The sequence below is a fragment of the Gastrolobium bilobum genome, unplaced genomic scaffold, assembly GCF_033153095.1.
Source record: "Gastrolobium bilobum isolate Gb01-03AN ecotype WA unplaced genomic scaffold, APGP_CSIRO_Gbil_v1 utg11607, whole genome shotgun sequence".
NCBI classification, from domain to species: domain Eukaryota; kingdom Viridiplantae; phylum Streptophyta; class Magnoliopsida; order Fabales; family Fabaceae; genus Gastrolobium; species Gastrolobium bilobum.
This window is the reverse complement of record NW_026898683.1, coordinates 54298-109313: the sequence shown is the minus strand read 5'-3', so window position 1 is coordinate 109313 and position 55016 is coordinate 54298. Positions and strand designations below refer to the sequence as shown.

The window sequence follows — 55016 nt, the reverse complement described above, 5'->3', positions numbered from 1 at the left end:
ATACCAGAGCGAAAAATATCGAAATTGGCATCAGGGTTTGTTGAAGCAAAGGCACATATGAGGGGTTTGTAGAAGCAGAGACGGAGATGCGCAGAAAACGTGAGAGAGTTTAATGAATAAGTTTGTTGAGGAAAAAACGTGGGAGAGTTTGCTGAGAAAGTAAAGTAAAAAAGAGAGATATAATTGTAAATAGATGAGAGAGAAAAGAAATAAGAAAAAAAATAAAAAACAACCGTTGATTTATTATTAAAAATAACAAATGGCTGAGATTGATTAACATTACTGGGTCATGTGAAAAGTTAACATTAGAGGATCTCAATCCGGTTACATACATATTGACCCAAGGATCTGTTGACCAAGAAAAGAATCAATATGACTTGTGAGTTAAACCAGGCCACCCTTGTGACTTAAAGGTATCCACCATCTAAATGTCTCTGTTATCATTCATATCTCCTTTTAATAATGTTGTTATTTTGTTGTCTACGCATGCATGTGCTAGACCACCTATTTAAAGTTCTATTGGTAATCAAATCAAGTCAATAAGCTGTATGTGGGTGAGACATTACTTTTTTTTCTCATAAAAATATCCATAATATTGTAGCATATTTTATTTGTTTCGACCAAAAAACAATGTGAAATGAAAAGTTAATATACTATACATTATTTTTTTTAAATGTCATATTCTAGATTTAGTATAATATATTTTTTAACATTATGTAACTCAGCTTTATTTATTTATTTATAGAATTTTGTGATATATAAACAAATAAGAAAAAAATGTTATACTTATGTTTTGTTTTTCGTTTTAATTATTTTATTATTGCTAAATTATAATTAAATCAATAATTATAAAGTAACATAAAGTAAAAATTATTAATTTAATTTTAATTCAAATGATAAGAAGTGGTAAGAATTTATATACATATATATATATATATATATAAATATAATCTCCTTTAAAAAAAATAATAAGAAAAAAAATCTAAAACTGAAAAAACAAAAGTTAAGAGATTGAGGGATTGTACACCTGAAGAATTGAGGGATTGCCGACTCAATCAAGTTGTTGGACACGATGGTAAGTGGAATTACAACACATTGCTACAACTTTTCGATTTGGAGGTGGTTGAAAAGATCAAAAGCATACTCCCTCCTGATATGCATGATGGCTAAGATAGAAGTTTTTGGTTATTGGGTGGAACGATAGTAGTACAAGTCAGTAAATGCTATCTATATCTTGCAAAATAGTCTTTCTCGCTTAACAATATTTCTGAGGTGGTTTGAACAAGCTGTGGAATTGGAAAGGGCCTCACCGGATTCAAATGTTTTTCTAGAGATTAATGCACAAAAGTTTGCCTACCAAAGATTGGATCAGCTTGTGGTCCACGGCAGACCCATTATGCCCAATCTATGACCAGGAAATGGAGTATTTGATACATCTCTTTCGAGATTGTCCGGTGATTCGTGATATATGGTATGGTCTCTTGTCATATGATAGACTAGCTCAGCTTTTAGAAGCTAATTGGGATGATTGGGTGATTGATAATTGGAGTTGTGATGCCATGGGTTTGGGGGGCTTTGTTTGGAGTTCATTGTTTATTGTTTGGTGTTGGTTTATTTGGCACTGGAGAAACGAAGTCACCCATGCTAGTGCTCCCAATGGGAACTGACACATTACTCGGCCAATACTTGAGCATTTGAAGGAGATATAGCTTACCTATACAGACACAAAACCAAGGCCGCATCTCCAAGTCTCTAGGAATTTTAGCTGGCGGCCCTTTTGACTCCGTATGTTAAATTAAATATAGATGAGGCCTCAAAGGGTCAAATGACTGTGACAGCTTGTGGAAGACTTCTACGTGACCAAATAAGACTTTGGCTAGGAGGGTTTGCTGCAAGAATTGGACAATATGCTGCTTTATAAGCGGAACTATGGGGAGTGTTTAAAAGACTGAAGTTAGCTTGGGAGGCGGGTTACATAAATGTTTTAGTTGAAATTGCCTGTCAAGCAATCATTGCATTGTTTTCTAAGGAAGACAATGAAGCTCGTGAGTCCCACTTAATGACTCGAATATGAGCATTTGTTCGTCATCAATGGAATGTTCAGTTTATGCATATTCTACGAGAAAGCAACCAGTGCACAAATTGGTTGACAAATTATTTGCTGATGCACCTAGAGCTACATGATGATGCTCACTTTTCTGATCCCCAAGACTATGGTATCATCTCCAAGCTTACAATAGGGGTTTAAGTTTTGCCAAGACATGCACGGACTCTTTAGAAGCTCTCATGTCTTTCTATTTTTCTCTAAATTTTTTTTCTTTTCGTCTTTACTTTTAAAAAAAAATTAAAGTAAGGGACATTTGTGGAATTACATAGATTGCATTTTCTTCTTTGATGACTGAGGTTCTACATCATAAGTACTTCCTTACTCACCTAAGCATTCACAAATTCTCTGTCTCTAATCTTTGCTGTGACACTGTCATTCTAAGCTGTCTTCTACAACAACCTGTCTCTCTCTCTCTCTGCCCTAAGCTTTTAGAATACAAATACAAACGCCTTCTGCTACACAAAACCGCTCTTACTACTACAATGCAGGTTACTTTTCACTGATTTCAAACCTCAATTCCTTCAAGTTTTTATCTTTTTATATTTTTTTCTCTTCACAATTTGAATATTTTCGGTTTTCCCTTTCTGGGTCTTTTTTTTCTTTAAATTTTTTTAGCAGACAAGAACAGTTCAAGTGAAGCAAGTTTCGGATCTAGCTGGTGAGAGAGAAATTCACGAGTTCTTCTCGTTTTCTGGAGAAATCGAGCACATTGAAATCCAAAGGTGGGTTTTACATACCCAAATGCTTAATTACTATTTTTCTGCATATTTTTTGGTGCTTGGAACTCAATTTTTGCTAGTTCAAATGTAATTTATGGTTGGGTGCTGAGAAAGGAAGGGAAGGAGCAGAAAAGATAAACAAAGAAATCATGGGGTGCTCTTACTTTTGATTTTTAATATTTCAATAATTTTATTTTTATTTTTTAAAAAAAAAAGCAGAAAACAGCTGGGTTTAACTATTGTTGTAATGGAAAGTACTTTGCCACAGTGCATTCATCCGCTTTGCTTTTTATATTATGATATCTTAGCATCCTTAGTGCTGTTAGCTCAGGTCCTCAGGATATGTAATTGAAGATGAATTGAATGCTTGATGTTAGTGTTTAGAATCAAAATCTGTTCTGTGGGTTGAAAACAACTGTGTTGATTCAGATGTTGCACCTTTTTAACTTTACTTCTTCGTGCTTGCTGTAAGCAATCGAGGTTTATGGTTAGATGCTTTTGTCTGTTTGTTGCAGTGTATCTGGGAAATCAAAGACAGCATTTGTGACATTTAAAGACCCAAAAGCGCTTGAAATAGCATTATTGTTATCGGTACGGCTCTTCTGTTTTATATAGTTGTTGGTGTGTCAAGTTTGATTTGTAATAATTTTCATCTTGACTGAGTCTAGAAGAGGGAAATTGGTTTTCACTAGGGGTTTAGTTCGTATCTGTGTCAAATTTTGGAAGTGGTTCATTACAATTTTGAGAAGGATGACTAGATGACTAGACAATGAACTAAATGCTTTTAACATTGAACTTTTAAGATTGGATTTAAGTTATGGGTTCAGTTTGAAAATTAGAAAATGGTGTTTGTTTTTGTCCAGTGAACATGTTTGCAGCAGAAATTAGTTGTTTCATATCTGGGCTATGTTCTATGTTGATGGTTGATTGTTTGGAATTTATATGCTGAGAAGCATTGACAGGAAGTGTTAAGAATGTAATGGTTTTGAATGGTGATAATTGTGGATCTGAATTAAGTTTTGTTATAAAATGAATTACATCTTGTTTCCGCTGTGGATGCTGGGATGTGCGGCTAGGATGGCACATCATGCTATAGATGATTAAGTAAACATAATATGTATGGGGTAACTGAGTTTCTAAATTCTAAAAGAGATTTATTTTACTTGATACAGCTCACCTAAACGAAAATGAAGCAAAGTGACTCCTAGTGAATGATGTGTATTGTGCAAGTTAGATGAACTTGAACCCTATGTTGCACGGACACCTACACGGGACACGAGATACGACACGATATGACACTCCGACATGTTAATTCTAAAAAATGTTAGTTTTCGACACGTTAGGACACATTTTAATCTTAAATAATATTTTTAATTTATGTAGTGTATATTATATTTAATATTTAATAATCCAACAAAAAATAAAGCTAAACTTATAATACTCATCAATTTTGCAAAGAAACATAAGATATCCCAAATATTTATATTAAATTCAATAAAATGGTAATCATAATTCAACGAATCTAATAGTTGGAACTAAAAACGTAATACAATGCAACTTTTGAACCCTTTTTTAAGTCTCTGTAATGCGTATTGGAGTGTCGGGAAGTATCGGACACGACACGTCAAGATTTTTTAAGTGTCAGTGCATCATAGCTTGAAACCTTGTAGGAAATGACGAGATTGAGATACTCAAGATATCATTTATGGCTTCTGTTGAGTAGAATGAAAGTATAGAACTATCCTGTTTTTGCCAAAAAAAAAAAAATGAAGAAAAAAGTAAAACTTTTATGGAATTCTTTAGCATAGTAAGCTTTGTGGTAGCATTATAATTTCAACTTATTGGCCTATTGTCTTTTGATGTGATCATATTTTGGTTTTGATATTGAGTTGGGAGCTTATTCAACTTATATTAGCTATTGCGCTTAGTGGCTTGTAAAAGTGAAATTTGTGTTGTCTGTTTGCCAGGGAGCAACAATAGTAGACCAGATTGTGAATATAACTCCAGTGGAGAACTATGTACCGAAACATGAGATGCAGGTAAGTATATCAAGAACTCATATATCATGCATACGTGTATTGCCGTGGAATTTGGATCTGATCAATTGCAATTTATGCAGGAAGTAAGGGTGGTAGAAAATGCTATAAATGTTACTCCTGAAACTGTTTCGCTGAATATTGAGGTAAAAACCAAAATCCAGATTTAAGATTTTGCATGATTTATTTTTCCTGATGAACGTTCTCCATGGGCATTTAAGGTTGGCTAAAAAGGTGTGGAAAAGTATACTGAGGGCTTTCTCTATGCATCTGCTAGTATTTTAAATACACCGTATTACTTTGACATTGCAATTAAGATGACTGTTTGAACCCGAAGTTCCAATTATAAATTTTTAAGCATTATAATCAGTAACACTACTATTTTTAGTGCTTTTAATATTGTGTTGGTCTTGTATCACTTGCTTATAATCTTCAAAAGCCCATTCAGTTTATTTTGAAACCATGCAAATATTACCAGTACTATTCACTTTCTTTTTATTGAGCTTATGGTTTGCTCTACTACATTTCTTTCAGGAGGAAAAAGCCAGCCCCGCCAATGGAAGAATTTACGTTAGTAAAGCACAAGATGTAGTTACAAGTGTGCTGGCAAAAGGTTCAGCAATAAGACAAGATGCCTTGAACAAAGCTAAAGCATTTGATGAAAAGCATCAGTTGACTGCAAACGCATCTGCAAAGGTCATTTCTTTTGACAAGAGAGTTGGACTGACAGAGAAATTAACAGTTGGCATTTCTGTGGTCAATGAGAAAGTGAAATCTGTTGATCAGAGGCTTCACGTTTCAGATAAGACTATGGCAGCAATAATTGCAGCTGAGAGGAAGTTGAATGATACTGGATCAGCTGTCAAAACAAGCAGGTTTGAGTTATGTTTACTTATATATATATATATATATATATATATATATATATATATATATTAACTGTTGGATTGAAAGTTTTCATGAAGAAATGATAGTTGTATGATACATGATCTCCATTTCTGCCTCTGCATTTGGATATCAGTATGTAATTGCAATGATTTTGTAATTAGGTTTTGCATTTAGGAAACACAATCATAAGAAAAGAAATTTAGATGTTTCTAAATTCCTACCTGGATGATGTAATTCACAGGTCCTCTAATGGTGTTTCTTTCAAACACTCAAACACACAAGTTTTACACACGAGGAGTTCTATTTCTCTTATCAATACCTCTTTCTATTACTGTATATGCCAAGTTCAATTTGAAATGGTTTACATAGTGCTATTTAATAGCAAATGACTAAAACAATTAAAAGGTTACCTAATAACTCTAAGCATAATAATTGTCCACTAACAAATTCCTAGGGACACACCTCTTCATAACATAAACCCTTCATTTTCTATTTTTAATTACTTTATTTATTAAAGTTTAAACCCAACAAAACTCCCCCTTAAACTTTAATATCTCTACCGTCCTTCATTCCCATCTTCTTCTTGCAATTTTCAAACAACAATGTCGGCAGAGGCTTTGTGAAAATATCTCCAACTTGATCTCGGCTTGCCACATGACTGAGCTCCACCTTTCCTTCTTTGACCTGATCCCGGATGAAATGGAATCTGACATCAATATGCTTGCTTCTTTCATGGTTGACCGGGTTCTTTGCTAACTCGATCGCTGATTTGTTGTCAACCCGGATCTCAGTTGAACCGACTTGCTCTTGCTCCAACTTGCTCAATAAATTTCTTAGCCAAATTGCATGGCACACACACCACGAAGCAGCTGCGTACTCGGCTTCGCATGTAGATAGAGTTACAATGGGTTCCTTCTTCGATACCCAAGTAAATGCCGTATTACCCATAAAAAATACATAGCCAGCCATGCTCTTTCTGTCATCCACATCTCCGCACCAATCACTATCCGAGTAGCCTGTCAGCTTGTACTTGTCCGACTTCGAGTAAAGAAGTCCTTGAGAAATTGTTCCTTTCACATATCTTAGAATTCTCTTTGCCGCCTTCCAATGAGTATACTTCGGTTCTTCCATAAATCGGCTTATTATTCCAACACTTAGACACAGATCCGGCCTCATACACGTCAAGTACCTCAGACTTCCAACTAGACTACGATAAACACTCAGATCTACCTTTTCTCCTCCATCATATCTTGAAAGTTTAACACCAGGTTCCATGGGGGTTGAAACCGGGTTGCAATCACTCATTTTGAACTTCTCTAAAATTCCTTTTGCATAGGCTTCTTGAGAGACGAAGATCCCAGATTCGTCTTGTCTAACCTCCAAACCAAGAAAGTATCTCATCAGACCGAGATCCGTCATCTCGAACTCCTTCGTCATTTTCTTCTTAAAATCTTGAATCATTCCTTCATCATAACCTAGGAAAATCAGATCATCAACATATAGAGCAACAAGTAGAATTTTACCTCCTTTCTTCTTTACGTAGAGTGCGTGTTCATACGAACATTGTTCAAGTCCATCCTTCTTGAAGTAATTGTTAATTCTCGTGTTCTAGGCTCTTGGGGCCTGCTTCAACCCATACAAAGCTTTCTTCAGTTTCAACACTTTTCTTTCTTGTCCGGCTTTCATGAATCCCGGAGGCTTTTCCAGATACACCTCCTCCTCGAGTACTCCATTTAAGAATGCCGACTTCACGTCCATCTGATAGATCGGCCATCCGAACTGAGCTGCTTGAGAAATTAACAGCCAGATTGTCTCCATTCTTGCCACGGGCGCGAACACCTCGTCATAGTCAATGCCGGCCTTCTGCTTATACCCTTTCGCCACCAGCCGGGCTTTATATCTTTCGATCTCCCCCTTAGCGTTCATTTTCTTCTTGTACACCCATTTCACACCAATGGGCCGACTTCCTTTGGGCAGCTCGGCTAACTCCCACGTCTTGTTCTTTTCTATTGCTTTAATCTCCTCCTCCATGGCTGATTGCCATTTCTCATCTCGGATTGCTTCTTCAAAACTCACTTCTTCAGAATCTGCCAACAAACATACCAAGTGTGCTTCACTGGTGGAATCATATAGATCTTGTAGACTCCTCAACCTTGGTTGTCTCAACTCTTCTTCACTATCAGAATCATTTGGATTTTTCGGAATGCGGGTCGAGGTTTGTCCGACCTCAATTGTCATTTTCCCAGGTTGAACATTCACCTCGGATGGACTACTCCAGTCCCAAGCATCTTCTTCATTCACCTTCACATCTCGGCTAACCAGTACTTTTCTATTGACAGGATCCAGCAACTTATATCCCTTAGTCTTCTCATCATAACCAATGAACACAAACTTCTTGCTCTTATCTTCTAGCTTTGTCCTCAACTGATCCGGTATGTGTGCATACGCAACACTCCCAAAGACTTTAAAGTGACCCACTGAGGGCTTCAAACCACTCCATGCTTCCTGCGGAGTCTTGTCATTCAAACTTGAATGTGCACATCTGTTCTGCACGTACACTGCACATTGTACGGCCTCTCCCCAGAACTCTTTCGGCATGTTCTTTGTCTTCAACATGGATCGGACCATATCCAGGATAGTCCGATTCTTTCTCTCAGCTACTCCATTCTGCTGGGGCAAGTACGGTGCGGTCAGGAACCGCCTTATCCCATGTTCTTCACAATACTTCTTGAAAGCTGTCGACACGTACTCCCCACCTCGGTCTGAACGGACCGATTTGATGTACCTCTCAGTACCATTCTCTATCATTACTTTAAACCTTTTAAATGCCTCTAGCACCTCGGATTTTTCCTTCAGAAAATACACCCAAGTCTTTCGACTAAAATCATCAATAAAAGTTACAAAATACTTCTTACCACTGAAGGACCCCGGAGTAATGGGTCCACACAGGTCGGTATGGATCAAATCAAGAGGCTGCCTAGTCCGGTATCTCGCCATCCTTTGGAACGGGCTCCTCACATGTTTTCCCAATACGCAGTCCTCACAAAATTTTCCTTCAGAGTTAATCTTTGGTAGTTCCACTACCATGTTCTTCATCATCTCGGTCAGACCACCATAATGAAGGTGTCCAAATCGTTTATGCCACAATTCCATCTTATCCTCGATTCCGGCTTGCAAATAGCCGTCCTCCAAGCTGCTCATGCACAACTTATACATTCTATTCTTCTCCATCTGAACTCGGGCTATCAGATGCCCTTGTTTGTCTTTCAACAGCAGAACTCGGTCTGTCATAAGAACCGAGTAGCCCTTTTCCATCAACTGTCCAATGCTTAGAATATTGCTTTTGAGCTCAGGCACGTAATACACGTCCCGAATTGTACCAACTTGTTCGTCCTTTTGCAAGAAACAGATCGTACCTCGGCCTTTTACATCTATCTTCGATGCATCTTCGAAAGACACATGCTTTGCTTCCAACGTTCTTAATTCTTTAAATAAATGTTTGTGACCACACATGTGGTTACTGGCACCAGAGTCCAGGTACCACTCTGTCTCATTATTTGAACTTGTTTCACCATGGGCTAGCATAAGATTTCCTCCATCTCTTGCTTCTCCTTCTGCAGCGAAGTTTGAAGTCTCGTCAAACTTTTTCTCATCACGGCAATCTTTAGCAAAATGCCCAACTCGGCCACAGTTATAGCATCTCTCCGAGTTGCAATCTCTTGAGTAATGTCCATACTTCTCACATTTGTAACATTCCACGTTTGATTGGTTTGTCCATCGGCTTCTTTCACCTCGTCCTCGTCCTCTACCTCTCCAGTTTTGATGACTAGACTCAGCTTTCTCCTCATGTCTTGTCTCCTGACCTCAGCCACGACCACCTCGGCCATTACCTCGTCCATTTCTTCCACGACCTCTACCTCGGGCATTCTGAGAGTAGAGCGCCTTTTCTTCCTTGATATTTGCTTTTGACTGGAGTGCTTGCTCCAGTGTCTCTTCCTTCTTTTTCTTGCGTTGTTCATGCGCCTCAAGAGAACCTGCTAGCTCATCAACAGAGAGCGTAGACAAGTTCTTAGATTCTTCAACCGCACACACCACGTTTTCAAAGTCGTCTGTCAACGATCTCAATATCTTCTCCACCACTCTGAAGTCTGGCAGGGCCTCTCCATTCTGCTTTAGCTGATTTACCACAGTCTGAATCCGGGTGATAAAATCTGACACTCCTTCGGTCTCCTTCATTTTCATGCCTTCCAACTCTCCTCGTAGAGTTTGAAGTCTGACCTGCTTTACACGATCAGCTCCTTTGTAAACCGTCTCCAAAATATCCCAAGCCTCCTTTGCTGTTGCCGCCTCTCCTATTTTCTCAAGGCCACCAATTTCTTCAACAGCTTGAAACATTATACAAAGTGCCGCCACATCCTTGTCTTTGATGCCTTCAACTGTCTAATTTGATTCGCTGAATATCCTACTGTCGATTCTGGTTCTACGAACCCATCTTGCACCAATTCCCAACTATCTTGGGCTCTTAGAAGAGCTTTCATTTGGATGCTCCAATTTTCTTAGTTCGTCTTTGTCAGACAGGGCACTGGCAGACTGTTCCTCTCCATTGGTTCAAGCTCTGATACCAATTTGTAATTCACAGGTTCTCTAATGGTGTCTCTCAAACACTCAAACACACAAGTTTTACACACGAGGAGTTCTATTTCTCTGATCAATACCTCTTTCTATTACTGTATATGCCAAGTCCAATTTGAAATGGTTTACATAGTGCTATTTAATAGCAAATGACTAAAACAATTAAAAGGTTATCTAGTAACTCTAAGCATAATAATTGTCCACTAACAAATTCTTAGGGACACACCTCTTCATAACATAAACCCTTCATTTTCTATTTTTAATTACTTTATTTATTAAAGTTTAAACCCAACAGATGAACTGTAGTTTGGAGAGAAGCAAGATAAGCACGATTGATATGGCTTGATTCGACTTTTGTTTGTATGTTATTTGCTTGTTAATGGCTTGGCCTCGTTTCTCTGCAGATATGTGACTGCTGGAACAGCATGGTTAAATGGTGCTTTCAGTAAGGTGGCAAAGGTTGGACAAGTTGCTGGTACTAAAACTAGAGAAAAGTTTCATTTGGCTGTATCAAACTTGACAACAAAGGTGCGTTATGCTCTTGCTATGTCACTTTAAGGGTTAAAAAATATGATAATAATTTGTATCTTGGTTTTATTTCTTTTTCCTATACGTGCATGGTTGAGTAAAACATGAATATTGAGTTGAAAGGGGAAGAGGGGTGCGAGCAAGTTTGTGCTCTCAATTTTAATCTTGTACTGAACTTTCAATTCTTATTTGTTGCAATCTTGTGTGGTAACATGATTTCATCCACTCATGCAGGAACCACCGGTGGTTGCATAAGCCAATTTTTATTTATTTATGGTCACTTCATCAAACCTTTGATGTGGATCTCTCTCAGAGCATGGTTGAGTTAAATTTGGTCATAGAGATTGAGTTATTGGAGACTTCGAATTGAGATAGGAAGAAGAGATGGGCATGAGCTGCTTTCTCTGTCCTTCAATAGTTTCATGTGGCAGGTGCCATGATTCAATTTAATCCTATTTTTTTGTATTCTTTTTTTAATCCTGGTTTGCTTCTTTGTAATTTAGTAGTGGTAATTTTGGGTTTTTTTTTATAAAAAAAATTGAAATTATAGGCGTGATGTTATTGTATTTGTTTTCGCTCTGTTCAAGAAATTAGCTGTTCATGTAAGATTTCCATCTTGTTCTGTTATCAACTCTTCAAGAATTATGGGAGAAGTTCTTATCTTGAAAAAATTACAGAATTTTATTTCCTTTGATGATATAAATTATTTTATTTGTTCTGATGATCAGTTATGTTACGTGATCAGAAATCTGCTCATCCCAATTATTTTTTTATTCCATCATTATGGCACATCGACAAATTTGACAAGATTCAGAAATATATATGTCATGGCTCTTGAATTATTTTTTGAAATATCATAGTTGAATTCGTTATTGGGTATGACACGACACATTTTGTCATGTGACAGAAAATGATAAGTTCCGTTGACTGAGTTAGTTAAATTAGTTTCGCTAATTGAGTTAGTTGAACTTCATTTTTTTCCGCATAAAACGATTGTAATGTTAGGGACAGGTGCTGTTGACTTTGTTTGATGTCCTTTTATCACGTGACAAAACTTAATAAAATGAATAGGGGTGAAAGCGGACTCGGCTGAGCCGAGCTTTACCTCGAAAAGCTCAAACATATGTTAAAAAATTTTAATTTGGCTTGCCTCGAGCGTAGTACGAGTCTAACTGTTAGCCTGGTTTGATTCGTTTATAAAAAAATAAAAGGTCTAGCTTGGTTCGTTAGCCTGTTAATTTTTAACTTTCAAGTATAACCATGAATCAATTTCACAAAATACTCAAATTCTGTTGCTAAAACGAAAATAACAATTTCAACGTTCAAACAAATTCATGAATCACAACAAAACTTATCACAATTTGCAATTAAGTCACTTTCAAAAGCAAAGTATTCAAACTAAATAACATATATTTCATCATATCCGACAAACAAATCTATACTATGTAAATTAAAATAACTACATAAATCCAACAAACACATCATAATGCTTATAGTAGCCAAAAACTTCTCTTCATCTTCTCCCCCTACAAATACAATTCCAAGATTACATAAGTTGTTAAACAATTTGTAAATTTAGAAAACAAAAAACAAGAATAAAGAATAGAAAAAAAAGATTAAGAAACAAAAAATCTTTTAATAGATTCATATAGACAATCTCACATGCTGAGATATTGGTTCCTCTTACATAAAAAATAAAGTCAAATTTCTATTAAATTTTAATCAAATATAATTAAATTATAAAATAATTTCAATTGATTAAATTTATACCTTTTGTTTTTTCTTCAAGTCATACCTATTACGTAGTCAATCTCAGTCGTATATTCGTGGACGATATCTTCAACCAAGCTAATATGATATAGGCCAGCCTGTAGGCTTATAGGCCCGGCATGTAAAAAAAAGTCTATCACCTACTTTCTAAATAGGCTTCTTTTAAAGTTCAGGCATGTTCTATTTGACTATAAGTAATAGGTCAAGTCTGACCTGATATAGGTTAGGCCGTAGGCCCCTGTAGGCCGGCCCGACCCACTTTCACCCCTAAATATGAGTATAGGCATGTTGAAATGGAAAATAGTTTCGTAAACTTTGACAATTATTTTTCCTCAAAAGATGGCATTTTAGCCGTTGTAGCTCCATCATCCATGATCCTTTATTGTTTGAGACATTGATTATTGTGTCACCTTTTTGAATTAAAAATCCCTAAATGCCATGAGAGTAAATTTTTTTTGTCAAAATGACACGACATCAAACTCGTTATAATTGTCAACGAGTTTGGTTATGCCACATAGTACGTTAAAAGAAGTCACAAAATTCGTTATTAGTTGTAGCAACCTAAGTGGTCAAATCGATCACTCTGATTTCTATTTTTCAGTGACACGTGAAGGAGAGAGACAAACTCATTACAGGTTCAGCGAGTAAAGTCTCAACAATAAAAAAAATTACATTAGTATATAGCTCACTGCATATTGAGTATAGCACCTTCTTTGAGTCACATCCCAACATGTTCATCGAGTACTGCCGCGTGTTAGTCTTGTCATGTTCAACTTTTATTAAATTGATAATTAAGTTGTGATGGTCATTGCATCAAGATTTTTTTAAAATTTTTTTAACCAGAAAGGTCAAAAATTCAAATTTTCATATTACAGTTTAAAAATATGATAAGGGACGCGAACTCTAACAGAGGAGCAAGAACAGAGTAGAACGAAAGAGAACAAAAGGAAGACGTTTCTGATTATTTTTTTGAATGAATTCTCCTCAGTTACAATTGTGCCTTTAATACATTGACACCAAACTACCAAATCGTTTCACGCCTAAACCAATGACACGTCAGAGGCTAACAATTGCTACTTCAATTATCAAAATATAGGCTACTCCTAATGCTCCTAATGTAACTGCTATATTGAAATACAACTATACAATTACTGATATGCAATTGTAACACTCACTATCAAACTGCTATATTGAATGTGCCTTTAATTCTCCTCTTATACTGATATCATAACATTTCCTTCTCTTTAAAAAAATGGACCTTGTCCTCAAGGTCCAATGAAAAAAAGAGAGCTAGAAATCTTTTTATATAGGCTGCATAAAATGAATGTATACTTGGCATTGTATAACAGTTTTACCAATCCTAAACCCTGAAACTACTATGAAAGAAAATTGTGGATCTGATTCCATTGTCTAAACTGAATAGAGGAGCATTTCATCATTCACATGTTCCATGTACACATCAGAGAATCTACATCATTTCCCACTTGAAAGATTGAAGCTTGAGGCTCAAAAGAGAAGGTTAAGCAATGTAAGAGCCATTCCTTCTTATCCATCTCAGCAAATGATGTGAAGAAGGCAGTGCCTGGAAGCTCTCCAGCATTCAAAAAGTTCCTCTAACCCAGGTTACCAATGAATGATGCTTCCATCTTGGAATGGATAAGTTGCAAGTACCTGATCATGCAAAATTTTGCAAATGATGATCTTGGCTTCCCAACAAGAAATTCCATTGTTGTGATGGATTTAAGCTCATTGAACCTCCCAAGGAACCACTGTTGTTGCTTGTTTTTATTTGGAAGAGACTCATTTGGAAGGGAGAAATTAGGGAACTGGAAAGAATCAAACATCTCCCTACAAACAAAGGACTCAATTGTAAAACACTTATGATCTTTTATCCAGTAAATCACTTTCTGCTCAATAACATCAACTGCAACATCAATATCCCAACCTGAAGATCTTATTTCATCCAAAATCAACTTCACAAAGTCAATGGACCTAACCGTGTGGCAAATAACAGTAAGAAAATGGTTAGGACTTAATCCTGATATATGAAGATTATCAAGCACAAATAATGCCCCACTGTGATTTAATCTCTTCTCAGTTGACTTGTTCTGCCTATTAGCTTCCTTTAACTTCTCTCTGAGAAACATAATCTCGGAGTCCTTAAACCGCCATTTGATTGTAACTTCTTCACCATAATCTCATAGATTTTGTTAACACTCTTAAGCTCCTTTGATTCAGCTACAAGAATTGTTGTCTCTGATAAAGGATCAAATTATTTGTTCAAGTAACATTGCTTTAGTTTCGACAAGTTCTTCAACTCAGAAACTAGCAATTGATCGGTAGTTCCAATTCCATCAGGGTCAAAAGATGATTGAGCGTATTGTAGCGGAGCATATGAAGCTTTAACAGTTGAAATGCTTGCAAACAGTTTTGCAAGGAGAGCTTCTGTGGCCACTCTTTTCGGAAGCTCTTCATCATCATCTTTGTTGAAAGACTCAGACCAATCTAATGTAGTCTTACCCATGTTCCCTTCATCCTTGAAATTTGCATCAGATATAACATTCTTCAACCCATCAACTGATGCAATTCCAATTAGTTCTCTAAGATGAAAAACCTTGCCAAAACTATAGGTCAGCATTACTGAGAAGAAAGGTAAAGGTGTCGTTCGCCACAGATAATATTATCATTTTTCTCCCTTATCAATATAGTTTATTGCATACTTTTATATCAATATCAACCAAAGCTTCATCGTTTCCCAAGACATTAAGATTTGGTCGTTCAGTATTCCCAGGATTGTTACAATTAGCAGCTACATTTATTTCACCGGATTCGCCCTCTTTAGGAGGCGCGATGAGTGACTTATTTTCATTTTTTTCATGAATTTATCTCTTTAGTCCCTATAGGGCATTCACGCTTCTAGTATTGATTAGACTCAAACATATCTTGTTAAATTTTCCACTAAAGGTCACATTATTTTAAGCCACTCATTTGTGATCAATGAATACTTTTTGGCATTTGTCTTACTAAAGTTTACAAGTTAACGATATTTTGAACTTCAAGTTCAATTATACTTGTACGTGAACCTTAATGATTCATTTGATTTTTCATTCAACATGATTATTTTATTTTATAACACTTTCTTATTAGTTATTATGCTAAAATTTATTCCTTTTTTTCGGTAAGCAAAATTTATTCCTTATTCCTATATCTTAGTTGCTTGTGCTCTCAATATAATCATTTTAAATTTTATTTCGAAAGTGAAATTTCATTATTTTTTTTTCTCCAAATCTCAGTTACTTGTACTCTCAAATTAATTCCTTTCAAATTTTTTAAATTAAAATCTGATTTTTTCCCAGGATCTTAACTGCTCCACTCTTATTATTAAATTAGAGTATACTCTTTATTGAAAATAACTTATGTAATTAATTAGTAACTTATGTTTTTGTAAACTTTAAATTCAAATTCTTTAGAATTAAACATGCATAATTTTTTTATCTTTTAATCTATATTTTTTAAATTCTATCTGAGTTATGTATATATATATATATATATATATATATATATATATATATATATATATATATATATATATATAAACTTTAAACATTTATTGTTTAAATTTTTTTATTTTAATTTATACTTTAATTTTGAAATACCCGTGCATTGTTTACTGGTTTTGATTATGTAAATTATACTTTGTTAGCTTGTTCCTTTAATTAGTCACTTTTTATTTTACAACTTACACTTATCTATTCGCACATTTAAATTTTAAATATCATAATAAAAATTGAAAATGCATAATATTAATAAAAACTTATTGATAAGAAAATACGAAAAAAATGAATTATTTTCTAGTTTTCTCTTCAATTTATTTTCTTCATTATTTTTATTTACAATCTATTAAATAAAAATGTGTTATAGTTTTAAAATTTTCAAGAATAAATGTCAGAGTTATAGGAAAATCACTTTAATACAATGAAATTAACTTTAATCAAGAGTAAAAGCATTTTATGTGTTCATTTTTAAAAAATTTCGTTTTTATTCCTAAAGTTACATTCAACCCCGTTATGTATGACATTTTTTTAATTTGAATTTATAATGTATATATTAAATTAATTAATACAATTCAAATACTAAAAACTAAAGTTTGTTACATTTATAATTTGAGAAAGATTACTTACAACCTATTTTCGTTTTCAACCTCTTACAATCATATTTGATTTTCGTCAATCAAATGTTATTATTTTCGCAAATCAAACTCATTAATCAATTATTAATTTGTAATATATGATAATCGTTGATTGGTGGAAATCAACGGTTAAAATATGGTTGTAAGAGATTTTAATCGAAAATAGGTTGTAAGTATAACCTTCCTCTTATAATTTTATTAAGATAAAGTCTTTTGAAGTATACAAACATATTAATTGATAAGACCATTAGGTATTGAGTCTAATTACACACGGTTGAATCTAGTCCTAGTTGGAATATTCTGGTAGTGAAGCTTGCTATTTTCGAGATTGGTATTGGCTTCAAGAAAGATGGAATTCTGGGATAGTGTTTTGGTTTTGCAAGTTGGTGGATTTGATTGGAATAGGAGGGAGTGGGTACTTGCAAAGTACTTCGATGCTTAAATTGAATAAGTATATCAAGTATGAGAAAGATGAATATACTTGGGTCTTTGCCTCTCTAATTATGGTGTGTGGCATAACCATTCTAAAACATCCTTCAAACTATTCCCCCATTGGCCTATTTTGCTTCAAAATACACCCATTCAGAGACATATTGTGATTCAAAAAAAGCAAGTACTTCACCAAAGGCCTTAAATACAAAAAAATAATGGGGGTACAGCAGACAGTTCATACAATTCAAAAAATTGGGTACTAAGGACCATTGTTGACTATATAACAAAAACTGAACCCCTATACAAAAAACTGATCATGTTCATTCAAGCTTGTCTTGGTGGCCTAAACCCAGGTGTGGCCATGAATGCCATAAGTCTGCTCCTTGTGCCACTGCTTGTTGCATTGAGGGTTTCAGTTGACAATTGTTCTGCTGGTGGTGGGGCAGTAGGTGGTGGGCTGTTGACCGTAATGGCTTCCTCAGTTGCCTGGGACTGCCTTGAAGGTTCTCCTTGACTCAGAGGGATCTCATCTTCATGTGTGGCTGCTATGTTGACATTAACTGCATGTGAAGGTGCTGCTGCTCTCCTCCATCTCTTGCTTACATGTCTTACCTTGTCATTCTTAACCCATACAAATTGCCTCCCAAGACTTATATTGTAGTCTTTGACACCCTGTTTAAAGTGCTCCAAGTTGCCAAACTCCATTCCAAGCTCAAGCTGTACTTGACTAAAGGCCCGCTCCTCATTAAACTTGGGAAACACTTCCCTCTCAACCTCCTCATCCCCACTTGAAGGAGGAGTCTTCAATTCTTCAGAATTGTAACCATAGCCCTGATCTTCAAAGGACATATTATGCTCATCCTCTGAATCCTTTTCTTCCCTGTCACTCTTGTTAACTGTCTTTTTTTCCTTCTTTTCTTTCACCTTCTTTTTCAATGCAATTATTGGTTCATCCTCTTCATCCAGTTCATCATCTGCTTCGTCTTCAACACCCGGTGGCGGAGGCTTATAAGGCTCATCTTCTACACTGTCATATGAATCACTTGACAGTCCATTTCCCTCCCCCTCTTCATATTCATCAGCATGAGTCATATGGAAGTCAGACAAACTGTCAACTGAATCGACTAAGACCCCCTCCTCATCAGCACTTTCAGGAGGAGTTGGATCTGCAGGCCCAGCCAAAATCTCAGGAACTGCAATGCAACCATCAAAATATATGTCTATTTTGTTCCCATTACTTAAGGCAGCCTTGACCATTTGCAAAACATCATAATCCTTTTCAAGAAGATGCAACCCAACCTCTAAATCACTCTCACCAGGCTTCAACCACCACATCTGCCTACATTTGTGGTAACCATACCCCTTGAACAGAGCTTCAAGGTCACGAAGGTTTACATAGTCTGCATCCATTTCTGGTAAATCATCCACTCTCCCATTCACATAATTCAGCTTCCCTTCATCATTCCTAACCAACACACCCCCATGATGATATCTCATGACTATATACTCATCCATCTGCATATAAAACATAACATAATAATTTTTTACACTACCTTAATATTATTTTACAGTATCATACAACCAATCAATTATTATGAATATTACTATAATACTGTAACAGTCACGGTTATTTTAAATGCCTGCATTGCTGGGAGTTTTTTTTTAATCACTACACATAGCCACTTAAAATAACAATAGGGGGACCACATGCAACAAGTTCCTAAAATATTCTACCAAAGGGGACCACATAAAACAAACCCTAACCATCTCTTGCCCTAAACCGTACATGGGGGACCACATTAAGCAAAAAGACAATGACCAAAAAGGAAAGGGGGACAGCGGATAATAAAGAAAGGGTTTCTCTCACGTACCTTGCACGAAAGTCACCACACTCACAACCGTTGTTTTAAGGATCTTCACACTAAATGCTTGCAACTGGAGAAGACACATACACCAACAAAGCACCGTAAGTCACCAACCTTCATCGAAAAAGAAGCTCACGAGCAGAGGAAATGGTGGATATGGTAATCACTACTTGTTGTCTGACTGTGTTCACCTATGAAGCACGGATACGGCTAAAAAAAAAATTTCACGTATCGGATTCGCGTTTTAAACGGGTACGCTTTGCAGACGTTATTTCACGTATCAGAAAAGTCAAAAAATTAATTCGGTCAAATGGCAAATTTTGTAAAATTTTAAAAAATAAAGGGTGAAGATTTTAGCTTAAAAAAAGCCCTAAAACTAGATGTAACTCACTATATCATCGTCTGAAACCATTCTCTCAAATTGAAATCTGACTCGTTGTCTTTGCTGGCTGCTGGTCGCCTCTGCTGCTGGTCGTCGTCTGCTCGTTGCCTCTACTCGTCGCCTCTGCTGGTCGTCGTCTTTGCTGCTCGTTGCCTCTGCTCGTCGCCTCTCGCCTCTGCTCGTCTGCCATCTCTGCTCTTCTTTCATCTCAGCGCGTCCATCTCTGTTGGACTTTCAGTTAGTTTTTTTCTAATCTCTCTTTCGTTTTATTTGCTTAGAATTCGTCTGCCATCTCTTTCGTTTATATGTGCGTTTTATTTTGCCGTTTATGTGCGATTGTGAGTTTCATTTTTTTTATATTTGCTTCTTTTATTTTTTTCTTTATTTAATTTCTTTTGCTTCTGCCATTTTGTTCTGTTTTGCCGTTTTATGTTTTGCTTTTATTTTTTGCTTTTTATAAATTAAAAAGAATCATGATTCTGCCAATTTTTATTTTATATGATTTAATTTTTAATTTTAATTTTTAATATCATTCTATATTTCTTTATATTTGCCATTTATGTGCCTTTTCTTTATATATTTTTTATATTTGCTGCTTTTAATTTTTCTTTTTAACATGATTTTATATTTTCTATTATTAAATATGATTCTGTTTTTTTTAATATGATTATGTTTGTAAATTATATTTTTTGATTTTAATTTAATTTATTATATGATGTTGTTTATGCTATTTTTAATCTGTTTGCAAATTATGTTTTTTTAATTTATTTGTAAATTCTGTTTTGAATTTAATAGAATGGAGTCAAACATAAATGAAAGCAGTAGTTCAATACAATCCAATGTACAAGTTGTGGACACTGAAGTTGAAAACTCGAACAGACCATTGTGAAGGTATGTTACTAGAGTTGAGGATGGAACAAATGATGGAGGGAATATGAGTTGGAAGTGTAAGTTTTGCCAACTTGAATACAGAAGTTCATACACAAGAGTAAAGGCCCATTTGTTAAAGATCAAATGTAAAGGGATTGGAGTGTGTAAGAAGGTTAAGCAGGCATCTTTGATGGAAATGGGAAAACTGGAAGAGGAATATTCTGAAAGGGTGAAGAATAATGCACCGAGATCTGTTCCTTTACCACCCAGTAACTTTTCAACTACAGCTAGTACATCTGCTAAAAGAAAAATAAGTGATGAAAGAACTACAAATATGGGTCCTGTTGAGAGGGCTTTCAATATGGGGGAGCGGGAAGAATTGAATCATATTATTGCTCGGATGTTTTATTCTGTTGGATTGCCATTTCATTTGGCAAGGAACCCGTACTTTCAACAAGCATTCACTTATGCTGCAAGTCATAACATTTCAGGTTATCGGCCCCCTGGCTATAACTTATTGCGAACTACTCTTTTGACTCAGGAGAAGGATAATATTGATAGGTTATGTATCCCTGCCTGATCTCTTTGGAGATCAAATGGTGTGAGTATTGTCAGTGATGGATGGAGTGATTCCCAAAGGAGGCCAATAATTAATTTCATGGCAGTATGTGATGGTGCAATCATGTTTTTAAAAAATGTTGATTGTTCTAGTGATACGAAGGATAAATATTTTATCTTCAACTTGCTAAAGGAAGTAATTCAAGAGGTTGGGGTGGAGAAGGTGGTTCAGGTAATAACGGATAATGCTGCTAATTGTAAGGGTGCAGGGCAGCTTATTGAGCAAGAATATCCGACCATCAGTTGGACACCATGTGTTGTTCAAATGTTGAATTTGGCTTTGAAGAACATTTGTGCAGCCAAAAATGTGGAGAATAATGAGATTACTTATGGAGAATGTAGTTGGATATCTGAAATTATTGGTCATGTTTCAACAATCAAGACTTTCATCATGAGTCATTCTATGAGATTGTCCATGTTTAATGAGTTTGTGTCATTGAAGTTGCTTTCTATTGCTGACACCCGATTTGCTTCTATGATTGTGATGTTAAAGAGGTTCAAGTTGATAAAGGCTGGCCTACAAAACATGGTCATTTGTGAAAAATGGAGTATTTATAAAGATGATCATCAAGGAAGGGCAAGACTAGTGAAGGAGAAGATATTGGATGATGAGTTCTGGGCAAATATTGATTACATCCTTGCTTTCACTGCTCCCATTTACGATATGATCAGATTTTGTGACACTGATAAACCTTGTCTTCATTTGGTTTATGATATGTGGGATGCGATGATTGAGAAGGTAAAGAATGTAATATACTTGAAAGAAGGGAGGATGAATGGTGAGTCATCAACGTTTTATTATGTGGTGTATAAAATTCTTGTGGATCGTTGGACCAAAAGTTCAACTCCTCTTCATTGTTTGGCACATGCTTTGAATCCCAAGTAAGTTTCTTATAATTGTAACTTAGTTTAATAATTCTATTAATTGAAACCATTTTGACACTTGTAATTTTTTTTCTCTTTGGTAGATACTACAGTGATCAATGGCTTGCTGAAGATCCAAATCGAGTTTCTCCAGACAATGATGTGGAGATTAATTTAGAAGTAAAAAAGTTTTTCAGGAGACATTTTTCTAGTATGGAGGAAAGGGCTACAGTAAATTTGGAGTATGTCAACTTTGTTCAAATGAAAGGAGATTTTAGAGAGTTTGAGGCTATTGAAAATCGATATACAATGAATCCCAATGATTGGTGGGGAGTTCACGGTTGTAGTGCACCTTTGCTTAAAAAGCTAGCTTTGAAACTCACTGCACAACTCTCTTCTTCATCGTGTGCTGAACGCAATTGGAGTACTTACTCTTTTGTGCATTCTATGAAGAGGAATAAAATGGATCCCAAACGAGCTGAAGACTTAGTTTACATACATAGCAACCTTCGACTCTTATCAAGAAAGAGTCCAAAATATAATGAAGGAGAAAGTCAATATTGGGACATTAGTGGAGATGCAGTTGATACCTTTAATGATGTTGGAGCTTTAGATGGTGCTGCCCTTTCCCTAGATGAGCCAGAGTTGGAGGCAAATATTATTAGTAGCACTCCATATCCACATACTAGTTGATGTTTTTATCAATTTTGTATGGATAATCTATTAATTGTGCTTATGATTTTCCTTTTATTATATTTTGTTAATGTGAAATACACTATATATTTTAAAAAATATTTTTATACTAAGACGTATCGGGAACGTATCGAAATATTAGTATTTTGAAGTAACGTATCGACATCGCGTATCGGGAACGTATCGAAAACGCCGTGTCGGTATCGGTGCTTCATAGGTGTTCACTGAGTCAACAACAAAGGATCAACAAGACTCTCTTCATCAAACGACGTCGTCCCCTTCTACTCACTTGAAACAGCCTTCGAATCAAATACGACGTCGTTCCTTTCTCTCTAGGTGGCTGTGACGTTAGTGACTCAGCCACTTAACGTTCCAGCTGGCCTCCGTCAAGTGGGCCGTCACGTTCCATGTAACAGAAGGACAAACGTGTCTCTTTTTTTCAAAAATTAGACACTGAAATGTGACTTTTTTTTACGTGGGACTAAATTGTGCCTCGTGATTTTCAGGGACTAAAAAGAGTATTTACTCAAAAAATAAAAATAAAATAACTCGCTTATGAAACCAAACACGTCATGAATATTAATTCTTTATTATCAAGATCTGAAAATTTACTCCCTCGTGCAACCAAACACATGTCATGAGTATTAATTCTTTATTATCAAGATCAGAAACTTTGCTTTCAGTGACGTCAAAGCCATGCTTTTTGAAGGTGTTAATAGAGTTGGCAATGGCCAATGGCATCCACCCAATGCTGAAAAGTGTATTTTTTTTTGTTGGAAATAAAAAAGTGTATCTTTAAAAAACAACCGAAGATAAGTATTTTTTATCTCTATTCTTATTTTTTAATAAAGAAAAGTGTATTTCAATATCGGGTCCTCAATCTTTACAACACGCATCACCCTCGTCATCTGCCACGTGTCATTCGGAAAGACACCCCTGTTTTGCGTAGGATCACGCAGAGCTTTGCCGAAGCGACAACTCAGACGCTGTCGTTTACGCTTTCGCCAATCTCCTCCGAGTCAGTGGCGTTTTGGTCCAAATAAAACATTCACAGAATTACGAAACTACCCTTACGTTGTTTCTCTCTCTCTTTCCTGTATGTTATGCCATTGTTCTAAGGGTATATTCTCAGTTTCAGTAACAGAAATCAAGCATATTAACTTCTCAACTTCACGCTCAAATAAAGAGAGAACATACTTTAATTCTCAACAAAGGCTATGCGTTATGTGTATGTGAGTTTAATTAAGCATGTATTTCTCATTATATCTTCATTTCTCTCTCTCTCTTTATTGTGTATGGTTTTTATTGCTTTTTCGTTTGTTTTGATTTTTGGCTATCTGGGCATCTTCATTTTGGTCTCATTTTCCTTTTTCTGTGAAAAAAATTATATCTTAGCATGGTGGGTGGGTGATCCTGAAAAAATGAATAAAAATGTTTCATGTGGGTAGGTGTTAATTGCTGTTTCTGTTTCCAAGCCCTTCTGTTGTTGTGATTCTTTTTACATTAATGGTTTTTGGATTATTTTTCTATACTGTGGGGGTGTATGGTTTTGATTGGTTGGAGTTCTCATTTTATGTGAAGTTTGTGTTTTTGTTTTTGTTTTGTGTTTACTTGGCCTGGTGAAGCTGGGAGTGTTTGTTGTTTGGAATACTATGTTTCTGGTGAGGTTTTGATCATTTCCTGATTCAATTGTTTGATTGTTGTTGCTTTTAAAAATTGTATTTGTTGGAGTGAAAGGGATGAATGAGTTTTATACTCTGCATTGATGTGATATGAGACTCCTCAGAGATCAAGATTAATTAATTGATATTTTTTCCCCTTTTTCAAAGTTTGCATGTCGATTTTTTTTTTAAAAATTAAATAAGGGTTTGCATCAACGGAGAGTTTTTTATTTCTATTCTAGTAATCTGCGTGATGATTGTCACATTATTCGTGTGAACTGCTGAGCCTATAAGCTGCAGAATTTGGTATTCTACCTGGTTTCAATCCACATTTTTTGTTTTTGTTTGAGGAGTTCATCATCATCTGATGATACATTGTGATCTTGTTGTGAAATTGTAGTTAGAATGCTCTGTACTTCTATCATCGTTTTGCTTTGAAACCTTTTATATGTTTTCTCTGCAAAGGAACAATTTAATGATGTCAATTTTAAGAGTTATTTGATTAGTTGTTTGTTATTGTTATCTTATTTTCCCTGAATGATACTCTGTGTACCAAGAGATTTTTGGTGCCTGTGTATGTTTGCATGACTCTCTTCCCTTAAATCTTATTATTTCTCCACAAGGTTTTGCTTACTAACAATAGAACTGCAATATCAGGGTTGCTGTTTATTATAGCAGATTTCTTTGTGGCCCATGAACCGTGCTGGGATTTGTCAATGGCTGCTGCAACTTGTTTGTGTACACGATAAATATGGTGGTGGTGATGATGATGATAGAATAGCAGAGGTTCAGTTCTACTTGTTAATGGATCTCTCTTGTTGAAATTTTGATTACTATATAATATTAGCATGGATTAGAGAGAATCAACTGATAGACTCAAGGGCCAGAGTTTATTATTAGGTGTTCAAAAGTAGTCTAGTGGAGTGAAATAGTTTTAGAGAACCTGGCTCTTGACATTATGAGGTAGTAGATTTGAGGAATATAACTGCTAAGCCATTGAGTGGGGTGACCTTTGAGATCTAAGATAAAATATCGTGAAAGATAACATTCTATAATTATGGAATTAGCTGTTTTTCCGCAAGTACAAAAGCAGAATTTGCAGACACCGGGTCACAAAATTTTATCGGCTTGGTCCCAGAAAGATCTGTGGCTTGTTGTACGGGAAGGATCTCTAACTGATGTAGAGTTGGTCTTGGCACTATTGAAGAAGAGTGGGGGAAATATCAATTCAAGGAACGCCTTTGGGCTGACCCCGCTTCATATAGCAACTTGGAGAAATCACATTCCCATTGTGAGGAGGCTTCTCGCAGCTGGTGCAGATCCTAATGCCCGAGTATGAATATCTCTAGTTTCTGAATTCTTACAGATATGCATGTGGTTTTTTCTATAAGAGATGTTAGTTTAGTTATATCTGTGACATTTACTTCATAATTAGTTCTCTACACTTGAAAAAAATAATTGTTTATTTGTTACAACTTTATACAAATATTCTATGTAAACTGTGCACATTAAATGTTGCTAGATAATTGTTTTACTATTTTTCTGGGATGTTTCCTTAACTGAATTCAGAAATTTATTTCAATATCTATGCATAAAATAAAGATTAATTTAAAACTTCATGAGATCAAAACTTCTCTGGAAAATATTTTCTGTTTGCTATCATTGAATTTTTGTTGCATTGATTAATGATATTTTGTAAAAATCTCTCCTCAATTTTACTAAGATGCCTAAGTCATTTATATTACTCCTGTAAGTTTATGAGCTTTAAAATGTGGTGATGACAGAGATAAAATATTTTTGTTCTTATAAAGCTCATTGAGACAAGTTTTTAAGGAAGTGAAATGTCCATATTTGTTTTTTTAAATTTATGGAAGTTATAATTTTTTCAATAGTGAGTTATTTGTTACTTATCAATGTTTTGAAAATGTTCACATTATTTTGTACTGAAGATAAGCTGGAATCTAGGAAGTTTGTAGACTCGTATAGCTAGAGCCTCACAAAATTGGATCTGTCTATTTCCTGGGGTCTGCTTTAGCTTAAGGCTATTTTGGATTACTTCTAATACTTTTATCTCTTAGAATCCCTTAGTGTTGAAACTTGTTTCTTTCTCAGGATGGAGAATCAGGATGGAGTAGCCTTCACAGGGCTCTGCATTTTGGTCATCTTGCTGTGGCGAGCGTCCTTCTTCAGCATGCTGCCTCTACTACACTGGAGGACTCTAAATATAGAATACCTGTAGATCTCCTATCTGGCCCTGTATTTCAAGTTTTTGAAAATAAACACCATTCAGGTATAAGTTCTGTGCTTTGACTATTTTGTTATGATTCAGATTGTTATTGCCAATAGAAAGTAGATGCCTAGGTTGACAGCTTGATTTTTTGTGCATCTTTAGTGGTCACCGAGGTCTTTAGCTGGGGAAGTGGAACAAATTATCAGCTTGGAACCGGAAATGCACATATTCAAAAGTTACCATGTAAAGTTGATTCGCTTCATGGTTTGGTGATAAAACTGATTTCTGCTGCAAAGTTCCATAGTGTGGCAGTTACTGCTCGTGGGGAAGTTTATACTTGGGGATTTGGAAGGGGGGGCCGTTTAGGGCACCCTGATTTTGACATACATAGGTATATGTTCTGTTTCATTCAATATGATGTCAGATGCACTTGTTTTCTGTTAGCATTGGTGTTATCATGTATTGAATATTTCATCTGTGTGATTATCAATATTTGCATTTAATATATGTAGAAACACTTTGGATCAAGTCAGTTCTGTAATAGTATTGGGTTCTAAGTTTTCTGTTTTCCCCTTCTCAAATACCATGGATGAGAATCAAGTTGATCATGTTGCTGAATGCTGCTTTTCTGTAATGAAAGTTCATTATTTGAAATGGTCATCAATACTTTTTGTATACCTAAAGCTCATAGTTGAATTGTTAGGCTGTGATGTGGAATCTGCATTTTGCATGCTCACTTATTTTAATTGGCTGACTAATTTAATCACTTTGTATCAAACTTTTTTTACATGACGTTGCACTGCCTTTCTATTTTGCAGTGGTAACTAAAATTGATTTTACATGACAGCATAGTTTATTATTCTAATTTTGAAGAAGAAATTAAAAATGCAAGAATTAACTAAATTGTTTTTTTTTTTTCAAGTAATTCTTTATCAACTTTGCAGATAAGAAACTTGATTGAGATCAAGAACTAATGAGAACTGTTTTTTTAATTGGTGTTCCTGCTAATGTTTTAACAGTGGTACAATTCTTCTAATTTTGTATGGGCGAGAGGAGTTTATCCTGAAATATATTTCTTCTTTTGAACAACTTTCAATCAGTTTTCATATTATTGTACTTATTGCAGTGGTCAAGCTGCGGTCATCACTCCTCGCCAGGTGACTGGTTTGGGTTCCCGTAGAGTGAAGGCAATTGCTGCAGCTAAGCACCATACAGTTATTGCTACTGAAGGTGGTGAAGTATTCACCTGGGGATCCAATAGGGGTAATTTTCTAAATACTTACTTGACTGTAAATTATGCTACCAAAATATAGCAGTATCCTTGCCACACCTTTAATTAAGTATTCTTATTTTGTAGCAATTATCATTTGCTTAGTTGCAGAAAAAATTAGGTTATCTTTGCTTTGCTCTACAGTGTGAAAATATATTACACAGAAAAGGGTTATATTTTTTCTGGTCAGTTATAAATTGCTTTGCCATCATTATTTTCTAAATTCATTGTTGTGCAGAGGGACAACTTGGGTACACTTCTGTAGATACACAACCCACACCTCGTCGAGTGACCTCTTTAAGGGCAAAAGTCATTGCTGTTGCTGCAGCAAACAAGCACACAGTTGCAGTTTCTGATTTGGGTGAAGTTTTTACTTGGGGTTGCAATAGAGAGGGTCAGCTTGGTTATGGCACCTCAAACTCGGCTTCAAATTACACCCCACGTGTAGTTGAATCCTTGAAGGGAAAGAAATTAACCAGAGTTTCTACTGCAAAATATCATACAGTTGTATTAGGATCTGATGGAGAGGTAACTCTTTGCATATTGTTAATAACTCAATTTATTCTAATCATAAGAAAATTATAGTTACAATCAGCATAGCCTTAGATAAAATCAATTTTATTATGGTGATTAATGCCTTGCCATGAAGTTAATGACTTGGTAACAGTCTGTTGTTGCTAATGAAATTATTGTTATAAATTGTTTTGTTCTTTACTTGAATGTCATTCATCATCAAGCATGCTGTATTTCAGTTCTTATTTGAATCTGATCCCCTCCTGTTTTGTAGCTGAAGTGTAACTTCTTCTCTTTCCCTTCCAATTTTGGTCTATGAGACTTACTTTAGGAGATACTCATTTCAAGCCCAACCCAAAAGTAACAGTTTCTGCTTTTTATTTTTGATAGGAAAAAACGTATTTTTTGAAAATGTATTAAAAAGATTGAGTTGTCGCAAATACAAAAATACAAGGGCTACGACATAAATTATGGGGCAGGGCCATGCATATGGGTCTTTCTAACAATCTTGTATAACTACTTAAAAATATTCTTATGTGTATAGATTTGGATCATTAACATTTTAGGGAGAGGGATTAGACCTAAGTCATGGGTCATAAATAATTATTCTTAATGCTTTTGCAAAATTATGTTTTAACTTGATTATTCTTTGGCGCATGTATATGAGACATAGTTTATCATGTTTTACTAATATTTACTGAATGATTGTAAATAGTAGTCGTCAGGGATTTTTTTTCTTATCAACATCAAAAAAGCTTTTAGTTTTCATCTTTCATGTTCTAATTTACCTTGCTTTGTAGGTATACACTTGGGGTCATCGACTTGTTACTCCAACACGTGTGGTTATTACTAGGAACTTGAAGAAAAGTGGAAGCACTTCTGTAAAGTTTCATTGCATGGAACGACTTCATGTTGTTTCTATAGCTGCAGGAATGGTTCACAGCATGGCTCTTACGGATGATGGTGCATTATTTTATTGGGTCTCCTCGGATCCTGATCTTAGATGCCAACAGGTTTCTATTTACTGAATTTCTATCTTTGCTGATGTTCTGGTCATCCTGAGACAAGTATGTTGATTAGAGACATTTCTATCCTTTTTGTGTAAAAAAAAAATTTGTATACAGTTATATGCAATGTGTGGAAGAAATATGGTGAGCATATCTACTGGAAAGTACTGGACTGCAGCAGCTACAACTACAGGTGATGTTTATGTGTGGGATGGAAAAAGTAAGGATAAGCCACCAGTTGCAACTCGGTTGCATGGTGTAAAGAGGGCTTCTTCAGTTTCTGTTGGTGAAACACATCTACTGATTGTGGCTTCCCTCTATCATCCTGTCTATCCTCTCAACTTGATTGAAAATTCTCAGAATCATAAGTTGAATAACAGGGATGATGTGGAAGAGTTAAATGAAGATATTTTGTTTGAGGATATGGGATCCAATAATATTATATCTGGTCCACAAAATGATGCTTTTGGTCGGAGATCCATTCCCAGCTTAAAAAGTCTTTGTGAAAAGGTAGCAGCAGAGTGTCTAGTAGAGCCAAGAAATGCCATACAATTGCTTGAGATTGCTGATTCTCTTGGAGCAGATGAATTGAAGAAGTATTGTGAGGTACTGATCTTGACTACTGTACAAAAGTATTTGAAATAATATAAACTAGATGATGCACCTGAAATGCTGGTTTCAATTGTAGACAGAAAATTTCATATAACAGTTTTTTTTTATTCATTTTCTTTTTTAAAATCCTTAATGCTGAATATAAACTGATTTTAAACTGCAACATGTAAAAACTAATTTAAAAAAGTTCCTTAAAAATAGGAATGGGTGTAAACTGATTGGTCTTTGTGTTTAATTTCTAATGGTAGTTTTTCCTTCTCTACTTTAGTTAAAGACAAATATTGGGTGTTGTGGAAAATAAAGAGACACCAAATAGGGGAATTCCCTTTCTCATATTGTATAGTTTTCCTAATAGAGCTTGTGTTCTTGCTTGTTCATATTAATCATATGATAATTGCAAAAAATAAGCCTTGGAAACAATTTCGAGCTTAAGAAAAATTAACCATTTTTGTAGTTAATTAAGCTAATAAATGGTTACTCATTGACCACTTTAAACATCATTAACCAATTATTAGTTGTTCCTAAACTGAATATTTTTAGTTTTTACCTATATTTCCTTTCGTGTAATTTTCCCTATAATGTTTCTTTATTTTCAAAGTTGTGTTAAGTGGTACAACATATATTGATCAAAATAAATTCTATCTGATGTTTCTTCATGTGAGAAGAATTAAACATTAAACATAAGTGGACTTTCTGTTATATCTCTTACCACGGTATGGTGATGTGATCATACTAAAGCAGATTTTTATTGATTTCAGGAGATTGTTTTGCGTAACCTTGATTATATATTTACCATTTCATCGCATGCTGTGTCTAGTGCTTCACCAGATGTTCTGGCTAATCTTGAGAGGTCATTAGACCAGAGATCATCTGAATCATGGAGTTACCGTCGGCTCCCAACTCCAACTGCTACTTTCCCTGTCATCATTAATAGTGAAGAGGATAATAGCGATATGGAGTTTCAAAGGAATTGTGACAAACCCATGTCTGCATTGAAGTTGGAGAAAGGTCAAAGAATAGATTCTTTTCTGCAGCCCAAGGATGATCCCGATCAAGGAGTCTCTAAATTAGTTCGAGCTTTAAGGAAGAAATTGCAGCAGATTGAGATGCTTGAAGCTAAGCAGTCTAATGGATATATTCTCGATGACCAGCAGATTGCAAAGCTTCAATCTAAATCAGCACTTGAGAGCTCACTTTCAGAACTAGGTGTTCCTATTGAGACTTTGCAGAATAAAGAATTGTCTTCTGTACTGCCAGAAAGGAAAAGTAGTAAAAAGGATAAACTACTAAGAAAACAGAGGAGAAAGAGTGGCAAACCAAGTGTAGAGCAGACAGAACTCGAAGCTGTTTATAATAACAGTGAAATAATTCCGGAACTTGCAAAGGACTTGTTGGACATTGGTGACTTGCAGATTCTTAACAAGGTTGGTTTCTGATTGCATTTTTCATGTTAGATAATTGCCGTTTCTTGGATTTTCACCATTCCTTCCTTTTTCCTTTTTATGTTTTCTTTTGGGGGCAGGGATGATGGGATATTGTGTCAGTCTTTTTTCCATGTAAAGGTTTGTGATATGATATCATTAGTTGTTTGTTCTAGTTATCCAGCACAATGCTATGGCAACCATTCAATGACATTGTTTAAAATTATATTCTCATTATATTTCGTTTCTTGCTGCTATTTTCTTGTGTTAGAGGCTTCCAGCAATGAGCAGTTGTGCACTAGATAAATGCAGCTATTACTGACCAAGTTGACCTTATCGTAGTGTTACATTGATCCTTTTCTTATTGGTATTTTCCGCTGATAAGTGTCTTGTGTTTAGGCTAAAAATGGTGTCTGAAGGCACTGTTAATTGACTGATTGGTCCATATCCATTTGTGGTAGTATGATACAAGGACGCTCCAAAAATTTGCTGTGTATCTATATTGTATCCATATCCTTATCAGATATGAATATGATACAGAAGCTGCCTTTTTTTGGCGGGTTCGTGTATTCTTTTGACAGACACATGAAAATGTTCGGATTCTCCAGGTGAGTTTCTTTGTTCTAGGTCAGGTTTTTGAACTTTGGCTGAGGGTGTGACTGGGGAGGGGGATTCTGTTAAGGAGGGGATGGACAGTGAGTGAGAGGAGAGAGAAGCACAAAGGGGATTTCGAGCAACCTGAGTGAGGAGGGGAAATTCTGAGGGATGGAGATATGGTGAATGACAATGTTTTATTAATTTGATTATGATGGTAGGGATGATAATGTATTATTAGAAAACTCTATTAATTATTGTGTCAGATATAATTCTCCAACTGTATCCATGCAACATCATGAAGACCTGGCTTGGGATTGCTTCACTAAGTAAATTAGTCAAATCAGCTTTGAGCTTATATGTAGGTTTGTAAAAATTAAAACTGTCATTCTATAAAAGTATATGTGCTATTTCATATCTTTATTTATTGGCTATATGTTTATTTAAAAGTCATTTGGTCCTTTTGTGGAACCAAGATAAATTTAACTAGTTAAACATACCAAGGACGCTTGAAGAGATTTTGAATTGGACGAATGCCCTTTGCATATTGAAAATGATTTATTATCATATTGCGAAGAACAGTTCATCAGGAAGTTCATGTTATCACGAAGAATTAGTTGCATGGTTCCTTTCACATATTTTGTTGCTTAAAACTGTAAGTTTTATATGATAGGTGGAAGATGATGCCATGTTTGAACAAACCGAAGCTGATCAAGGTGCAGAAGATTCAGCTTTTCTGGTGCAGAAGAAAGATTCTTTAGAGATACTAAAAAATAACGGTCAATCACCGAAAGTTTCTAAGAAGAAGAGCAAGAAGGGTGGGCTTTCCATGTTTTTGAGTGGCGCTCTTGATGATGTCCCGAAAGAGGTGGTTCTTCCTCCACCAACACCAAAAAATGAGAGTCCTGCATGGGGTGGAGCCAAGTTTTTTAAGAGTTCTACTTCTATTCGTGAAATCCAGGATGAACAAAGCAAAATCAAGCCAAACCAGAGCAAAGAACCTGTAGAAGATCTTCCAGGTTCTGGCAGTGTGGGAAAAATAAAGTTGAGTTCATTTCTTCCTTCCAGCCCAATTCCAGTTTCCTCAACTTGCACTTCCCAGGCATCTGATGGAGAAAGAAGTACCCCTCCATGGGCTGCTTCGGGAACCCCTCCCAATCTCTCTAAGCCATCTTTTAGGGACATCCAAATGCAACAGGTTTGTGAATAAGGATTCCTTTCATGTGTTTTGTCTTCATGCTCGTTTGCTGTGAGTTTTTCTTTTTATAATGTTTACTATGAACCAATGGGTGAGAGGGAGAGTTTGGAGTACTGGTAAACCTACGGTGACTGAGAAGTCGCCAGTTCAAATCCAGTATAGGCTGTATACAAGAATCGCCCTCACCCCTACCCTAGCAAGTTAGGGTTTCGTGGAGTGGTTTTGTGGTGTGAACCAATGGTTTAGAATTTTTTTGTCCCATTTTGTCCAATGAATATTTTATTTACATTTGTTATTTTGTTGCTAATCTGAATTGTCTGATTGTAAACAGGGAAAGAAACAACAGAGTTTTTCCCATAGTCCAAAGACTAGAACAGCTGGATTTACTATTGCTTCTGGTCAAGGCTCACCATCTGAAGCCACCGGTTCAAACCGCTGGTTCAAGCCAGAAGTGGAGACACCCTCCTCAATTCGTTCTATTCAAATTGAGGAAAAGGCTATGAAGGATCTTAAGCGCTTCTACAGCAGCGTTAAGGTTGTCAGAAAGCAATCTTAAGGTCATATAGTGTATTTGTTAGGGTAGCATGACAGGCTCTTACCCTACTCATGTGCTTTTATTTTTTTTCTTACTGTTTTTCTGACTTCCAGTTTTAGTTCATTGACTGTAAATTAGTCTGTACATATAGTTGTACTGTACATTCATTTCTCTTTTCAGATCAAAAGTGTTGAATGTAATTTCTAGTTGACTAGGTGTTTTTCATGTTGGAAACTGGTCAATAATGATCTTGCCTTTGATGTCAAATAGCAGAATGGGGTACAAACTGCCCTTAGTTCAAGTGATCACAAGGATCAAGAATGTAAGAATAAGAGAACACTTGAGCCAAGTAAGGGCTTTGCATGTTCCCACATTATAAGGCCATTGCATCTATTTCCAACACCTAACCTACAACGGTGACCCTTTTGTACTGTCCATAAGTTCTTCCATAGTGTTATAGTGATGCCCTATCATTCACCGACATTGACACGGGACACGGCTTGACACGTTGACACGTTAATTTTAACACGTTATATTTTGGCACGTTGGGATACGTTTTGATACTAAATAAATTTTTTAATATATATAATATAATTTGTATTTAATACGTATAAGAGTCTATAATAAGTCATATAACCAATCAAATATTTAAATTTCATAACATAAATATAAATAAAAATAATTTTTCTTACTTTATTAATTTTTCATGTCAAATTTCATAATAGAAAAAAATTAATTTATAAATTAATTTTTTTATATTTAGTTAATAAAATAAAATTAAGATTAAAAAAAAAAAGTGTATCCGAGTGTTGACCGCGTGTCCAAAAAAGTTAACTGCGTGTCGAAAAATCGTGTCGGAGAATTGACCGCATATCCGAGCGTGTCGGAGCGTGTCCGACACACAAAAATTTGAAAATTTTCGTGTCCATGCTTTCCAAGTGATGCCAATTGTTCATATTAAATCTTATTTATTTATTTATTTTTATAGATTTATACTATTCTGCCCGGGTTTGGTTAAGCAGCGTTAGTTTGAGAAAGCATGAACATGTAGTCGTAGATGTAACTTGTAAGGGAAGGAGGAGGTGAAATACAAAAGGTTCGCTAAGCGTTATTATTATTCAAACTAGAGTGATTATGTTGTTATTACTTTTTTTTTCGTTTTGTATTGTTTGTGTGGGTGGGTGTGTCATAATCAGGACATGATTTATCACCTTATTTTCTTATGGACAATGATTTGGTCTAAAACATCTTATGACATTTTTTTTTTTTTTTGGTACATTGTCAGGAGGTATCATCATTCAACCTTCTCCGGGCACCATGCCCTCGGGGTACGGTCCGTTTGGGCTAGCCCCTCATTGTAACAGCGGGTGCACTAAGCTTCGCAAGCGGAGAAAGGACGAGACTAATCCCCCAACCGAAGATTTTTTGGCTTATCCTCTGGCCCCCAAAGATTTTCTAAGAAACTGCTTGAGGCAGGGTTTGATCCCTGCACCAAGCAATCCCTTGGGAGCTCAGCTGCCAACTGAGCTACCCTTGAGGGTTTCTTATGACATTTTTTTGTTATGTTCTTTTTTGTTTTTTTGGTGAGGTTTTATTACTTTCTTAACGTTTGAACTTTCTGCTTTATTTCGGCATTCTACACTTTCAAACTTTATCATATGCGTAGTATGGCGAACGTTATGTTACGCATACGATAAAGTTTTACAGTATGTATGCATTTATTTATGCCAAGGCCCTTAAAATTGACAAACATACGTTTTTTTTTTTTTTTTTTTTTGCTAAAGACTATGTTGGGTTAGGTTTTAACCTAAATAAGTTATATTTATATAGAATATTTCAATATTTCGGCACCCCTGTTTAGCGAGGTTAAATTATACATTTTACATAACATTTTTAAAAAAATAAACTAAAGTCTGGATCTAGGGGTGTTAACGGGCTGAGTTGGGCCAAGTTTTGGTCTTAAAATGCTTCAAACTAAGAATCATATGGCCTAGTTGCTTTATCCATACTTTGCCAAACTTAAATCAAAACCATGTGTAAAGAGTTGAATGAACGAATGTCCATCTTGCTTGCTTATTTTGACTTTGGCTCCCTCTTTTATTTTTGTGAGTTTTGTCCATGTGTATTGGAACTTATTTTATTTTTATCTTTTGACTTTGATTTTTCTTTTTGTGAGGGGCTTTTTTTTTTCACTTGTGCTTTTGCACTTCTATTAGCATGACTTCTTTCACCCTTATAACCTTCAAAACTTACTCATATGGTTATATTCAAATCCATCAAACCTTGGATCCTAAGTCCTCATCCGTAATTCACTCTTTGAGCTTTTTTTACTTTCAAGTTCATCCTTGTGCTTGAATGTTCAATAATTTCAATTGCTTTCAGCCTTGATCATTTCAGCCTCCAATTCATATCTCCATTACTTTGCAAGTTCAAGTTGAAGAGCACTTACTCTCACTCAAAGTAACTACTGTCATCCTGCTACAGCAAAAAGTTCACAACATAGTTATGGATGCAATCTGTTTTGCCTTATTGATGCAACATTGTTTTTCCAACTTATTGTTACTCTTTATTGAGGATTTTTCCAAATCTTTTTATCATTTTAATGTTGTAATGGATAACCTAATTCCTGACCAAAATTAACTGAAAAGTAAATTTATCGAATTTAAAATGTAACTAATTAGCAAACATGTTCCACTTCCCATCAAGAACACACCTTTAAGAAATACTCATAGTTAGTACTCAAGAACACAACTCAAAGGTGGAATTTTTCAAGAACAAGGTTAAAAAAACTTACACAAAAACTTAAGGAAACAAGCACCAAAGTGGTGTTCTTTAAGAAAAACTCAAAACATCATCACCATGGCTTGAATATACTCAAAAAACGCTACTGTATTGAGGGATATGCATCACAAAAATTTGGTTTTCAAGAACAAAAATAGTATATTCTTGAAGAGGAGGAAGAGGGAAACAAGTTTGGTGAAGAGTGCTTGGTGATTTGATGGAGTTTTAGTGGTGGAAAGCTAGAGAGAAGGAGGAGAAAACTTGAAATTCAAAAGTTAGGGAGAGAGAGAGAGAGAGAGTGAAGGAGGTGCTGGAAATCAGAATGGGGAGGGTGCCCTAGTCTTCTAGGATTTTGACCAAATCACTTAAGTGACTTTCTGTCATTTAGTGACACCCGGTGTAATTTTTATCTGAACCGTTATCAAATTTCTACCCGGAAACACCCAAGACTCTAACTTTAAGTAATTAATATTAATTTTGTCTAATTATCATATTCATAACTTAAAAATTTGATTAGTGGATCACAAATCCACTAACAGCTGTTTAATTGCACTTTAGTCTTTACCGGTGTTCTTAACTGTACCCAGATTTCATAATCTTCTTAACTTTAATATTATTGGTCTAATTATGACTTGTTAGGCTTATGTTGGTCTTTCTTTCCATTTTCTCATCTTTTTCTCGTTCCGGAATTCTACCGGCTGCTTCTACAGCAATACAAAATACTCGACAGAAATCACTTTTCAAAAATACCACAATATGAGTATCAAACTTCATCAAATCATATACTAACCTCATCTATGATAATCATATCATCAAAATAGCTCTCTAACTATAATTTGCTAACTTAGAGCTATTCTAATGATTGTTACTGGGTCAGCAGTCACAAATAACGGATGAAAATTCACTTGTGTAAAATATTCTCAATATGGATATCAAAATTCTTAGAATTCCATCCTCATTCCATTTATGACCCTAAGGTCTTCCTAATAATCCTCTAATTTCAATATTATGAAATTAGGGTTATTATATTTATTGGTTCCTCTCCTTGGGTCTTTGTACTTGAAATAAAATCCCATAAAGGGTGAGATCTGAATCCCAATCTAGAAAAGATCCCCTATTTCTATCCACCATTCATTTATATGTTCACGGTGGTACTCGTATCACATAAGTACCTATAATTGGGTTCGAGTCCATGTACAATTTCACCAATAATGTGATCATACAATAAAATCATAACAACCATCCAGTGTCTATACTATATGGTCATACGACCCAACATTCACACGGTATTGTATGTGCAACTATAACATATATATTGCATGATCTTAAGACCCGTTGGTCATTACCTATAAGCTACTGTATGTGCACTCACTTGCACTAGCTAACCGATATGTGAATTAAGCTCAACCACGACAAGACGTCCTTTGCAATGTCAACTACTATAATATTACTATATTGGATAAAGCACCAGTGGAAGAAACTATGATCAAATCCATATAAACATATAAGCTCAACAAAATATGCCTCAACCATCAATTCTATATCACAACCATAATTATGGTGTAATGCTAATGCTAAACACATGGGAATATCAATCCACACATACACATGTCTCTATTCATTTAAGTATAGCACAACTGAGTAATGATCATTTTTCATCATCGCTTATACATGATTACCAATTGTATGGAAACTATATATATGAATTCCATAGCTCTTGTATTGTATGTATTAAACATATGGTACAAAGAATATAAGGTTACAAGAATCAGTACAAAACTAAACTTATGTAGGGAAGTATCAGGATATGCACTGTTCACATATCCAGATATGATTTGTTCACTTATCTAGATATCTCTTCCTAGATATACTAATATATGGCAACAGAATACCAGATTTCTGTCTAAAATTCATAGGGGACCTACTAGTTGAGTTATTTTTGCTTCACAAAGGGTCTAACATGTTCCAATACATACTAATTATCTCCAGAAAATTTCTAGTGGCATATGAAAACATATTTACACATTTTGATCATGAGATCAGGAATACCTATATGCACTCAAGTAAGGTCAGATTAACTGATATATGACTAACTATAAACAAAAGGGGAATACAGTCAACATCTAGCTTTAATACAACATAGAAGCATCTCATTTCTTAACACATAACCAAATTAGGCAATGAACACAAAGAAAGAGGGTTTTTCCTTACACTTACTTAGTTGTAGTCAGTCTAAGGAAACAAGCTCACTTAAGATTTCCTTTTGATTTCATACTCTCTTCTACATGCAGAAGCAATCAAGAAGAGAACCAAAGGGTCATGTGACACACACACACATTTTTTACATAGTGTAGGTGTCATACCTAATCTTAATCATTGACCCCTTTTAAATTAACTATTTAAATTTATTAATTATATCAGCCATTAAATGCAAGTGAGATTGATGATTATAATTAGGTGTAAGACTTTTTATTTTTACTATTGTAAGTTGCACTCAGAAACTTAGTAATTGATCCCACTTACATGTAAAGACTCAAACTACTAATAAATTAGAGTTAGTATATATATATATATTAAATAACAAATTCGAAATAAAAATTAATAAAGGAAGAATTTAAAAAATCAAAAATATTTAGACAATGAAAGTATACGAAAAAAAGATAAAAAGTAACAATTATAAAATTTTATGTCTCAAATTAAGTCGAATGTTAATGTATATATGGCTACAATTGTCAATGAATTTTAAAAAATAAAAATATGTTAAACGTTAATGAATGCAGATCTTGCTAATATTTAAAAAGCCAAGAAGTTTACCGAAAAAAAAAAGCCAAGATAATTTCTTAAATTATAATTAAGGGATTGTAGATTAATAGCATTTCGAGGCACGCCATGCTTCTCTTTTAAATGCCATGCACCACATCATTGATAACCAAACCACGTCCTCTTTTTCTTTTTTCTCAAATTATATAAGCGGGTTCCGGAAGCTCAACATGCATATTTCACTCTCCTCAATTAAACGAGAAACCTTCATTCAAAATGGGAATAATTCAAAAACTCATCGTTGAGGTTGTGGACGCTCGCGACCTTAAAGCAAAGGATGGTAATGGGTCTTCTAATCCCTACGTAGTTGTTGACTTCCACGAGCAGAGAAGGAAAACCAAAACTGTGGTTAGCGACCTGAACCCGGTTTGGAACGAAACTTTTAGGTTTAATGTGTACGAGGATGCTGGCATTTTTGGCAACGACATCGAACTTGATGTTTACCATAAGAAGCAAAACCCGAATGATCCGAAATCTCATTTGGGTCGGGTCAGGATAAATTGGAAAAAGGCCGTACCGGAGGGCGACGAGGAATTGGTTTATTATAAGTTGAAGAAGAACTTGCCATGCAAGAGTAAAGGTGAAATTGGCTTGAAAATCTACTACACAGTGACGGAAGTGGAGGACTAAGATATTGTTGAAGAACCACAAGCATCAAAAGCTGAACCAACACAAGAAATAGTTGATTTATGTTATTTTTATTTTTTAGTTTTTTTATTTAATTACATACAATAGTCAATTAGGCAAATAATGTTGACAAGCTATAGAAGAGCCACTTGAAGAAGAAAATGCGGAAGCATCTAAATTCCACAAGGGTAGGCTATGATAGACTCTGACAATGTTCAAATAAAACTAATGCTTTAAATAAATATTAGTTATTTAATTTAATTTGAATAGAGGGACAACTATTTTATCTTCGACTTTATATATATGAACATTCTCGACACACTGCCAATTAAACCTACTTGATACATTCCGGATAACCATCTCGAAATGTGTCCGAATTTAATTGGGCATTAGAATCAGTCTTTTTAATCCGATTGTGTGATGAGCACAGGTTTTTTTGGGTTTTCGGAATTATTTTCATTGTAGTTTTAATTATTTTCTATTTACTTTTAGTTTTTTTATTTCCGTTTCGTAATTCTTGTTATTTTTCTTTCCGTTGTCTATTAAGGGCATTCTTAACCCTATTTTATTTAGTTATATTTTACTAAATAAAGATTATATTGAGAGTTGTAGCTACTTTAAATCCTCTTGTTCGTGTTTAACCAATTTCGTATATGCTTTGACATTACTACTCAACTCTTTTTCGCTTGCTCCACCTCATATCTGTAGTATATAGTATGTCGATATATTCTAAAAAACAAAACAAAATTTTTTAGAAATAAAATTGAATAACCAAAAGCATAAATTATATAACATTTTTTATCGACGACAAAAACTGTCATCTTTTAATAGAAAATGTGTCATGAAATGTGATAATCAAAAGTAAGTTAAGTTGTAAGCATTTGAATAGCCGCCTAACTTATTTACACGCATATACTGAAGTTGTGAAACAACCATTCCTTTGTTAAGAAAATAAGCAATATTTTTTTTTTTATAATTGCACTATAACTACGATTTTAGCCATTGCTAACATTCGCAACAACTCAGCCCATTTCCTATATAAATAAGGGAAAAACTATTTTCATGTTACATGAGATTAGTTTTCTCTCTTATACCCCCTTCGATAATTGTGTAGCTTTTTTTTTTTTTTTCTTTTTCAGGTGGAGGGCCCCATATATTTGTCTATATGACATGAGATAACTTATCTCCTTTAACATGAGCAAAAAAAAATTATTGTATTTTAAATAAAAAATTACAAATTTATGGCTGTTTCGGAATTAATTACGCATTTATTGCACAATGTCATGCTCAAAGAGGGCGTCATTGTCTGGTGGGTCACGCCCAAACCAGGCGTGACATATGACACCTAAAAGGGGCGTGACTCATGCAGTCTATATAAACTTCAATTTTTTCTTTTTTACCATTTCACACTCTTATTCTAAACCCTCTCTAAGACGATTGTGCTCTCTACCTGACGTGGAAATTTGCATAGCGAAGCTCTGCTAACAAAAGTAAGTTTTTAATACCTGCTATGTGCACGTTTAAATTACGGTGTTACATTAGGAATATGTTAGAGTTTAGTATCGTATATTAGTGACTTAGAAAACTGTTATAGTGACTTAGGAATTTTGTAGTGAGTTATGAATGTTGTAGTGACGTAGGAATATTGTAGTGACCTAGGTATTATTCTTATTTAATTACGAATTAATTAGTGACCTAGGTATTATTATTAATTAATAATGAATTAATATACTTGATTATAAAATTGTTAGGAACATGATGTGATTATTTGTACGAATTAATTACTTACGAATGAATTAATGACCTAGGCATGATAATATTATGTAGTTACGAATGAATTAGTGATTTAGGGTATTTGCTTAATAATTTTGATAGTGAATTAGGAATTTGCTTAATTAGTTTTTAAATAAATGTTACTATTACATGTTGTAAGTTGTTGTTTTGTAAAATATTTTCAATGTTGTATTACACTTGTATGTATAATTTTATTATAAATTAAAGGTTACAATAAATTTAAAACTGTGTATAGTTTTTTATCATGGCTGATTCATCATCATCTAGGGGTTCTGCATCCGATCATGAGCCAGAGCTTATCGATCCTAGTATGTATATCATACCTGGGCCGTATAAGCGGGAGGTCCTTCAGAAGAGGACGCAGAGTGCTCATATTTCACAGCGGGTGTGGAATACGGAGCATGTTCGTCAGCTGAAGACCCGACACGACAAGGTACAGGGGGCCACCTGCCAGCGCTATTCCAGATGTGGTCGTCGATTACCTGACACAGGTTGGATTTATACATGTTTCACGCATGCGACATATTCAGGTATGCACTTGAGGATGTAACAGTTTATATAGTTATTCAATACAATGACATACCGTGTGATAATTGTATTATGTATTTCAGATTGATGCCACATTGATTAGTGCTCAGGTCAAGAGGTGGATACCATAGACATATACTTTTCACAAGGCACAGGGTGAAATGAGTATCACCTTGCAGGATGTGGCCGGTATACAGGGATTACCTACTGACGGGAAAGTCGTTACCAGATCTACATCAGAGGATTGGCCTGCCGTTTGTGAGGTTGTTTTTGGTGTCGAGCCTCTGACCAACAAATTTCATGGCACAGGCGACCTACACATCTCATTCTTCGATCAATTGTGGGTCCGGTGGGGTGATGCAGCTGGGGATCATGATCAAGAGATTTTTTTCTCGAGGGCGCATATTACGCGTATGCTAGGTGTTGGCTACTGTTTGACAGGTCTGGAGGTAGCAACATGGGTTGTCGTCTAGTCTCGTTGTTTGGGAGAGGATATGATGACATCAGTCGATATAGCTGGGGATATGCGGTTCTGTCGCACTTGTTCAGGAATTTATGCGAGTGTACAGATGCCCGTAGATCTGACATGGGTAGGTGCCACATTCTTCTCCATAATTGGGCATGGATTAAATTTCCGCCTATTGCTCCCCGCCTTCCTCCTCCTCCTGACCTTGGCACGCACTATGGATGCCGGTATGGGTGTTTTGGCATTTGTGTCCGCTTTTTTCTCCAGATTTACAGATTGTATGGTTGCTTAATGCTCTCCGGTGGTTTAATCCACGTGAGGTTGTGCATTATCGGGCAACCATGGATACATTATGCAGAGATGAGATTTGGTTTTATGTATTTATTAGTATTATAATAAATGTTGTTGTCTTTTTTATTAATTATGTAATTATTGGCTATTTGTTTGTGTAGGTGGTTTGGCAACCATACATAGATTACATATGGTTGGGTGTCACTCCACAACACCAGTATCTGTGGTTTGCTATCACACCCCTCATTTACTTCCACACGGTTGAGGCCAGCCAATCGATAGTTTGGTCTGGATCAGCCCATTCCAGATGTTTCTAGGAAGTTGAAAGGCATCCATGATCATACGCTGCGCGGGAAAGTATACGAGAACTAGGCTCGTAAGCTTCGTCCTTGGATACATAGATGCCAGATCAGGGAGCAGCATATCATGCTCTTCGCTCCACTACCTGGGCTGATGTCACCTAACCATGAGTATATGGAGTGGTATAGAGCTAGAGGAAAAAGATACATATCGAGGAGGGCTGCGAAGATTGGACGCATGGTGAGTTTAACATTTATTTATTTGCACTATTAATGACCTGCCTATGACTAATTGTTTATATGTTATGATATACCGATTGATGGGCTGGAGATATTGTACCATGCTACCACTGCCGAGGAGTTTCCTCGATACGGTTTAGAGTACATTCAAGACGAGATTGACCATATTATTGGGATATTCAGGCAGTCTTCTCGTGTTGACGAGCCTGGACTTGAGGCACACCCGACCCAGACACAGCCTGAGCCGTAGTTGTCTCTCGATGTTCCGTGTACTAGACAAGAGGGACGCAGGTTAGGCCATCGTCAGAATCAGGTACCACCCGTCCCTGTTCCCATAGTTGGACCCAGGCCACACATCGAGACTCATGGATGGTTCAGACCTCAAGTGATTGGTACTACATATGGATCACAGCCCATCTATCATCAGCCATCTCAGGATCCATAAGGACCTAGCCAGCCAGAGTCACAGCATCCGTACATGGATTTACAGAAGCTTGTGTTTCAGGCCAGTCCGATGGCCATGGTAGGGGGGACATGCCATATTCGCAGGGTCTTAGTCCAAACATGTTGTAGGGGACTCGGGAGCATATTCATGCATTATGCACAGAGCTGGGTTGACCTAGATAGCCTTGATAGTAAAGAGACTTACGACACTCCATGTCAGACCCACGCTGCGACATCACCCCACACACAGCCCAGTACATCTGGCCATGCACCTTCACTTCATATCGGGCCCTCATCAGATATGCGGGTATGCACAACAGTAGATGATTTCATGCAGGCAGCGATGGATGATTATCAGACTCTTGCGCCAGCACCACCTCCTATGACACAGGGTGTTGACGATGCATGGGACAGACGTATACTGTAAGAATCTGCACCGTTAATTTAGGAATTTAATTAAATAAACATGAGATTAAAGAAATAATTCCATAATTGACCCTAATAATTATGAGAAGGCTTAAATAATTATAGTAAGAAGATAATATTATTGAAAGTCGCTTTTCTGACGAAAAGTGCAGATACCGGTTATGTTTCACGGTATAAGTGCGTACCGGTGAAATATCCCGAAAAATTATAATAAGTGTATGAATATTCCTATAATAATATTTAGGACTGGAATATCAAGTTTGAAGTCAAAATAATGAGAACTGGTGTCAGAACTAATACTGACAGCGTGAAAACGCGTACTAGAAAAGTGTTGCGAAAAATAAAAATAAAAATATAAAAAATCTTAGAAAAATGGCTAGGTTGAGAATATGAAGTTTGAGATTAAAATGATAAGCGTAGCTATGAATGCTAATATTGTGCGATTAATCTTAAGTGGACTATATATACTTGGGCACAAAGCCCTGAGTCAGAAATTGCATCCCTTCTATGTGAGATTTCCGAACCCCTTGGCTGCCACCTTCCTCTCCATTGCAAGGGTGGAGATTTTCTCCATTTTCAAGCCTAAGTTCCCACATTTTCCCTTACTTTCTTCACAAAAGTTCCTTGTGTTAGTGTGCTCTAGCCTTGGGTGGGTGAAAGTCTTAGCATTTCTGAGTTTGGTAGCCTCTTTTCTTGAGTGTGTGAGGGCTGTATTCTGAGTTGTTGGAGAGGTGACCATTTACTTGGCATTTGAAGCTTCAAGGTGCCATTTTGGTGGAGAAAGGACCAAGCTTTGGTCACCATTTCGTGGCTTTGTAGAACCTGACTTTTGGGACAGATTTGAGAGCTCCAAGAGCATATTTTTCTGCTGAGTTTGAGCCCCCATAGGTATACCTTGAACATTCCCTTTGAAATTTCATGAAAATAGCTTGTTTGTGTCATGAAAAGAGATAACTTTAATCATTCAAGCTTAGGATTGTTAATCTAGGGTTAATAAGTGATATTGAACATCTATTTTGGGTCTAAACCAAACCTTGGATCAATGGGAGCCATTTTCACTTCAGATTATGCAGAAAAATTCTGCAAAGATCTGTTCTGCCCGCGTGGTAATCGATTACTTTTCGTTGGTAATCGATTACCATGTTCAATAATCGATTACCCTGTTTTTGGTAATCGGTTACCATGTGCAGTAATCGATTACCATGTCCTTGGTAATCGATTACCACCTGTCAAAATAACCAGAAACCAGTTTTAATGCGTGGGAAAGTCCCCATTTGGGCATGATGCCCTAGGAAGTCTGTGTTACTGTCGGGAAACAGTAATACCTTTAATGGTGGGGCTTAATGCTTGATAATTATGAACTAGAAAAGATGAAAATGAAAGACGAAAATGGTAAGCCTGAGTATGTGGAGACACACAACTCCGACACTTCCCAACACTCTAACACGCATTATAGAAATTCAAAAAAAGGTTCAAAGGTTGTGTTTTGTTGAGTTTTTAGTTCCAACTATTAGATTCGTTGGATTACGATTATCATTTTATTAAGTTTAATATAAATATTTGGGATATATTATAAGTTTAGTTTCATTTTTTTGTTAAATTATTGAAAATTAAATATAATATACACTACATAAAATAAAAATATTATTAAATATCAAAATGTGTCCTAACGTGTCGAAATCTAATATTTTTCAGAATTAGCGTGTCAGAGTGTCGTGTCGTATCGTGTCACGTGTCCCGTGTCGGTATTGGTGCTACATAGACAATAGGGTGACTCTGTGGGTGGGTGCAAGTTATGTCTTGCACTGATTGTAGGTAATAGACGTATGTAAATCCTGTATTTCTCTGGCCAGTAGAATATTTTGACATACTTGACATGATATTATGCTGCATTGCACTGATTTTGGAACTTATACCGTTTTACTGCTTTTAGAACTTATATTCCACATGTAAGTGAGCTTGGGGTGAAGAAATCCTTGAGGACCCCTTGTCTTACTGAGATTTATGTTTAGAGATCTCACCCCACGTTTGGGGCACATTTTCAAGTTCAGGTAACTCGGGGGTTGATACCTCGGGCGACAGGAGGCCGGAGCTGAGTTGAGATTTACGCTTTTATGATGATATGCTTGGATGCTGACATGCTTTATATTTATTATCATGTTATTTGATTTGAGACTATGTTGGACTTTGTTGCCTTATTTGGTGAGCATGGGGGTTGTCCATGCCACATTGATTTGACTATGTTGATTTATATTCGAGTTGTATTATGTATCAGGATTATGGTCCGGGCTATGTGTTGTAGTTCTGTGATTTAGATACTCACTTATCCATATTATGAGGTTATTCAATGTAGTTAGCTGTTTATTTGCAATTACATACATATAATGTTTTATGAAAAAGGATTAAGTAATCAGCTTGGTTAATAATAATGACGTCATAATTAAAAAGAAAAAGTTAACTCCGCATTTTAATTAATCGTAGCTTAATACGATGATATGATAACAAACCGGGTATACACGAGGTGTTACATATACAGCCAGATTGCGGTGCACATCATCGGCCGTGGCCACCATGGTTGTAGTCTTGTTGTATTTTTTTATGTTAAGTAGATACTTATTATATGAACTGTGGACTATCATTTGGATTGTATTTATTTATAAACTTTCAGTTATCTTACGTTTTATGGATTTGTTGTGAACGTGTATGTTATGGTGATTTATAACGATAAGATAAAAACAAGTAAAAGCTAAATACAACTTTAATAATACAAAAATTAAGAGATTGCGCACTCGAATTAAAAAACAGCTTCGTACAATTCAGGTGGTTTTAAGCATAAGAAATCAATCATTTGCTTCACGATTAGGATACGCTCTGCGATTATGGCCACACTGCTTGCAAACACCACACCTAATACGGCTTTGACTTATCTCAACTTCATCCATCTCATTATGAATTCGGGTGGACCTTGGACAACCTTTTGCATGTAGAATAGAGGAGATAGGAATAAGCACTGGACCTGCACTGGGTGGAATAGCTTCCTCATTACCAATTGGCTGCCACGGGTATGAGTATGCCTGAACCAAGTTAGATGTCAAGAATACATCACCCATATACTGGAAAGGATTCTGGCGAACACTTAAAGCAGCAGCAGCGGCGTGACTACACGGGTATTTGAAGGCCTTAAACTTTCCACATCGACAGAACCTCTCTGGCAGATTGACAGAATACGACCGATCTCATCCCTCATCAACCTCAAAGACTGTTTGATCAACATTATATGCACGCACATGGTGGCCTGTAGCTAGATGTTTGTTGTGCTTGAGCAGTTCAACAACATTTTTGCAATGACGATGTGCAGATTGAAGTTGCGATGCAGCTGCTTTACCCCTGGTAATAAAATAATGAACCAATCTATTGTATGTGTGCTGAACCAGAGCAGTTATTGGCATATTTATTGCCCCTTTTAACACCCTGTTTACAGATTCTGCCAAGTTAGTTGTCATATACTCGTACCTGCGTCCTTCAACATCGTATGCACGTGTCCACTTTTCCTTAGGGATGGCATCAATTCACTCAGCAACTTGAGGACTAGCTTCATGGAATCGAGCAAAACCTCTTTTAAAATCAACCATTGACGAGGTATAACCTGCACATAATGTCAATGATATCAGCTTCAAGAGATGTATTCATAAAAATACCTAATTATAGTTCAGCCAAAAACACCTAAATTCTTTAATCTCCGCTTCAATCTCTTGTTTTGAAACTTCTTATTGCAGTTGCTTGCAATATGAAGAATACAAAACACTGTGATATGCATTTGGTGGCTGCCAATTACGGTTATTCTCAACAGTAGAAATTTTTAGAATTTGTTTTTTACAGAATGATACATGTCATTTTATTTATTGAAATTTAAAATTTAGAATATTTTCTATTAATTTTACATATTTTTTAAAAATTTATTTTTTCTCTTTTAAATTAAAATTTTATATTGGTTATTACATGATCATCTAATAAAAGAACAACCTGAGAAGATAATAAAGATAAATAGATAGAGAAGAGAACATACATGTGCGCATAAGTTAATTTCCAAATGAAAATACTCAGTAACACATATCAGATTTATACACAAAATAATTTCTTTTTTTATAAATAAACCCAATAATTGGATATTTAAAACATTTATGTTAATATTTTTAAAAAAATACTTGTACATAAAATATTGGTTTTTTCCACTCAATAATTTTATTGTTTTAGTAACTAAGCCCAATAATGATATATTAATAGGGTTAACAATTACCCTTACAGAAAAGTTTTTTTTAGGTTTAATAATAAATATCATTAATAAACTTAACCAATTTCAATGCATCAATTAGTGGTAGAATTAAAAATTTGAATTAAAATTTCGAATGTATAATTTTTTTTTTATATGGGGATTTTATAAATCTATTAAATAGGAAATATTTTGAAGTGGTTTCATTGTTATTACGATTTTTCTTGAATGTAGCGAAATTAATAGACTCAACACTTTCCAATGTAGAAGTAGTGATATTTTATATTTGTAATGAATGATGAATTATTTTCCCGCACATCAAGTTCAAATTTCAAAATTCAAAATTGAAAAGTGGAACATTTTGTAATGAAGGTTGAACTCTTTTCCCACCTATTAAATAAAAAATTCAAATTTGAAATGTTTCTGAAAGTAGAAAAATTAAAATGGTTTGTAGTGTGAACACAAAGTGCATATTGAAGGGGAGATTGACACGTCAACAATCTTGCCAAAGTAGTGACAACTTTTTCAAATTTAAATTTATTATATATATATATATATATCTATATATATATATGTATATATTTCCACTGCAGAAACATTGAGCGCTGAACTCTTTCCCCTCGTTTCAAGTTAAAAATTCAAATTTAAAAAGTTTGAATTTTAAATATTAAATATTTTCTCACCCAATAGATATAATAATAAATATTATTATTAGGCTTAACAATTTTTCATACAAAAAATAGTTGGAGAAATGCATAGAAGGTTGTGCACATCCTCCTGGTAATGATAAACGACATTTTTTGTTTGAATTTAAATTCTTTTCCATTAATTAAACATATTTTTTATATGATATTTTTTCCTTTTATTTTATAATTTTTATATTTCTATTAATTTAAGTATACATGTATACTTAAAACGTTTGTGTTAACTTTTATTTTTAAAAAAAATACTTGAACGGAATTTTATTTTTTTATTATTTTTTAAGTTAAAATTTTAATATATATATATATATATATATATATATATATATATTAAGTATAAATATGTCATTTCTTATTTTTCATTTAAATTTTAAATTTAAATTATTTTATATCAACTATACATACATTATTTTTTTATCAACTATACTTTACATATATTTTTATAATTTTAAATACTATTTTTTATTTAATCGATAATGTTATATTAATTTAAATTTATTATATATATCTTTTTTTCCACAGCAGAAACACTGAATGCTGAACTCTTTTCCTACTTTTCAAGTTCAAAATTCAAATTTAAAAAGTTTGAATTTTAAATATTAAATGTTTTTCCACACAATAGATAAAAATTATAATAATAAATATCATTAATAGGCTTAACAATTTTTCATACAAAAAGTAGTAGAAAATATGCATAGAAAGTTATGCACATTCTCCGAGTAGTAGCTTATAGTTATTCATTCATGACATAGAAAATTGTGTTAATTACACTCAACCATCAAAAGAATAAATTTTTTAATTTTTTCTCTTATATTTAAGTATAATTTTTTATTTTTTATTTTTATAGTGCTTAAATTTTTATAATTGGTTTTATACAGAATGATGGACGTCATTTTTTTTATTTAAATTTTAAATATAAATTCTTTAGTATTAATTGTACATATTTTTTATGTAATTTTTTCTTTTAATTTATAATTTTTATTAATTTTAAAATTTTAAAATTTGTTATACATGTGTATATTTAAAAATTTTATGTTAAATATTTTTAAAAAAAAAATACTTGTACAGAAATTTTTTCACTTTTTGTATTTTTTTAAGTTAAAATTTTAATATATATTCTTTTAATGTATAAATATGTCATTTCTTATTTTTTTTATCAAATTTAAATTATTTTTTATCAACTATACATGTATTTTTCTAATTTCGTTTATCTATAATTGTATATATATATATATATATATATATATATATATTATATATTTTTTTTTTCCACTGCATCGACATTAAATGTTGAAGTCTTTTTCTACCTATCAAGTTCAAAATTCAAATTTAAAAATTTTGAATTTTAAATATTAAATATTAAATATTTTTCCACCAAATATATATAATGAAATATATTATTAGTAGGCTTTGACAATTTTGCAAGGATTTGTGTCCTTAGTATTTGGAATTATACTAATTTGTATTTACAAAAATTGTAATCAAATTTAGGAATTTAATTATAAAAGAAGAAGGGTGAAATTTTATTTTAATTATAAAAACGTGTTAGTGGGCCGGCCCTTCAGGTCGAGCTCAGTTTTTCACCTCTAACCAATGTTGTCAAACTCGAGTTTCTATGTAGAAACAGAAATGGGTGATAGAAACATAAAACGTAGAAACGACACAAAACGTAAAGTTTATACTTTCTACTACTTGAGGTCCAGATACAAAATTATAAATATGCATGTAAAAAAAATATTACATAATAAACATGTGTGTTGAGCCACTCATCTATCTAAAAAGGAAAATTAATTTTGATAACCAAGTATCAAAATTATAAAAAGTGGTAACTAACAAATAATAGATAACCAATATGCTTTAACTGCTTTATACACTCTGCAGATCTTGGATCATCGCTCATTATTAGGATATAATTCCACTTCTTTCAATGCACACAATGATCCAAAAACACAAAACGATTTTTATAGCATAACTTATAATATAATTGCAGCTTTATAAGACATAATTATAAAAGACATATATCTAAACAAAAAGATATTAAGATACTATGCATATGATTTGGGGAAAACGAAAATTGGGTTTTTTTTTCTTTTTTGTCAATATTTTTTTTTATTTTTTTTTCGTTTTAAGTAAAAACGGTCAAAATGGTAAAAACGTAAGTTTTTATCGTTTTTACGCTTTTACACGGCCTTTTTACCAGTTTTTATCAAGGACCATTTTTACTTACGTTTTAACACGCATCACTCTAGTAAAAACGTAAAAATGTAAAAACGTAAGTTTTTACTTTTTCACACTACTTTTTGACAACAATGCCTCTAACTGTCTACATTTTATACCAGTATGAATATGTTTTTATATTTGTCCACACAAAAAAGGTTCTTATAGTTGCATCTAGATTACTATCTATCTATATTTTCAATAGTTGCCTCTAAATCGACTAAGGTGTGTGTATTTGTGACATATATATTAGATAAAGAGTTGATAAATATTTGAGTAAATATGTTTAATATTCTAACAAACACTTCATAGTTGAAGTTGAATGAGGTGTCTATCAAAAAAAAAAAAAAAGAATTTGAATGAGGTAATATCAAAAAACTATTCATTAGCTTAATTGTATAAGTTTAAATAGTTATTCACAAAATTAACATATATATAAGCATATATTTAATGCATCATATTTAATCTCAATAATACTTCAACTCTACCAATAATAATTTGGTGAAAAATATGATTAGCCAGAGTTGGAAACAATCATTCATTAAATGTAAGATATTTTATTTTTATATCGGTATAATAATAATCTACCATTTTAAATAAAGTTTTTTTAAATCACCTTATCATCCCTCTTTTTAACTTATTATATTATGTGTTACCATTAAAATCATTATTCATATATGAAATGAATATTTACCAGTAAGAAGATGTTATAGTGATTAATCAAATAATAGAAGAATCAATTGATAAAATTCAAAAAAATTAATCATGTGTCAATATACTATATTAATAATATAGAATATAGAAATAATATAAACAATACACACAATAAAGTACAAAATAATGAACATGGAATATCAACAAACATGATGTAGAAAAAATACAACTGTCTGTCATAAAAAAATGTTGAACTCTTTTCACACCTATGTCAAGTTTAAAATTTGAATTTTAAAAAAGTAGCGGGATATTCATACATATGTTTGTCATCAATTAATGCTGAACTTTTTTTTCCACGTATATCAAGTTTAAATTCGAATTTAAAAAGTTACTAAAAGAGGAAACGTTTAAAAGTGGTTTCAAGAGTGTGAACATAAAGTGGATATTAAATGAGAGTATGAGAGAGTTACACGTCAACAAGGTTTTAGTAAGAATGGTTTTCATATAGATGATGTGTTTCAAATTTATTATATCCTGATTGTATTAAGCAATTTCTTCAAATAATAATGTCTTCCTTTATTAATGGAGCAAGTCATAGGGTCACAGTATAAAAGTTAATGGAATAAAGAGGAAACATAACTTAATTTTAGCTAGAGAAAATTAAATGATAATAAAAAAGTCGTTCCTATACGAATATAATATAATTAGCCAAAATTAGTCTGAACTTTGAATTAGTGGATCTTGGCATCTTGCTATCTAAAGCACATTTAACAAAGGTCTGCACTAATTAAACTATTAAATATTGCGGGTCCATTATAAATGAATCACTGAATTAGCTCACTTTTAAGTATCTTCAAATTGATCCTCATATTAGCCTGTATTTTGTCAAATCGAAAATAACAATTTATTTGTATTTAAACACATTGTTATTATGGAGGGTGCGCATGGCAACCTTCTCAGAATCATTTTTTTTTTAATTTCTGCTCTCAAGAACAAAAATGAATTGAAAACTCGTTTAGTAAAATCGGTTTTTTTATTCCCGGGATGAACCGGTTTAATTTTTGTGCTGGGGAACAGAAAAAAAATAAAAAAAATTCTGTTTTTTTGTTCCCGGGCACAAAATGAGAAACACTAATCTCTCTCAATTACTCTCCACCACTACCATCGCCACCACCGCTACCATAATCCCGACACTACCACTGCCACCATCGTCGTACCACCACCACCACCACCACCTCCACGTCATCACCACCATCATTACCACCACCACCACCACCACTACCATCACCATCACCATCACCACCATTATCACTACCACCATCACCAACCACCACCACCAACATCGTAGCCACTGCCGCCACCACCACCAGCATTATCACCACCACTACACCACCGTCACCTCCACCGCCGCTACCAAGTCATCACTATAACTATCGCCCCAGCCACTGCTGTCACCACTACTTATGCTCAACGGCAAGTATACCGATCGCACAAGTAATACAGTGATAAGAAAAGTATCGTCTCCACAGGGATTTGGATCGAATATCAAATAATTGTCCTTTTAAGATGGGAGGAATTCAAATAGGTGTGTGAGAATTGTTGATTTGGGTAAAAATAAGAACTAAAAGTAAAGACTCATTTTTGGCTTTTTGTTATGAGAAATAAAACAGAAATTAATTTTGTAAAATATGAGAAAACATTGTAGCTAGAGTAGACTCACCGAATGATTCCCACTTCTTACTTTGGATTGATTTACAACATTCATTTATATAATTACTCAGACAAATTATCATCTAAAAATATTATTAGTTAACCCTCAATTACTTGCAAGGTTAACCCTTTAATCCCAATTGGAACCACAATTCCTTGCAATGTTCCTCATGGATTTAAGCAATGAACACGATAAATTAAACATCTGCAATCAAATATACGTCTATTCCTATCATGCATACCAATTGTTATCCTACTCCCTTTCAAGATTAAAAACCCCAATATTCCTATCTAGGGTTCTAACCCTCAAACTATCATCAACTATCAAATTGATCAGTTCTAATAAAGAAGATATAAATTACGCACATAGTAGAAATAAAGATAAATATATAAACGAGTAAATGTAAACCAATCCGTCGTAACAAGGGTTCACATAGGGTTTGTGACCCTAACTACAATAAAAAAAACTAGCCAACCATGGTCATGGCTGACATAAAATTATATAAGATAAAGATCAAGAGTGTAATTACAAAAAGAAGACTAAGAACAATCCTCTGTTCCTCTACTCCTTCTGCAATCCTTGTTTTCTTCCTTTATGCCGTCCAAAAGTGCATCTTTTTTGTAAGAACCCGCACCGTTAATTAAGAAAATGAATCAGTTAATTATGAGTTTAATGAGATAATTCCATAATTGACCCTTATAATTATTATGAGGCTTTAATAATTATAGTAAGTGAGTAATAATGCTGAAAGTCGCTTTTCGGACGAAAAGTGCAGATACCGGTTCTGCTAGTCGGTATAAATGCGTACCAAAAAAGTATCCCAGAAAATTATAAAAAAGTATATGATAATTACTAGAATAATATGTAGGACTTGTAAAACGAGTTTCAAGTTAAAATAATGAGAACTGATGCCAGAAATTGGTACTGGCTATGAAAAGCGCGTACCGAAAAGGTGCTCCGAAAAATATAAGAAAAATATGATAATTCTTGTAAAATTGAGTAGGTTAAGAATCCTGAGTTTGGGATTAAAATGCTAAGCGTAGCATTTAAAGTTAATACTATGTGTTTTATGGTTAAGTGATTATAAATACTTATTTTGGGCACTAAACCCTA

The 55016-nt window shown here is 34.5% G+C and overlaps 3 protein-coding genes and 1 pseudogene across 5 annotated transcripts; 3 read left to right on the top strand and 1 right to left on the bottom strand.

Moving 5' to 3' along the window:
* The first annotated feature begins 2471 nt into the window (after window positions 1–2471).
* On the top strand, window positions 2472–11264 carry LOC133318301 (binding partner of ACD11 1). Of its 2 annotated transcripts, none has more exons than XM_061520293.1 (8): window positions 2472–2595; window positions 2726–2829; window positions 3342–3417; window positions 4794–4865; window positions 4946–5008; window positions 5397–5737; window positions 10787–10910; window positions 11145–11264. In XM_061520293.1, exons 1-8 carry the CDS (start codon window positions 2590–2592, stop codon window positions 11163–11165), a joined length of 807 nt encoding a protein of 268 aa, XP_061376277.1. In that variant the 5' UTR covers window positions 2472–2589; the 3' UTR covers window positions 11166–11264. The 2 variants fall into 2 exon arrangements, with proteins under 2 accessions (XP_061376277.1, XP_061376276.1); XM_061520292.1 differs by having other exon boundaries at window positions 2481–2595; window positions 2723–2829.
* Window positions 11265–13982: 2718 nt separating this feature from the next.
* LOC133318285 (protein GRAVITROPIC IN THE LIGHT 1-like) lies at window positions 13983–15318 on the bottom strand (annotated as a pseudogene).
* A 5758-nt stretch (window positions 15319–21076) lies between these two features.
* On the top strand, window positions 21077–22593 carry LOC133318284 (uncharacterized). The gene is made up of 2 exons (XM_061520281.1): window positions 21077–21918; window positions 22005–22593. Exons 1-2 carry the CDS (start codon window positions 21077–21079, stop codon window positions 22591–22593), a joined length of 1431 nt encoding a protein of 476 aa, XP_061376265.1.
* Window positions 22594–23710: 1117 nt separating this feature from the next.
* LOC133318269 (uncharacterized) lies at window positions 23711–33868 on the top strand. 2 transcript variants are annotated; one of them, XM_061520264.1, is made up of 11 exons: window positions 23711–23825; window positions 24912–25587; window positions 26367–26544; window positions 26647–26875; window positions 27611–27747; window positions 27993–28282; window positions 29068–29280; window positions 29392–29880; window positions 30645–31310; window positions 32575–33099; window positions 33431–33868. In XM_061520264.1, exons 2-11 carry the CDS (start codon window positions 25312–25314, stop codon window positions 33653–33655), a joined length of 3228 nt encoding a protein of 1075 aa, XP_061376248.1. In that variant the 5' UTR covers window positions 23711–23825; window positions 24912–25311; the 3' UTR covers window positions 33656–33868. The 2 variants fall into 2 exon arrangements, with proteins under 2 accessions (XP_061376248.1, XP_061376249.1); XM_061520265.1 differs by lacking the exons at window positions 32575–33099; window positions 33431–33868 and adding an exon at window positions 31707–32434.
* Window positions 33869–55016: the final 21148 nt, after the last annotated feature.

What these genes read in the sequence shown, in the direction of transcription:
- LOC133318269 (XM_061520264.1), top strand. Translation starts at nt 25,312, where the DNA reads ATGGAATTAGCTGTTTTTCCGCAAGTACAAAAGCAGAATTTGCAGACA. An exon ending in TGAAAATAAACACCATTCAG is followed by an intron (nt 26,545 to 26,646) that starts GTATAAGTTCTG and finishes GTGCATCTTTAG; the next exon opens with TGGTCACCGAGGTCTTTAGC. An exon ending in ACTTGCAGATTCTTAACAAG is followed by an intron (nt 31,311 to 32,574) that starts GTTGGTTTCTGA and finishes TTTATATGATAG; the next exon opens with GTGGAAGATGATGCCATGTT.
- LOC133318301 (XM_061520292.1), top strand. An exon ending in GAGCACATTGAAATCCAAAG is followed by an intron (nt 2,830 to 3,341) that starts GTGGGTTTTACA and finishes TGTTTGTTGCAG; the next exon opens with TGTATCTGGGAAATCAAAGA. An exon ending in AAATAGCATTATTGTTATCG is followed by an intron (nt 3,418 to 4,793) that starts GTACGGCTCTTC and finishes TCTGTTTGCCAG; the next exon opens with GGAGCAACAATAGTAGACCA.
- LOC133318284 (XM_061520281.1), top strand. Translation starts at nt 21,077, where the DNA reads ATGGCAGTATGTGATGGTGCAATCATGTTTTTAAAAAATGTTGATTGT. An exon ending in GCACATGCTTTGAATCCCAA is followed by an intron (nt 21,919 to 22,004) that starts GTAAGTTTCTTA and finishes TCTCTTTGGTAG; the next exon opens with ATACTACAGTGATCAATGGC.